The sequence below is a fragment of the Xiphophorus maculatus genome, chromosome 14, assembly GCF_002775205.1.
Source record: "Xiphophorus maculatus strain JP 163 A chromosome 14, X_maculatus-5.0-male, whole genome shotgun sequence".
Lineage (NCBI taxonomy): Eukaryota > Metazoa > Chordata > Actinopteri > Cyprinodontiformes > Poeciliidae > Xiphophorus > Xiphophorus maculatus.
The window spans coordinates 26572616-26627597 of record NC_036456.1 but is presented as its reverse complement, the minus strand read 5'-3'; the positions used below and the strand labels follow the sequence as shown (position 1 = coordinate 26627597).

Genomic DNA, 54982 nt, shown 5'->3' with positions numbered 1-54982 from the left:
CTTAATTAGTAAAATGGCAACAAATTAGCTTATTTCATAACTTCATAACCTTTGACCTTCTATCCTCTGGTCTGTTTAACAGCTACAGTCTCAGATCAGCTCAGCCCTCCAGGACTGTAAGCAGCAGAAACAGAAACTTTATACACTAAAAATATAAACTATATTTGCTTTGCATTTTCCACACATGATGGCAATGATGGCAATTGTTGTGGATAGTAATATAGCAAATCTGCATTTACGTTCAGTAAAAAATAACAAATCAAAATATCTTCAGTTACATTTTGAAGTATCTGAGCCAGGCCTTTCAAGAAATCTCAATTGGCATCATCGGATTTATCTTATGTCAAATGTCAAAATACATTTTTTTCATTTCTAAATTAAGAATTGTGTGTAAGCTCCCCTAGTTCTGCCACTGAGCTGTCCAAACAGTTGCCTGCAGAATTAAGGCTGGTTCCAATGATGCCGAGTGTTCTGGAGAAAGTTGGCAAATATTCCTCTGCATATAAAGAGCTCAACAGTTTGGGCCATGAGGAAAACACAAACTCAACATACTGGAAGCCTGCTTCAAATATCTACCAAAAAATTCAAATTAATCTCTTAAAAACTGTGTTTTTAAATTCACACAAAGCACTTAAAAACAGCTTGGAAGAATGAAAAATACTCCTGTCAACCTGTTAAAGTGAAAATTGTGCCTTTTCAAAATTATTTATTGATTTATTTTTATTTTTCAATGACATTTCAAAATAATACGTTAGCAATAGATATTTTGACTAGACAGAATAATTATTCAAGATACCTGAAAAGAAAAGCTGTCAGTTCATAACTTAGAAAGAATTTTATCTAGTCAGAAACTACAGTTATATTTATCTCTTACGTTAGTTTTGCCTGGTATTATTTGCTTTTACGATGTCTGTAGTTGGATTTGCACAAGTTGAATCCTATACAGGCTACTTCATATCTAAAAATACATTTAATATATCTTGACTAATTATGTAATTTAAGATATATTGAATTGGAATTGTGACTAGTCATAGCAAAAAAGCACTTCAAAGCAAATTAGACGGCACAAACACGACACAAAAAACTCAAAGACATGTTAATATGAGAATATATTCTAACAGATCCCAAAGGGAAATTAAATGCAAATCATTAATTCAAGATTCTTCAAAAATGTATTGTATATGTTGATGATTGTGGGCAGAAAAGATCTTGTGTAGCAGTCTGTTACAGTGAGTTTGAATCTGAAATGTGTTCAAGTTGCTAGTATTGAAATGCTGCCCTCTGGTGGATATATAGTATCCCTCAAGTGTTAACAGCGATACAACCTGCATTGAATATGTATACTGCCCTGTTGAAGCACATCTTTTAGTGATGTCCCTAGACAACCTAATGGAGTTACAACTCCTCACTGACTACTGTTATTTATTTAAGAGATAAACAGGTGTCTTCTATGGGTTATTTAACCCCCTTCTCATGCTGCCCTGGTCAAGTGCCCACATCAACAATTACTACAGCAGACAAAGATCGCTATATTAAATCCAAGAAACAATTTTTTAAATGATTTCATTTATTCAGGGAAAAGTAAACACCAACCTGACCTGAAAAGGTAAATACCATACAGACTTGAAGCCAAAATAAAAACTTGACATTTCCAACTGTTAGGATGTGTTGAGCCAAATGCAGCAGGCAGGATATGAAGGTGAGGTTCAAAAGTTAATGAAAAAATAAAAATACAAAGTCCAAGAAACAAAAAATAAATCCAAAACAGAAACAAAAAGAGAACAGAAGGGAACCATGGAGGAGGGAACGAGGTGAGATGACATGATGAACCAGCGAGTTGTAACTGGAGAATAAGGAGCTTCACTATTGGGAGGTTGATAGTGGGAACAATGGACCAGGGCTAATAAGCTAACTGACTGCAGGTGTGAGTAGTTGAAGCCAGAACCAGGCTGAGGGGGAGGAAAGAGAAAGTGACACAGGAAAGTGGGGAGAGAATACCGGGGAACAGGAAATAATATAACACTAAGGAACAACTTAGATTAAAGAAATATGATAAACTAGAGCATCAGAAAATAACTCAGAAGCAAGAAAAACATAACTACAATTACTAGGGAGAACAGAAATGGAAAACAGGGCAAACTAAAGTAGAAAAATCAAAGGAACACCAAAAATGCCAAAAATCTACAACCTAATTCAAATACCCACAGATCCTGACACCAACCTTAATGGGGCAGGATATAAAATAATGTACATAAATAATGTTGTGAAAATATAAGATGTCACTCACTTTTATATCATTTATGTGTACCACTTATAACATATTGGTGAAGAAGTATATTTCCAAGTATTTATTCTTCTAATTGGCAATAAATCTAATCACAAGAAAAGAAACGATGCATAGCGTCATTACCATAACATTAGAATATAGTGCAGTTCAAATGGTTCAAAAGTGCAAGTAGATTATATTACACTGTCTTCAGTTACCAATAGCAACTAAGAAAATCTACTTCTTAACCAGTTTTCACAAATGTAGAGAACAAAGATGTTCATGAGAAAAATGCATATCACAGAGCTTATTGACAAAGAACCGAGAGGTTTTGGGCAAAATCTTACATTCTGACTTTACTTTGGATGCACATCCAGTCTTTGATTCATTCCTTTTAAACATCTGGTAATTAAATCTTTATTCTCACATTCTCTGAACTAATTATTGATGCTTTGGTTTGATCCCCAGTGCACTCTGTGCATCTCAGCATACCTAGAACAGTTGCAAAGTATACTAAATGATGCTGCCAGGCTTCTGACAAATCCTACAGGTTTTTATACATGACTACAAAATTGATGCAGTGACATTGATTTCAGGTTTTTTTCCCACAGTGTAATTTAAAATTCTTTTATTGACTTAAGGGGTTTTCACAGACGGGCACCATTTAATATTAGAAGGCCACTGCAGCCACATGTTCCTGTGATCAGGACCTGCTGATGACTCTTTATGGTAAATTGAAAACAAAGGAAGACAAAGCCTTTAGTTCAGTGGTTCCTAGACTCCAGAATTCTCCTTTGTTTGGACTTAAGATTGATGGACTATGTCATTTCTTAAAAAAAAAAAACAGTTTTATTTAATGTGACTTTTTCTTATTTTCTCCTGTTTTTAATGCATTGATAGCTCTTGAAATGTTGTATTAGTTTTGAAAAGCACTTAAGACTATTCTAAAATGAGAACCAACACACTCCTGAACGACTCATGAACCCAAATGCAGGATAAAGAGTTTCAGTGAATTTGGTGTGGAAGGTGTAGATGTGGATCAGTGTACCTGAAGAGACTCTGTAGAAGGACAGAGTCCCAGCAGGACAGTCCACATACACAGCTACTCTGCCAGAGACAGAGGAGGAAGAGGAGAAGGAGGGAACGGGGATGAAAGCTTTTTTTACACTATCATGCCAAACAGTGTAACCATCATCAGAGCAGACTAGACTCCAGGACTTATCATTAAATCCAAACCAGGAATCATCATTGACTCTTTTTCTATTGATTCCCCTGTAACTCACTGATATGTAGACTTTCTCACCCCACTCAACCTCCCAGTAACAGCGACCAGTCAGGCCATCAGTACACAGCAGCTGATAGAGATCAAATCTGTCTGGATGATCAGGATACGGCTGCTCCTTTGCCAAACATGCCACCTTCCTGTTTTCGTCAGAAAGTTTGAGGAATCTGTTTACAGTGTTTAGGTCGACTGTTAGTGGACAGGAATCTGAAGGACAGAACAAACACAATGCAGTTACTGATGTATAATTTTCTGAATTCACTCATGCAAAGATGAGACAATCTGCTATGAATCAAAAATGCCCTTACACTTCCTCAGACCTGCTGTCATCCATTTGTCTCCTGCAGGCTCCATACTGTAAGACAGGAGGCGTTTTAATGGTATTACCACTTTTTTTTTTAACCAATGTCTAATATTTTACTGATACTATTAGTTCAGTTATAACAGATGCCTTTTCCTCATTCTGTTGCATTAAGCTGTATATTATTTAATAAGGTTCAAATGATCCTAAACATACAGCAAGAAATTTAAAAAGTATAGATCAATTCATGTTAATGAATTAGATCCAATTTTTAGTCACAGCCTGGTTTTCAAATTTAGATTAAAAAAGAAAAACTTATTAGTTATGTTGTGATGGACTGACAGCCTGTCCAGAGTGTACCTGACCCCTCGCCACCCTGCAAGGACAAGCATGCTAGATAATGGATGGATACTAATTTTGATTGATACAACCAACAATCATGTTTCCACTTTGCAATTATGCATTGCTTTGTGTTTGTTAAAGTTGAAGCTGTTTAAATGGTTTTGCACAGCTCTGTATGAACTGCTCAACATCATTTTTTACTGGTATGGACAACTAATTATCTCTCCAACATGGCATGAATTCCCTTGCTGCACTAGAAGACGTCTCTGACATAAACTAGCATTCATTGTCTGAGGCTGGTTGGGGCTTTTGGGTTTATCCTACACTTCAGATTTATCTAGAAAGATGAACCAATCCATCATTAATCCTCCTTGCCTTCTCTCTCCAGAACTGTTCATTTGTCAAAGATCCTGAACATCACCTTCTGGTTTGCTATCATATGTTGCACTGTGTCAATTCTGAATCTAGCATTAAGCAATAGCGTAGCACTATGTGGCTGCAGAAAATATTTCCTTACCTCAGAGAGTCCAGTTTGAAGCTTGGATTCTTCTGTATAGCTTCTAGACTCTTCATTCCTGCCTCTCCTGGATTATTGTAGCTGAGGTCCAGCTCCTTCAGGTGAGAGGAGCTCACAGTCAGAGCTGAAGCCAGAGCAGCACAGCCTTCCTCTGTGATCAGGCAGCCTGAAAGCCTGCAGACACAAACACATAATGTTGAAAAAAATCATCTATATTCTCAAAGTGACACACTGGTTAGAACTGTTAGAATAATTAGTTGACCTGCTAAGAAGGTTAGAGAACCGTGTCTGTTGAGCAGCAGTCTACATGCTGGCCTGTTGGCCTGACAAATAGTAAATATTATATTTTCTATCTCCCAGTGTTGCTACGTGAAAATTAGAATGACAAAGTGGGGTTGTATTGGTCAAAAAATTCAGCCAATTCTTGGTATATTTCCCATTAATCTCAACAGATTCTCTCCAATTGAATGGATCTTCTTGGGATTCATTCTGGGGAGCAGGCAGATGAAGACAGACCTGGAAAAGGTTTAAACGGTCCTCAACTGGCCAACTTCATCTCCTTGTAAACAGTTGCAATGCTTCCCATGTTTTGCCAACTGTCGCTTCATTATAATACAGTCAAACTGTTGTTACCCTCAACAGTCTCAAATCCACCAAAGAAATCTTCATTTGATCCCCAGAAGCAAAAAATCTTCTGACTTGAACAATAAAAAAAAAACAAAGAAAGCTCCCATTCTCACCCAACCTGATCCAACCAGACCAATCATGGAAGTAGACACCTCAGACTCAGGAGCACAGACTGCCTTTTGGCAAATCTCCCCTGTTAACAACACATTATAACACACACTCTAGACCATTTTCTATAACACACTAGAACGTGGCCTAGATTTTATCAATCTATACTATTTTCCATCTCTTGACTTGATCTAACAACTTGCAAAGTCCTAAACAACGTATATGTTTATTTGACCAGAGTACCGTATTTTGTTTCCGTGTGTCATTCCCCATTATTGGTTCCAGCTGATTTCCTGATATCCCTCACATGTATTTAAGTTCACCTGTCATCTTATTATCCCTGGATCCTCTGTGTTCCTTAGTAGTGATTGCTGCATGGTGGCATTTGTTGTGCTTGGCAATGTTCCAGAGCATCTTTGCATTTTAACCTCATTAAAACATTTTCTCACTTCGCTCTGGGTCTGACTGCTCTCGTCCTCATCTCAACCCTCAGTACAAATACTCAGTTTGATATTGCAGAGGGTCCTGGTGGTTCTAAACTTCTTACATTACAAACAAACATAAGCACTAGGAACTTCACTGTTTTTCATTACATTCAGTGCTGTCAAAAATGCTTTATTTTTTATAACGTCCAGCAAATTTGTGATTTTAGACACTTTAATCTCAAAGGTTTAGAGACAATTCCTTTGATGTCATTCTTTAGTTTCTGCTCTCATAATTCACCTGCAAGACATTTTATAGACAAATTTGTTCCATTACAAATAATGTTCAGTCAACTTAATTTACTACCTGTAAATTATGTTTGCCGGTAGTAACTTTTCAAAATTACATTTTTTGGAAATGTACAAAAATATCAAAAAAATTTCCCTTTGTCCCACTAACAAAGTGAAAACTTCTTGGTGTCTACTATGTGTAGATTAAGAGAAATACCCTCAAACCAGTAACGCAACAAAATCTGAAAACAATGAAGCACTACTTTGGCACTACTTTCATACAGAGGGACCAATTTTATGCATTTATTCTGAACATCTACAAAATATAAACAATTTGCAAACTGCTGTTGCTGGGGGGAGAGTGTTAGCAAGAATGAGAGCCATGTTTCGGGGAAAAAATATATATTTTGACACTGGTTGTTGATCGTTGCTGGGTCCAATATTGATAGTTGAAAATATAACTAACATTCATTGATTCTGATATTGTTCACAATATATTGTACATCCCTACAACAACAAGTGAAGATTTTCACCTTGAGACCATTTTGCATTTATACTCGAGTTACTTGGACTAATCTGAAACATGTAGCATTTTTTACAGTAGCATGGTATTATACAGGTCAAATTACAACTTTCATCTTCTTTCCCTTAGACAAGTAAGGAAAATTCTATGTTCATTGTTATGCTCAAAACTATTATATTTTATATATTTTTCCCTAGATAGTAATGGTTTGCTTGACTGACTTGCCCACTTCATATCAGCAGTGAGGCTGTTTTTGCTGCAACTGCTTTCTACTGTCAAGTCAGAGAAAACTCAATACTTGGTACAGTTTTCTTTGTAAAATATAGACAAAAATATGCTTTAGACATGTTTCTAAATATGGAAAACAAAGAATTTTACATTCTATTTCACATAGAATGTAAAACATAGAATTTAAATTAATCTTACCTGAGAATCTTGAGTTCACAGTTGGGACTCTTCAGTCCCTCACAGAGCAGCTTCACTCCTGAATCTGTCAGGTCATTGTTACTCAGGTCCAGATCTTTCAGACTAGAGGTCGTTGAGCTGATAAATGAGGACAGAGCTTCACAACTTTTCTCTGAGAGGTTACACCCACTCAGTCTGAAAAGACAAAGATAATACAAAGTAATTGTATTACTGTTATAAGGCACTTTTATAAAATAAAAAGAATATGCCTTAGACATGTTTCTAAATATGTAAAACAAAGAATTTCACATTCTATATTTTACATAGAATGTAAAACATAGAATTTAAATTAATCTTACCTGAGAATCTTGAGTTCACAGTTGGGACTCATCAGTCCCTCACAGAGCAGCTTCAGTCCTGAATCTGTCAGGTCATTGTTACTCAGATCCAGATCTTTCAGACTAGAGGTTGTTGAGCTGATAAATGAGGACAGAACTTCACAACCTTTCTCTGAGAGGTTACACCCACTCAGTCTGAAAAGACAAAGATAATACAAAGTAATTGTATTATTGTTATTAGGCACTTTTATAAAACTGACTACATCTGTACTTGCATAGCTTTGCTGGAGGCGTTGACTATTGGCAGCAATCTATGAAGAGCTTCCTCTGAAGCAGAGAATTTCTTCAGGTCAAATATCTCCAGACCTTTTTCTGATGAAAGTAGGATGAAGAGCAGAGCTGACCACTGAGCAGGAGACAGCTGGTGTGCTGGAAGACTTCCTGTATTTAAAGACTGTTGGATTTCCTCCACCAGAGACTGATCATTTAGTTCATTCAGGCAGTGGAACAGATTGATGCTTTTCTCAACACCATGATGATTCAACTTCTCCTTGATGTACTGGGCTGTGTCTTTATTAATTGCTAAACTTTCTTCTGTTTGTGCCACAAAGCCTCTTAAGCGACGCTTATTGGTCTCCAGTGAAAGACCAAGTAGAAAGCGGAGGAACAAGTCCAGGTGTCCATCTGGACTCTCTAGGGCCATGTCCACAGCACTCTTGTACATTTCTGTCTCTGAAGAAGCATGGTTTTGTTTTTCTAAATCCTTGGATTTCATTTCACCTTTTACCAGCAGATTGACTCCAGATTTGATGAAGGTCAAGTGAACATGAAGAGCAGCCAGAAACTCCTGAACGCTCAGGTGGACAAAGCAGAACAACTTGATCTGGTACAGCCCTCTCTCTTCTCTGAAGATCTGTGTGAACACTCCTGAGCACACTGAAGCTGTTCTGATATCAATGCCACACTCTGTCAGGTCTGATTCATAGAAGATCAGGTTTCTTTTCATCAACTGTTCAAAAGCCAGTTTTCCCAGACACTCGATCATCTTCTGGCTGTCTGGACTCCAGTGTGAATCTGTCTGAGCTCCTCCATCATACTTGATGACCTTCAGTCTGAGCTGCACCACCAGAAAATGAATGTACATCTCAGTCAGGGTCTTTGGCAGCTCTTCTCCATCATTCTTGTTCAACATGTCTTCCACAACTGTAGCAGTGATCCAGCAGAAGATTGGGATGTGGCACATGATGTGGAGGGTTCTTGATTTCTTTATATGGGAGATTACTATTCTTGCCTCTTTCTTATATCTAAATCTTTTTGTGAAGTACTCGTCCTTCTGTGGGTCAGTGAATCCTTTGATCTCTGTCATCATGCCAATAAACTCAGGAGGGATCTTATTAGCTGCTGCAGGTCGTGTGGTTATCCAGAGGTGAGCTTTGGGAAGCAGGTTCCCGCTAATGAGGTTTGTCAGAAGAACATCTACTGACGTAGACTTTGTTACATCTATCAGGATTTCATTATTGGGAAAGTCCAGTGGAAGTCGACTCTCATCCAACCCATCAAAGATGAACACAACTTTTAACTCTTCAAATTTTAATATTCCTCTGGTTTCACTAAAAAAGTGGTGAACAAGCTCCACCAAGCTGAATTGTTCATCTTTTAACAGATTCAGCTCTCTGAATGTGAATGGAAACATGAACTGGATGTCCTGGTTGGTTTGGTCTTCTGCCCAGTCCAGAGTGAACTTCTGTGTTAGGACTGTTTTCCCAATGCCAGCCACTCCTGTTGTCATCACTGTTTTTATTGGTTCTTCTCTTTCAGGTAAGGGTTTAAATATGTCTCCATGTCTAATTGCTCTTTCTGGCCTTTCTGGTTTCCAGGACACTGCTTCAATCTGCCTGACCTCATGTTCACCATTGACCTCTTCAGATCCTCCCTCTGTGATGTAGAGCTCTGTGTAGATCTCATTTAGAAAGCTTTGATTTCCTGATGTTGCAATTCCTTCAAACACAGACTGGAACTTTTTCTTCATGTTAGACTTTAGTGTTTGTTGACAGGTGGTGAATGATTCTAAGTGAATGCAAAAAAACAAATTAAAATAATTTCTTCACTTGTTATATATTTCACTGTAAAATTATTACAAATCTTTTCTGTTGGTTACATTTTTATAGCTTCTAAATTAAAACATCTAAGAAATAACCATTTAAATCTTCTAGCCAGATTTATATATAAAACACAACTGAATTCTTTAGGTGAAACATTAAAGGAGCATGGACTTCTCAGTTTTTATATGCTATTAACTGAGTTATTAGTTAATCCTAATAATATCAACATATAATATTTTCAAATTTTGCTACTGAAACAAAACACACAGACAAGAAAATGCTGAACTACTAGGATTCTAAGGTACAAGCAACCTCAGGGAATGAGGCTATATGCAGGTAACATGGAAGGTTAAAAAAATATTTCTATATTACACAAGCAACAATGTCTTTCCTGATGTTCATCATTATTTTCTGCTCATGTTTGGAACAAAAAAAGTACCGTCACTTTGCAACCTCTCAGCCAATAGAATGAAAGTGTTGTACTGGGTGCGCTTGTTTTCTTCTAGCAGGCGTCCCTGTGTGGCTACTATAGATTATAGCAACCTGCACCAACCACTGGATGTACGGAAAAATAACGATCTTAGCTATTTCTTCCGTGTTACACTAAATATCCACTAGCAGTGTGCTACTCATTGCTAACAGCCTACTGAGTTTGTTCACCCAACCAAAGAAAATGTATCCACAGATCGGAGAGTGCTACAACTTAGTCATGACTTGGTATCTGATTGTTTCCTTTCTTAAGCCTCACTCAGTCACACTCACTCTGCCAGATTACTTAACACATTATGCAAGTAGTTTTCCAGCACTGTTCATCTCACCCTCATTGTTGTGACCTTGCTTTTGTTTGCTGGATTTGCCCCCTTGCCTTGCCCTTGTCAGATTATTGCTGGTTGTCTATCTGGATCTCGACCCACGCCTACTCCTACAGATACTGCGCACTTCCTCTTTGTAGCCCGTCTGACCCAGAATTTATGCTTTAGCTGAACATGGAGGGGGACCTAGTCCATCATCATGGACCAACGCAGGTAACAGGAGTGCCACTCCACATCAATGCTCCTCCTCCATGGGCTCATCCCTGAGCCCTTTGTCAGTGCAGCATCTGCTCAATTCTTAGTCCCTCAGCCAATCCGTACAGTAGATGATCAGCAGACTAGGTTAGTGTATATTCCACACACTAACAGATTCCTTCTGAAGTGTTTCTTGGATCACTGAGCTCTCCTCCCCGCCCCCTGCAAAGCTGCAGCTGATGATCCAGTGTGCCCTGTCTGCTCGGTCTTTCAAAATAAATATGAGTTTATTTCTCACCACTGTGTTGTAGCTGATTTTTCGTGTCCCTCTGAGTCATTACAGATATCATCTGTTGTTCACAATCACTGCTAGTCCGCTTCCCTTCTTTTCCAGCTGCTCTTTCTCTAATTTCTCTATGCTCATATAGTCAGGAAGTCCGGCAGAGAGACGGAGTCAGGGATACAATCCTGCAGCCATGTCTCTGTATAGCACATTATGCTGCATTCCTTGTACTCTTGCTGAGTTCTAGTTAGGGCTTGAACTTCATCCATCTTATTAGCTAATGAGCTCATGTTGCCCTTTATGCTGGATGGTAGAGATGATTTGAATTTCCTCTTTCTCTCTCTCCTCTTTGCTCCTTCTGCATCCACAATGCCTCCTTTTCCACTCCTCTTGAATTTCTGGCTTCAGCTGTTGTATTATTTCAGATTTTCCAATATCAGCTGCTTCTTGTTGTAAACCAGCCTGTTTCTATGGTTACGCATCATAACAAAATACAATAGATATTTGCCAAAACAAGTCCAACTACACAATATCCAAACGAGGAACAGTTGTAAAAAAAAACATTTCCTCCAAAAAGACAGGAATGAAAGGTTGAAAAAGAGGAAAATAAACTCAGATCTACTCCGACGGGCTGCAACCCACAGTGATACAATCCAAAAATCTACTCTAATCTGGCTCACAATTGGCTATTTAACTGGTGAGAGGCCACATTTGGTACCAGGAGCCACTGGTTGAGCCCTGCTTGCTGTGTTGCTTCAAACTGTAGCAATCTGCCTGCAGCGTACTCCTCAGGCCTGCATACAGATGATTCTCCGACGCTCTCGAACCGCGCCGCTCCTCACCTGGAATACATCTGTATTCCACCAAATCTGTACTCCCCTTTCTTTACCTTAGCTCCTTTTATCTTGCATATATTAGTCTTTGCAAATACCTCTATGACAGTGCTTCTCAATTGCCCCCTGCTCTGCATGTTTTAGATGTGCCTCTATACCACAACAGCTGATTAAATGATTGCATGACGTCTTCTGAAGCCACCAGATACTGCAGAAGCCTGTTAATCACCCAAAGATTCAATCCAGGTGTGTGGCAGAAGGGAAACACCTAAAACATGCAGGGCGGCGTGAAGACTGGAAATGAGAAACACTGCTCTATGAGCAGCTAATTACTGTGGTCCCCCTCCTTATCAGAGGACCAGATCCAATTCAGAGTGTCTGAAGTGTTAAAGGGGAAAAAACTACACAGAATATAAACATGCAAAATGCAACCAAAAGAAGAAAAATCCACTGTGCTACAAATGTACTTGAACCTAATTTTGGAGCCTCTAAATATATATCTAACAGAGGTATGGCTGCCATGCACCAGCCTGGACGGAGCAGGTATCAAATCTTCAACCTATTGATTGTGGGACGAACTCTTAGCACCATTGAAAGAAAGATTCATTAATCAATTCCACAGCATTTACACTTTTTACAGAAATTGTCTTACTGCTTTGAAGATGGTCAGCAAGCTTCTCCTGGTTCATCATCCTCAGGAACTGCTCTGTGATCTTCTCAAATGCTTCTCTGCTCTTCTTCATCTGCTGTTTATTTTCACCTGCCAAAACTTCATCCTCCTCCTTATTCTCATCTAAACCTTCTGGGTAATCTGAACCCAGAACCATTTGGATCTTTTTCAGCTCACTTTCCACAAAGGTGAAAATCTTCTTTTTCAGCTCCTAAAATGGAATAACAGAAAACTAAGACCTAAATGGTTTAGCCAATGCTGTGAACTACCATTAAATTTAGAGGTTTGTGAGTTGGGGGATGACCTATTAACATTTTTTAAAAGGGAAATTTGATTGTAAATGTAATCTGAATTATTTGCACAATATTTCCATCAACTTTAACTCAATAGGGAATTTTCTTCAACAGACTCTTGTCAGTTCTTTTCTGGGGCCATTGTTCATTGTGCTCCAATAGTGGAGCTAAATAACCAATTGTGAGTCATTGTTAGAACAAAATAGGTGCTGGTGGAAAATCCACTGGTTTATAATTTGCAGCAAAGAGATGACTATGAACACAATAGACAGAAAGCAGTAGATGTACATTTACTGACCTTAAATATGGAGTCCAGCTCTGTTTGATGCTGTTGGGGAGACTGACCACTAGGAACCTCTGAGATCTGCTTCACTCTGTGGAGGAATCATAAACACTTTGCTCACATTGCAGCTCTCCACACACACAAGAAAAAAAAGGACGTTTCTGTAGATCCAGCCAGGTAACAAAATTAATGTCATAATGACGTTTAGAAGGTGGACCCAATAGTAGCAGTCAGGAGTAGTGAAGGGCCAGACGACACAGAAACCTCGACACATGCACCGAGCTAACAAGACGAAACCCTGTGTTATTTTAAGAAAAACCATGTGACGGATACAGTTCCTGTGTTCCTTGTGTACTAACTTGTGTGACATAGTTAGCACACAAGTAAAACACCATCTGAACTCACTTGTACCTGGATACAAAAAAAACAGGTCCACAGTTGGGTGTGTCTGCAAACAAACAATATGCAAAGCAAAAAACAAATAGTGCTCTCACCATAGCAACTGTCATCTTCAGATGCAAATACAGAAGTAATGGAAATTCTTAAAGAAAAGTAAGGCGATCTGAATGCTGTTGAACACATAATGTCAGCTGCACTTCCTGTATTCAGCTAGTAGGTACAAGTGAAAAGGTCAAGATGGTAATAAAACAAAAACAAATGCCCAGATATACCAAGTTACAACATTTACAAACAGCTCACCTCTTTGGAGATGGAGGTTGGTCTTTTTCTGACAGTTGTCCAGATGAACAGCTGGACAGTGAGGGCTGAGCTCTGTCATGTAAAACAATCATGTACAGTAAGAGTACTGTGGCTGACAGGTGCATTGGCCTGACCCTAAACCATTTCACCATCTGTGCAATAAATGGTGAAATGGGCTTCTAACACATGATGCAGCACAACACAAACACAAAAATCAGACTGTAAATTAAAAAAAATATTTAAAAGTTTGAAAAAGATTTTTTTTCTCTTTTTCAAACTTTCATGCCTGTTTTTTTAACAGTAAAATCAATCAATCAAATTTCATTTGTATAGCACATTTCAGCAGCAAGACATTTCAAAGTGCTTTACATCATTACAAACACAGAATCACAATGCAATATAGAATCAATCATTAAGTCAAGTTACATCAATAAATTTGTAATTGATTACATTTCAAATACAATTCTAAACAGGTGGGTTTTCAGTTGAGATTTAAAAGAAGTCAGTGTTTCAGCTGTTTTACAGTTTTCTGGAAGTTTGTTCCAAATTTTTGGTGCATAGATGCTGGAAGCTGCTTCTCCTCGTTTGGTTCTGGTTCTGGGGATGCAGAGCAGAACCAGAACCGGAGGACCTGAGAGGTCTGGAAGGTTGATAGAATAAAAGCAGATCTTTAATGTATTGTGGTGCTAAGCCGTTCAGTGATTTATAAACTAACAACAGTATTTTAAAGTCTATTCTTTGAGCTACAGGGAGCCAGTGGAGGGACTTTAAAACTGGTGTTATGTGCTCTATCTTCCTGGTTTTAGTGAGAACGCCAGCAGCAGCATTCTGGATCAGCTGCAGCTGTTTGATTGATTTGTTGGACAGACCTGTGAAGACGCTGTTGCAATAATCAGTACGACTGAAGATGAACTCATGGATGAGTTTCTCTAGATCTGGCTGAGACATTAATCCTTTAATCCTGGAAATGTTCTTCAGGTGATAGAAGGCCGACTTTGTAACTGTCTTTATGTGGCTCTGGAGGTTCAGGTCAGAGTCCATCACTACTCCCAGGTCTCGGGCTGATCGCTGGTTTTCACAAATAAGAGAAACAACCAAGTATGAAAAGCTGGAACTTTGCTCCACAACATGGAAGTACTCCAGACCACTAGGGGGAGTTTGGAGTGGCAAGTATTACGCAAATATGCTGATGTTCTACTGCAACAAACTGTCAGTTTGAAAAAGACATTAAATATACTTTTCTTTCTTCCTCCAACTTTCTTCTGCAAATCTGATTAAAATCCTGAAATCCCGTCTTTACTGAAGGTCTGGTCCCTTATGTTGTTTGAATCTCCTTGGATTTGTCCACTGCGACAGACTGGCAATGTGTCCAGGGTAACCCCGCCTCTCGCTCGAAATGTTAGCTAGAGGTAGGCACCAGCACCTCCTGACCCCTCTATGGACAAGGGTGTTAGAAAATGGATGGATGGATTTGTCCAACATCTGGAGCATTTTCATTGTGTGGTGCAAGTTTGCAGCGTTTGATAGTTGCTGTTTTGCAGCATTTTTCCTTTTGCTGCAGCATTTTGTCCGCGTCAATATGTAAAATGCAGATTAAAGTTGTGGAGAGTCTGATGAGTTTATTAAAGCAAACAGAAAACTTTCAAAAGAACAACAGAGCTAAAGGGAGAACTAAAGAGGTCCGTTGTATGGGTTGTAACAAAACGAGTCAGTATTTGTGTTTCCATTGACCTTATAATTGTGCAATTTGATTTGCTTAATGGAAATGCAGCATTTTAGAAAAAAATCAAGTTTCTCTATGAAAAGTGTTAGCAATGATGAGGGTTATATTTCTCTTTGCCAGTGTCAAAATTGGTTTATTTCACAAAACTGCAATAGAAGCACATTTTCTGCACATGATCAACAGCCAGATGTTGCCACTGGTGTAAACCATGAAGAAGAAGATGACAGGAAGTAGTAGGTGGATGGGAGAAAGAAACTTGAACCAAATGAAACCATAATTAGAAAGAAACATTAAATAAACAAATCAGGAAAACAAAGAATAAGACTAACTGTAGTGATACAAGGAATAAATTAAAATGGCAAAGTATAAGAAAAACAAACAATAAAGAAATTATCAAAAGAGGAAACAACTAAAACAATCCAAAAAAGAAATATCAGTCTGCAGTTGCAACATTTATTTATTTATTTTTGCATTTGTTTTCTACAGGTTTTTGCTTCTATTTTCTTGTGATTGTATTTGTTTTTGTCTTTGTGTGCTTTGGAGTTTGAATCTTTCATGTGTTTGCAACATATTTCATTATTTGTTATGTGTTTGCACTTGTCAGTCACCATATAAGCAACCAAACTAAGGAATATAATCCACTAATTACTGCATCATAACTCAACTGTGATTAACAACATGTTTTGGTTTTGTTTTACAGCCCCACCCAGGTCTGATTACCTACCAACCTGATAAATTACTAAATCACTAAAACAAAAGTACAATAAAAAAATAAATTTTTTCTTCTATGGGCAAATACTTTTCTATACTACAGTATATGTTGGGATCACATTTTAGATATTTAGATTGTTTAGATGTAGCTCACCTCTTTCTAGATGAAGGCTGGTTTGATTTAAAATCAGTAAAATCCTGTTTGGACTTAGTCTCCCAGGATTCTGGTTCCACTTCATCGCCATATTGTTTGCTGTAAATAAAGTTGCTTAAGTTATGCTTTGCTCTAACAGAGTGAAGACACAAAAACAGTAGAAGGTCACTTCACCTCTTAGCTTTGCTCTGGTTCTCAGTCTCAGGCAGAGTTTCTCCTTCTTTCAGCTCCTCACTCTGATCCATGATGCTGCGTTCAGGGACACATCGATCTGCAAACAGCTTTTATATTAATCTACAGAGACAATCACTCACCTGTACTGCAGCTCTATATATATTGTATTTTTTCTCTCACATCATTCCACCGTATTCAATACTGCTGCGATTACACCAAACATAATTTTGCTTTACATTTTGCTCTAGACGCGCGTTGAGGACTATTCACAGCCTCAACATGCCACCACATAGACTTTGAATGTAAACCAGACACGCCTGACGCTCAAAACGCGTTTAATGTGAACGCAGCATAAAACTATCAACTGACATTATTATGGAACAATACAAGTCAACAAAGAAACACAAAGGGAAGTGGCAAAAACGCAGAACCTAATTTGGTACTTCCTACTGAATATTTAAACAAAATGTTAACTTCCCTGTTATTAAAGCATAAAAGAACCTTCAACCTTCATATCTGTGTTATGCACTTTGAACTGCTAGTAAATATGATTATTCATTTAATATTACAATAGTTAATAAAGTTGAAAGTTATTTTAGTCAAACTAGCAAATGTCAGATGCTGCTCTGTAAATGCCAACCTATGTTATGGAACAATAGGTGGCGTGACATTGAACAGGGATGATGGTGGGTAAACTGTATGGTTACACTGGGAACAGTCAGTGTAAACATACAGTGTTTACAGTGCAAACTAAACTGTGCAGAAAATATATGTGAATAATTTTAGTTTCACTTTAGCTTTGTCCACAGTGTGCACACAATATGTAAGGACATGTAGTCTGCTGTATGTGTCAAAGTTAATTAGAAACACAAAATCAAATACATGAAACTCAAAAACTTGCAGCAAAGCTCAAATAAAAACGTTGTTTGAGAATAAGCCCAAGCATGAGAAACGGACATAGGATTGGGGCGAGGTACATGTTTAGGCTACATTAAAACAAAACGGTGCCAAACTAGAAAGAAACGATAGAATAATGGCTAAAACTTGCATTATAAGATAAACAATGGATCAAATGAGCTTCAGCTGTTCCTCAATGTACAGAAAAACCAAAAAAAGAGTGTATAGGAAAAAGAAGAGAGGAAAATACCCAGAGCTCAGGTTTCAACGCTTGTAGTAATTTGATCTGCTGTGAAAACTGAACTCAGAACTTTGCTTTTAATCCAACCATTTAAATTACAAGTAGGATCAAACAGTGTTCTTAGAAATATTTCAAAGAAACTGTGGGTTATGCAGTTCAAAAACACAATAAACCAACATAATGACTGAATATTTAACTTTTATTGCCAACAGCATCTCATCTGTTGACACTCCGCAAATCTACTTTATGGGTCACAAATAATACAAAGAAATTATCATGAAATTTGTCATTTTAACATGACAAAATGTGGAGAAGTTCCAAAGGTATGAACAGTTCTGTAGGACAGAAAACATTATTTCACTTTAACTGTTCTCACAGTTATAAGATATTTTAGATATTATTACCAGATCCTTATTAACATCGACACGCCTGCTCTAAAAACAGCTTCATCGAGTCCTAAGTATGAAGGCTATATATTAAATTAATAACAAAAAAAAGTCCATCCATAGAGGATTTCCAAGCTTGTTAGATTTTTCTTTCATAGTTTTCTGTGTTTTTTATTATTTTACATTAATAATTATAGTCAGAGGTGGATAAAGTAGGTAGATACCTAAAACATAAAAATAGTACAATTTGACTTTTTAACTCAAGAAAAAGTAAAAAGTAGCTAAGAGTAAAAAAGATTATGAAGACTATTGAAGTACTGAGAAACGGATCATAACGTTTGTTAAATTATGTCAGAAAAAAAAGTTACCTGCAAATTTTGACGGAGATCCTTAAGATATAATTAGTTTTAAGATATAATTAGTTTTCAATAAAGTTACAAGTAAATGATGTTCAACAATAATAATGTTTCAGCGTTAAACTGCTGACCACCAACAAACCAACACACAGCCCTAACCGGAGTTTTGTTAGAAATAAATGAAATAGCGAAAATAAACGAGACCCGTTCGGATCATTCATCGTGACTAAACAGCTGCTGTTTTACCGCATAATGAGAAATAAAACATAAAGAGCGATTCTCTAGATTTCCTACAGTGTTTCCGTTGTTTCGTTCTTACCTTCAGTTTTAATTTGATCTGCAACAGGAAAAATAAGTGAAAAATATTTTTAGGTTTTTCCTCCAGGTGAGAAAACAGATTCTTTGTTTCTATTCCCTGATTCACATCTAGTTCATCTAAATGCAGCGGAGGTAAAAACACACCTGTGTAGTCATGATGACGCGTCCCGCTTAGCCATCACGTGCTGCAGAAGATCACGTGACATTGGTTGACACGTGATCTTCTGCTTGTTTCCGTGTGTCATTCCCCATTATTGGTTCCAGCTGTCCCTCATGTCCTGATATCCCCCACATATATTTAAGTTCACCTGTCATCTCATTATCCCTGGATCCTCTGTGTTCCTTTGTAGTGATTGCTGCATGGTGGCATTTGTTGTGCTTGGCAGTGTTCCAGAGCATCTTTGCATTTTGACCTCATTAAAACATTTTTCTCACTTCGCTCTGGGTCTGACTGCTCTCGTCCTCATTTCCACCCTCAGTACAAATACTCAGTTTTACATTGCAGAGGGTCCTGGTGGTTCTAAACTTCTTACATTACAAATAAACATGAGCACTAGGAACTTCAGTGTTTTTCTCTGTCATGAAATGCAGTGAGAGGTGGTGAGGTTGACGCAGAGGCCCCAGGTTGAAGTGAATTAAAATGATTTAATGGTGAACTGCAATGCCAAAAATCCAAAATCCAGGCAGCACAGATAAGCACACTTAAAGCTCAGAGCTGGTAGCAACATGTATAATTGAACGACAGAAACACCAGACTGGTACGACACCAAATGAGACGAGGACCCGACAAAGACACAGAGACACAAGTGCTGACGAAGATAAGATTAGAGGATAAGATCAGCTTCACATGTAAGTATCGGCCAATCACAATCCCCCAAAATTAAGGAAATCGACGCCCAGAACTTTGGCAAACCCCTTCTGTTAAAAAACCAAAACTCTAACAAATAATTTGACATAAAACAGCTAAATGTTACTCCTAATCAGCTGACGAGTAACATTTCATCATTACTCATTTATAGTTAGTTAAAGAATCTGTAAATTCAGCTTATTTACCTGTGAACCCTGAGGGGTCTGGAAGGTTGCTATGACAACAGCAAATCTTTACTGTATTGTGGTGCTGAGCCGTTCAGTGATTTATAAACTAACAGTATTTTAAAGACTATTCTCTGAGCTACAGGGAGCCAGTGTATGGACTGTAGAACTGGGTGATGATCTCTAACTTCCTGGTTTTAGTCAGAACAGCAGCAGCAGCATTCTGGATCTGATTGATGTCTTATTCAGACCTGAGAAGAGACTGTTGCAGTAATCAATGTGACTAAAGAAAAACACATGGATGAGTTTCTCTAGATCTAGTCCTCTAATCCTGGAAATGTTCTTCAGGTGATAGAAGGCCGACTTTGTAACCGTCTTTATGTGTCTCTGAAGGTTCAGGTCAGAGTTCATCATTACTCCCAGATTTCGGGCCTGATTTCTAGTTTTCAGCTGTAAGAACTGAAGCTGTTCGTTGACCCTAGATCGTTCCTCTTTAGGTCCAAAGGTAATAACTTCAGTTTCGTTTCTGTTGAGTGAAGAAACTTATGGCACATCCACACAAATAAAGTCAGTTCAATATTTGCTACATTTTTCCTCCTAGACATTACAATACAACACAAATCCTCATCCATGTGTGGATGGAAAGGTAGATTCATAACAAATGTCATTTTCAGATTACAAATACCAACCATTAATAAAATTTCAGCTGATGATGCAACAATCCCAGCAGCTTGGTGGAAACAAAACCATTCAGCAATTCAAAAACCCAAAACGGGATTTTAGCCGATTTTCTCTGGCCAAAAGATCGGAGAAGACCGAGTATTAGGAAAAACTACACCCAAGTATGAAAGTTTAGTTTCACACAGAGGCTTAGTGGTTCATTTTTCATTATTTATTAATTTAAAACGCTTTTTTTGAAGACTCTCAATATTGATTGATTTTATTTTATACTCCACTGTTTTCCAGCCTATATGCATTTATAAAATCTCCACATACAAAATATGCAAATAAAATGATCACATAAAAATCATGAGCTCCACAGAAATACCACCACAGAACATGATATGATATAAAGGTCAATAAAAAACCCACAGCCATAAATGTTACACATGGAAGAGGAATTATCTGCAATTTGTAAAGATTGTAACACAGAAAAAAAATTATTATTTTCTTAACTACGTTTAGTCCACTACCTAAAACAAACACAAGTCCCTAAAATTAAAACAGATACATTTCTCTTAATGAAACAGATTCATTATCACATTTAGCCACTAGGGGGCAGCTGTTTCATTAACTTCTTTATGAAAGTATCATGATTTTTTAAAATTCACACAGAAATAGAAATTCTCTCTATTTTTGCTTAATGTCATAAGTAAGTTTAGTCCGACTACCTAAAGCAACCATAATCCCTACATAGAAGGAACAGGAAGTAAAAACAGATAAACCAAGACAAACATTTTGGATCAGATTCATTCTCATTGTTAGCCACTAGGGGGCAGCTGTTTCTTTAATCTTCACTGAACCGTCGCTCAGCAGGCGGACCTTTATGTCTGGAGGCAGCCCTCGTCTGATCAGTTCATCTTTAATCTGCAGAAGAAAACATGAGATGAATGTGAGATACAGTCAGTGGTGAATTATAAAATATACTGAACAGAATCTGATTAACACTGTAGTAAAACTTCAGGTTTTGATTTGACATTTGAGTGAAATGTGTTTGGATTAAACTCAGGTTGTGATGGTTTGTGTTAAAGTCCAGGACATCACTGACCGCTTTCTCGATTTTATCTTTATTGTCTTTCAGTGACAGCGTAGTCGAGATCTTCAGCTTCAGAACCGTAAGACGAGCTGGAAGAACAAGAGATCAACATGGTATAAAGACAGGAGGACTTGTAGTTGTCAAAGGGAGAGCAACGGTGGTTGAAGTCACAGCTAAGATAACAGAAACATGAGTTCAGGACATAAAAAGTAAAAATAAATCAAAGATGAAAAATAAAGAATTGACTCATCGTCCTACTTAGATGTGTTGAGAGGAGGACTTGGAGTTGCTATGGAGGATACTGGGATAACAACAGCAGAAACATAATGAGTTCAGGAAACAAAAAATAAGATTATTGGTCAAACAGAAAGAAATGACTCACTGTTTCCAACCGTCACAATGACACATCGAAGCTCAGACTGGTAGACAGAACTGGAGGCACTGGGGAGATAATTTAGCACCAAAACTTTAATGTTAAACTCTTTCTGAAAATAACTGTAAGATGCAAAAAAAATTTTTTTAGTCCATAAATATGTGTTTTTTGTGTTTAACCAGAGACTTTAAAGTCTCTGGTTAAATTTTACTTTTCTCATAATTGTACCCACATCAGTGGGGAAAGTCCATTTGTTCAGTTCTTATGGATCACTGCTTCAGCAACTTCTGTCAGGATCAGGAGGGATTTTCCTAAAGTCATTTTGTATCACTGAAGGTGACCATTATTTTTATTATTTTTGTACTTAAGTACATTTCAAAACCTGTTACTTTACTTTTGCTAAAGTAAACTAGTTATGTTTATCAGTCTTTTTAGATAAGTAACTGTATTTCTACTTAAGTAGAGAATATAGAATAGAATTACTTTATTCATCCCAGCAGGGAAATTATTTCGCAGTTACAGCAGCATAGAGACAAGACACACAACATCCACCACTGAGTATAAGAACTTTTGAAACTTGTGATCAGATACAGACTTTGCCTGGACAGCAAAACAAATGGGATGGCTTTCATTATCATCAATGTCAGACAGCGTCCATTTTAAAATGAAATTTCCTGAACCAGATGAACTCTTGGTCGTGCTGAACGGTCCGCTGAACAGGAGCTCAGTGATCCTTTAACACACAGGAAACACATCAGTCTGTTTGGTTACATGTGCAAAATGTCCTGAAAACATCTGTTATGATTTCTGTATCAAAATGATCTGACAGCTAAAAATAATTAATGTCCAGGTTTTATGTGTTTTGTACCAGTTTGGAGTCATTGTGTTATTTTAACACGATAAAGATAAAATTTCAGATTTTCACCTTGAATTATTTAGAAGCTTATCTCTGATTAGAAACAATATTTATTTCTACTCACACAGACTGAGTCGCCTCTGCTCTGATGTTGATTTCTATCGTCTCAGTAACGTTTATGAAGATCTGAGCTCCATGTTCAGGAGTTGGAGGCAGAAACCTGGGCAGATATTCACCTGCTGTGCAGGACGGAGCTGCAGGATCCACTGGAGCAATGCAGGGAAAAATAATTCAGATAAACTAATATCTGAATTATATTGAATATATTAAAACATATTCAAAATGGTTTGTCTAGATGAACAAGTGGGCAGATGAATTCAGTAAATTTACACTTTGGTCATATAATCCTTAGTAGGTGATCTTCTTGTATTACATTTCTGTATATGGAAGTTAAAAGCCTGATGTCCTTTAATAATCTTTAGTTATTGATCATCTTTAAACAGACAATTATTGAATATTTAATTTATTTACACCAGTGTTTCTTTTTGTCAGGTAAAACAAGCTGATTGAAACAATAAATCAAACTTTTGAAAATAAACTGGACAGAGATTTGGCTCATGAAGCTGTTGGTGCTCAGTGAATACGTTGAACCATCCCAACAAGTCATATTGATGGTCCATCTGGGAAAATCCTCCATCATCAGCTGAACTGCATATGAACCTTCATCACTGCTGTTAGTTGGACTGAATGATAGAGAACAAGACCGGAAGAGGACAGAGAGAGAAAGATTAACAATGTTATGTGTTAGGTTTTTAGATAAATACAAATATAAATATTAAAGTAGACTTTAAGGACTGTGAGAATCTATGTCTGCTCTCAGAGTGTGTGTGCCTTTAGCAGCAGGAAGCAAGCCGAATTGGGAGATAGATGGCCTGGAGATAAGAGTGACACCTAAAAGGAGAGATCATCAAAGACTAAGGTTCAAAGTTTTATAACCTAGAGGGACACAAGAACTTGAGTTTATGACCCAGAGAATCTCGGGAACTGGAAATGCAGGATGACACCATTGTTTAAGAAGAGACTCTGTGTTGACAGCTGTGGTTTCTGTTTTCCGCACCTTCTATGCAAATGATTTGTAACTTAAACCACGACTCAATGTAATAAATATGCAATTGCAAAGGAGCACGTTAGAACTGGTCCGGAGACAGAGATAAGGAGTTGTCCCTGGGCAGAGTTCGCCGTTCAATTGTAAGAAATTTAACAGTCTCTCTGTGTCCTTATTTTTGTCCAGCGAGAATGTCAGGTAATAGACCTAACATTATGTTATATTTAATGTTCTCTGTTATGGATTTATGTTGTTTTTGTTCATACCAACAATATTTGTTTTTATTTTAAAAGTTTCTGTCATGAGATGCAGTTGTAGAGTGGTGAAGCTGATGCAGAGGACCCAGGTAGAAGTGAATTTGATGATTTAATAATCCAAAAATCACAGTAATCCAGGCAGCACAGATGAGCGGGAGGCAAATGCTCACAACTGGTAGCAACTGGCAACATTAAATGCGACACGACAGAACAGATAGACTGGTACGACATGGATCCGACAAAGACACAGAGACACAGGCGGTATTAAATACACAAAATGTAATCCCGGAATGAGACACACTTGGGAACAATCAAGGGGTAGAAAAAACAACATGGAGACTCAAGACACAGAAACCCCAAATAAATACACAGAGAAACTCAAATCCCTACAGTACCCCCTCCCAGGGCAGCTCCAAGATGCCCAAATAGTAAAAAACAAAAACACTAAGGTGGGCGGAGGGGTGCTGGACGGGGGGCCAGAGTCAAAAACAACCCAATCAGGGTGGGCAGTGACGCAGGAGGTGAACCCCTCGTGGGAGGTCCAGGAACCGGCGTAGGAGACTGACCCATGGAGGCGGGTCTGGGGGCCAGCGTTGGCGCAGGAGGTGGACCCATCGTGGGGGCGTCGGCAGAAGAGCTCTGGCCTCGGCAGACCCCACGGAGGCGGATCCGGTGGGCGACGAGGAGTCTCTAGGGGGGCAATGAGGGGCCACAGGGAGAGGGAGAACTCCCACCCACAGGGGCGGAGAACCCACCTACAAGGGCAGAGAACCCACCTACAGGGGCGGGCACTAGAGGCGTGGTTGGAGCTGAGGTGAATGCTGGAGCTCCGGCTGGAGGTGGTACTGGTCCCGGAGATGCTGGAGCGGTGGAACGAAAGTTCGGCTTAGGAGACAGATGGTCGCCAGCCATGACGGCAATAGCTGTCTGGCGTTCCCACCCTGCTTCCCACTGCTGCTCCACCAAACGGAAATGGGCAGACCTGCCCTCCAACACCAAAAGGAGCATGATGGTAACCTACAGGCATCTGAACACAAAGTATGGCTCTGCCATAATTTCTCTAAAGTCCTTCATTGTTTCCTTTAACTCATTCCAAGGAGTTGGGTCCATGTTGATGTTCCTTTTCTTAGCATTCCTCACCGTACTTGTGGTCGGGTCCTTCGTGAAATGCGGTGAGAGGTGGTGAGGTTGACGCAGAGGACCCAGGTTGAAGTGAATTAAGATGATTTAATGGTGAAATGCAATACCAAAAATCCAAAATCCAGGCAGCACAGATAAGCAGACACTTTAAGCTCAAAGCTGGTAGCAACTGGTACAATTGAATGACCGAAATGCCAGACTGGTACGACACCAGACAAAGACAAAGAGACACAGGTGGCATTAAATACACAAAGGGTAATCACGGAACGAGACACACCTGGGAACAATCAAGGGGTAGACAGGACAACACAGAGACTCAAGACACCGAAACCCAAAATAAACACACAGAGAAACTCAAATCCTTACATTCAGTGCTGCCAAAAATGCTTTATTTCAAGGTGCCTGTACAAGAAAGTTAAAAACAACAAACAAGAAGATAGTAATAAAAAAAATCAAGCAGATTAAAAATAGACAAAGTAAACATTAAAATTTTAAATACAGTGAATGAATAGAATTTAAAAAAATTAAGTATAGGGTACTTCAAATAAAAAGTTTTTAATCTTGTTTTAAATAAACACAAGGTAGGGGCAGTCTTACAATGAGCAGGAAGCTTATTCCAGAGTGTTGGAGCATAAAAGCTAAAAGCTGCTTCACCATATTTACTTCTGACTCTCAGAATAGTTAGTAGGTTTGATTCTGATGATCTTAGAGGTCTGAGTGGTACATATGGTTGAAGAAGATCAGAAATGTAGCCTGGGTTTCTATTATGAAGTGCTTTGTAAACTATTAAGGAGATTTTAAATTATATTCTCTTAGGCAGAGCAGTAAGCAGGCTAGGTAGAATACTAGTAGATGGGCCATTTTGCACAGAAAATGTGAATTTTAGATCTGTATTGATACAAAAGTTTCAACATGTGTTTAAAGTGAAAAATGCATTAAGATTATTTTACTGACTTGGAGAACTCTTCACAGACAGGCACCAGTGAATATCAAAGGGCTTATGCATCCTTTTGTCCCTTTTAGGTGCCTGTCGTCCTATGATCAGAGTTTGATATTGATTCCCTATACTAAGTTAAAAATAAAAGGAGATATATCTTCTAGTTCAGAGCCTCCTTCTTTTAGACTTCAGATTTGTGGAGTCTGTGGTCCCTTTGTAGTTATTTGCACAAGGTTCCTTCCTTACTTCAATAGCATCTTACAAGCAAAAAAAAACATACAGTGCTTCACAATAAACAAATACAACAGTTCAAGAGCCAACAATGGCTTCTTTTAAATCAAACTTGTTCACATAATTTAAACTGTTATTGGAGGTTTCTGTTTTTGAGATTTTGAGTGTATGCATCTGATAAATTGTTGTATAGAGACTGGGTTCAGATACTGCTGGTAAGATTATCTGCCTGTTAATGACTTATATTTTGTGAAGTGGTGTCAGTCTATTTTAATGTTTTGTTGTTTTTTACTCTTTTGAATGCAAATGAGTTACGTCTGATGAAATCTTAGGAATATAGACATTAAGAATTAGCTCTATAATGACTGTGTGTGACTGGGTAAATCTGAACTTGGACCACACGATCTTCTTCCATTACTCTAGAGCCCAATCTTCACAGTCACTAGTAAATTGCATACAAAAAGTACAGAAACCTTTGTGTTTAATTGCATGTTAAATAAATTGATCTTAAAAAAATGTGAATCAACACAGGATTAAAATAAAGTCTTACTTACATAGATGTTAATCTAAGAACATATCTTGGACTTAAAAAAGTTAGGTTGCTTCCACCTTGAAAAAATGACTAAAATGAGCACCAACTCCCTGGAACGATCCCGACACCAAATCCTGGATAAAGTGGTTCAGCGAATTTGGTGTTAAAGGTGTAGAGGTGGATCAGTGTATCTGAAGAGACTCTGTAGAAGGACAGAGTCCCAGCAGGACAGTCCACATACACAGCTACTCTGCCAGAGAGAGACGAGGAGGAATGGATAAAAACCTTTTTACTATCATGCCAGACAGTATAACCATCATCTGAGCAGATTAGACACCAGGAGTTATTATTAAATCCAAACCAGCAGTCATCACTCTCTCCCTTTCTTTTTATTCCCCTGTAACTCACTGATATGTAGACTTTTCCACTCCACTCCACCTCCCAGTAACTGCAACCAGTCAAACCATCAGTACACAGCAGCTGATGGAGATCAAATCTGTCTGGATGATCAGGATACGGCTGCTTCTCTTCCACACGTGTCACTTTCCTGTTTTCATCAGAAAGTTTGAGGAATTTGTTTACAGTGTTTAGGTCGACTGTTAGTGGACAGGAATCTGAAGGACAGAACAAACACAATGCCGTTACTGATGTATAATTTTCTGAATTCATTCATGTAAAGATGAGACAATCTGCTATGAATCAAAAATGCCCTTACACTTCCTCAGACCTGCTGTCATCCATTTGTGTCCTGCAGGCTCCATGCTGTAAGAAAGGAGGCGTTTTGATGGTATTACCACTTTTCTGTTACCAATGTCTAATATTTTATTGGTACTATCAGTTCAGTTATAACAGATTCCTTTTCCTCATTCTGTTGCATAAGCTGTATATTATTTAATAAAGTTCAAATCCCAGCATGAATAATCCTAAACATACAGCAAGAAATTAAAAAGGTATAGATCTGTCGGGATTGGGTTTTTTCCGTGTTTTGAGTTCTCTGTGTTTTAGGTCTCGGTGTTGTCCTGTCTACCCCTTAATTGTTCCCAGGTGTGTCTCGTTCTGTGATTACCCTCTGTGTATTTAATGTCACCTGTGTTTCTGTGTCTTTGTCGTGTCCTAGTCCTATGTGTCCTACAAGTCTGTCTTTGTTGTCCATTTGGTTGCCCTGTTGCTACCAGTGTTAAGCCAGAGCTTTCCACTCAGCTGTGCTGCCTGGGTTTTTGGACTTTTATATCTTGGATCTCCATTAAAATCTTTATCTTCGTACACCAACCTGTGAACTCAGCGTTTGCCTCACGACTTCACACCACAATTCATGACAAGATCAATTCATGTTTATGAATTAGATCCAATTTTTAGTCACAGCCCCGTTTTCAAATTTAGATTAAAAAAGAAAAAAAAATGTTATGCTGTGATGGACTGACAGCCTGTACAGAGTGTACCTGACCTCTCGCCTAGTGACTGCTGCCATATTTTGCACTGTCAGTTCTGAATCTAGCATTAAGCAATAGCGTAGCACTATGTGGCTGCGGAAAATATTTCCTTACCTCAGAGAGTCCAGTTTGAAGCTTGGATTCTTCAATATAGCTGCTAGACTCTTCATTCCTGCCTCTCCTGGATTATTGTAGCTGAGGTCCAGCTCCGTCAGGTGAGAGGAGTTCACAGTCAGAGCTGAAGCCAGAGCAGCACAGCCTTCCTCTGTGATCAGGCAGCCTGAAAGCCTGCAGACACAAACACATAATGTTGAAAAAAATCATCTATATTCTCAAAGTGACACATTGGTTAGAACTGTTAGAATAATTAGTTGGCCTGCTAAGAAGGTTAGAGAACCGTGTCTGTTGAGCAGCAGTCTAGATCCTGGCCTGTTGGCCTGACAAATAGTAAATATTATATTTTCTATCTCCCAGTGTTGCTACCTAAAAATTAGAATGACAAAGTGGGGTTGCATTGGTCAAAAAATTCTGCTAATTCAAAACTACATCTTGGTATATTTCCCATTAATCTCAACAGATTCTCTCCAATTGAATGGATCTTCTTGGGATTCATTCTGGGGAGCAGGCAGATGAAGACAGACCTGGAAAAGGTTTAAACGGTCCTCAACTGGCCAACTTCATCTTCTTGTAAATAGTTGCAATGTTTCCTATGTTTTGCCAACTTTTACTGTCACTTCATTATGATAGACAAACTGCAGTTACCCTCAACAGTCTCATATCCACCAAAAAATATTCATTTAATCCCCAGAAGCAGAAAAATCTTCTGACTTGAACAAAAAAAAAAAAAAATCAAAGCTCCCACCCTGATCCAACCAGACCAATCATAGAATTAAACACCTCAGACTCAGGAGCACAGGCAGTCCTTTGGCAAATCTCCTTTGTTAACAACACATTATAACACACAGTCTAGACCACTTTCTATAACACACTAGAACGTCGTCTAGATTTTATCAATCTAGACTATTTTCCATCTCTTGACTTGATCTAACAACTTGCAAAGTCCAAACCAACGTATTTGTTTATTTGACCAGAGTACTGTATATTGTTTCCATGTGTCATTCCCCATTATTGGTTCCAGCTGTCCCTCATGTCCTGATATCCCTCACATGTATTTAAGTTCACCTGTCATCTGATTATCCCTGGATCCTCTGTGTTCCTTTGCTGTGATTGCTGCATGGTGGCATTTGTTGTGCTTGGCCGTGTTCCAGAGCATCTTTGCATTTTGACCTCATTAAAACATTTTTCTCACTTCGCCCTGGGTCTGACTGCTCTCATCCTCATCTCAACCCTCAGTACAAATACTCAGTTTCATATTGCAGAGGGTCCTGGTGGTTCTAAACTTCTTACATTACAAATAAATATAAGCACTAGTAACTTCAGTGCTTTTCATTACATGCAGTGCTGCCAAAAATGCTTTATTTTTTTATAACGTTCAGCAAATTTGTGATTTTAGACACTTTAATCTCAAAGGTTTAGAGACAATTCCTTTGATGTCATTCTTTAGTTTCTGCTCCGATTAGTCACCTGCAAGACATTTTCTAGACAAATTTGTTCCATTACAAATAATGTTCAGTCAACTTAATTTACTACCAGTAAATTAAGTTGACTGACTTAATTTACCTATAGCAAATTAAGCTTAATTGATCAGTCAAATGTTAGACACATTTAACCAATCAGTGAAAACAGGGTGCACATCAGCTGAGTCTTCAACGCCATAATAAAGATAGCAAATACCTAAGTAACTTTTCAAAATTACATTTTACATTTTTAGGAAATGTACAAAAAAATTCCCTTTTTCCCACTAACAAAGTGAAAATCTGTTAGTGACTACTTTGTGTAGATTAAAAAAGAGAAATACCTTCAAATCAGTAAACAAAAGCAACAAAATCTGGAAAAAAAAGAAGAACTTGGAATATTTTACAGATATAGTTTAAAGCCACTACTTTCATACAGAGGGACCAATTTTACACATTTATTCTGAACGTCTACAAAATAAAAACAATTTGCAAACTGCTGTTGCTGGGGGGAGCATGTCAGCAAGAATGAGAACTATGACTTGGGAGGAAAGATATATATTTTGACACTGGTTGTTGATCGTTGCTGGGATCAATACTGATGTTTGAAAATGTAACTAACATTCGTCGATTCTGATATTGTTGACAATATATTGTACATCCCTACAACAAGTGAAGATTTTCACGTGAAGACCATTTTGCATTTATACTCGAGTTACCTTGATTAATCTGAAACATGTAACATATTTTTTACAGTAGCATGGTATTATACAGGTCAAATTAAAACTTTCATATTATTTCCCTTAGACAAGTAAGAAAAATTCCTTGTTCATTGTATTACTCAAAAGTATTATATTTTTTATGTTTTTCCCTAGATAGTAATGTTTTGCTGGACTGACTCGCCCACTTCATATCAGCAATGAGGCTGTTTTTGCTGCAACTGCTCTCTACTGCCAAGTCAGAGAAAACTCAATACTTGGTACAGTTTTCTTTTTAAAATGTACACAAAAAAAAATGCTTTAGACATGTTTCTAAAAATGTAAAACAAAGACTTCAACGCTCACGTGGGCAACGATAGTGGGACCTGGAGGGGCGTGGTTGGGAGGAACGGCCCGCCCGACCTGAACTCGAGTGGTGTTCTATTGCTGGACTTCTGTGCTCGCCATGGATTGTCCATAACGAACACCATGTTCAAGCATAAGGGTGTCCATATGTGCACTTGGTACCAGGACACCCTAGGCCGCAGTTCGATGATCGACTTTGTCATCGTTTCATCGGATCTGTGGCCGTATGTCTTGGACACTCGGGTGAAGAGAGGTGCGGAGCTGTCCACTGACCACTACTGGTGGTGAGTTGGCTCCGGTGGTGGGGGAGAAAGCCGGTCAGACCTGGCAGGCCCAAACGTGTTGTGAGGGTCTGCTGGGAACGTCTGGCGGAATCCCCTGTGAGACGGAGCCTTAACTCCCATCTCCGGCAAAACTTCGAACACGTCCCGGGGGAGGTGGGGGACATGGAGTCTGAGTGGACCATGTTCCGTACCTCCTTTGTCGAGGCGGCCGATCGGAGCTGTGGCCGCAAGGTTGTCGGTGCCTGTCGCGGCGGCAACCCTCGAACCCGTTGGTGGACACCTTCGGTGAGGGATGCCGTCAGGCTGAAGAAGGAGTCCTATCGGGCCTTTTTGGCCTGTGGGACTCTGGAAGCAGCTGATGGGTACCGGCGGGCGAAGCGGCATGCGGCTCGGGCGGTTGCTGAGGCAAAAACTCGGGCGTGGGAGGAGTTTGGAGAGACCATGGAGAAAGACTTCCGTACGGCTTCTAGGCGATTCTGGTCCACCATCCGGCGTCTCGGGGGGGGAAGCGGTGCAGCACCAACACTGTTTATAGTGGGGATGGTGTGCTGCTGACCTCTACTCGGGACGTTGTGGGCCGGTGGGCAGAGTACTTCGAAGACCTCCTCAATCCCACCAACATGCCTTCCATTGAGGAAGCGGAGCCTGGGGACTCTGGGTTGGGCTCTCCAATCTCTGGGGATGAGGTCGCCGAGGTGGTTAAAAAGCTCCTCGGTGGCAAGGCCCCGGGGGTGGATGAGATCCGCCCGGAGTTCCTTAAGGCTCTCCGGGCGGAGCCTTAAGGTGTGTTGGTTGACGCGACTCTGCAATATTGCATGGACATCGGGGGCAGTTCCCCTGGATTGGCAGACTGGGGTGGTGGTCCCCCTGTTCAAAAAGGGGGACCGGAGGGTGTGCTCCAATTACAGAGGGGTCACACTCTTAAGCCTCCCTGGCAAGGTCTATTCGGGGGTCCTGGAGAGGAGGGTCCGTCGGATAGTCGAACCTCGGATTCAGGAAGAGCAGTGTGGTTTTCGTCCTGGTCGTGGAACACTGGACCAGCTCTACACCCTCGGCAGGGTCCTGGAGGGTGCACGGGAGTTCGCCCAACCAGTCTACATGTGTTTTGTGGACTTGGAGAAGGCGTTCGACTGTGTCCCTCGGGGAGCCCTGTGGGGGGTTCTCCGGGAGTATGGGGTACCGGGCCCTTTGATACGGGCTGTCAGGTCCCTGTATGACCGGTGTCAGAGTCTGGTCCGCATTGCCGGCAGTAAGTCGGGCTCGTTTCCGGCGAGAGTTGGACTCCGCCAGGGCTGCCCTTTGTCACCGATTCTGTTCATCACTTTCATGGACAGAATTTCTAGGCGCAGCCAAGGTGTTGAGGGGATCCGATTTGGTGGCCTTAGGATCTCATCTCTGCTTTTTGCAGATGATGTGGTCCTTTTGGCTTCATCAGATTGTGATCTGCAGCTCTCGCTGGAGCGGTTCGCAGCCGAGTGTGAAGCGGCCGGGATGGGGATCAGTGCCTCCAAATCCAAGGCCATGGTCTTGAGCCGGAAAAGGGTAGAGTGCCTTCTCCGAGTCAGGGGGGGTGTCCTGCCCCAAGTGGAGGAGTTCAAGTATCTCGGGATCTTGTTCACGAATGGGGGAAGAAGGGAGCGGGAGATCGACAGGCGGATTGGCGCAGCGTCTGCCATCAAGCGGGCGCTGTACCGGTCCGTCGTGGTGAAGAGAGAGCTGAGCCAAAAAGCGAAGCTCTCGATTTACCGGTCAATCTACGTTCCCACCCTCATCTATGGTCATGAGCTTTGGGTCATGACCGAAAGAACGAGATCGCGGATACAAGCGGCCGAAATGGGTTTTCTCCGTAGGGTGGCTGGGCTCTCCCTTAGAGATAGGGTGAGAAGCTCAGTCATCCGGGAGGGACTCAGAGTAGAGCCGCTGCTCCTTCACATCGAGAGGAGCCAGTTGAGGTGGCTCGGGCATCTGGTCAGGATGCCTCCTGGACGCCTCCCTGGTGAGGTGTTCCGGGCACGTCCCACCGGGAGGAGGCCCCAGGGAAGACCCAGGACACGCTGGAGGGACTATGTCTCTCGGCTGGCCTGGGAACGCCTCGGGATTCCCCCGGAAGAGCTGGAAGAAGTGGCCGGGAGAGGGAAGTCTGGGCCTCCCTTCTGAAGCTGCTACCCCCGCGACCCGACCCCGGATAAGCGGAAGAAGATGGATGGATAGATGGAAAGAATTTTACACTCTATATTTTACATAAAATGTGAAACATAGAATTTAAATTACCTGAGAATCTTGAGTTCACAGTTGGGACTCATCAGTCCCTCACAGAGCAGCTTCACTCCTGAATCTGTCAGGTCATTGTTACTCAGGTCCAGATCTCTCAGACTAGAGGTCGTTGAGCTGATAAATGAGGACAGAGCTTCACAACTTCTCTCTGAGAGGTTACACCCACTCAGTCTGAAAAGACAAAGATAATACAAAGTAATTGTATTATCGTTATTAGGCACTTTTATAAAACTGACTACACCTGTACTTACATAGCTTTGCTGGAGGTGTTGGCTATTGGCAGCAATCTCTGAAGAGCTTCCTGTGAAGCACAGTATTTCTTTAGGTCAAATGTCTCCAGATCTTTCTCTGATGAAAGTAGGATGAAGTGCAGAGCTGACCACTGAGCAGGAGACAGCTGGTGTGCTGAAAGACTTCCTGTACGTAGAGATTGTTGGATTTCCTCCATCAGAGACTGATCATTTAGTTCACTTAGACAGTGGAACAGATTGATGCTTTTCTCAACACACAGATGATTATTCATCTTCTCTCTGATGTACTGGGCTGTGTGTGTGTTAGCTGTCAAGCTTTCTTCCGTCTGTCTCACAAGGCCTCCTAAGCGACACCTATTGGTCTCCAGTGAAAGACCAAGTAGAAAGCGGAGGAACAAGTCCAGGTGTCCATCTGGACTCTCTAGGGCCATGTCCACAGCACTCTTGTACATTTCTATCTCTGAGGATTCATGGCGTCTTGTTTCAAAGTCCTTTGATTTCATTTCTTCCTTTGCCAGCAGATTGATTCCTGATTTGATGAAGGTGAAGTGAACATGAAGAGCAGCCAGAAACTCCTGAACACTCAGGTGGACAAAGCAGAATACTTTACTCTGGTACAAACTTCTTTCTTCTCTGAAGATCTGTGTGAACACTCCTGAGCACACTGAAGCTGCTCTGATATCGATGCCACACTCTGCCAGGTCTGATTCATAGAAGATCAGGTTTCTTTTCTGCAGCTGATCAAAAGCAAGTTTTCCCAGAGACTCGATCATCTTCTGGTTCTCTGCGCTCCAGTGTGAATCTGTCTCAGCTCCTCCATCATACTTGATGCCCTTCAGTTTGGTCTGCACCACCAGGAAGTGAATGTACATCTCAGTCAGAGTCTTTGGCAGCTGCTCTTCATCACTTTTGTTCAACATGTCTTCCACAACTGTAGCAGTGATCCAGCAGAAGATTGGGATGTGGCACATAATGTGGAGGCTTCTTGATTTTTTTATATGGGAGATTACTATTCTGGCCTCCTTCTTATATCTAAATCTTTTTGTGAAGTAATTGTCCTTCTGTGGGTTAGTGAATCCTCTGATCTCTGTCCTCATGCCAATAAACTCAGGAGGAATCTTATTAGCTGCTGCAGGTCGTGTGGTTATCCAGAGGTGAGCTTTGGGAAGCAGGTTTCCGCTAATAAGGTTCGTCAGAAGAACATCTACTGAGGTGGACTTTGTAACATCTGTCAGGATCTCATTGTTGTGGAAGTCCAGTGGAAGTCGACTCTCATCCAAACCATCAAAGATGAACACAACCTTTAACTCTTCAAATTTTAATATTCCTCTGGTTTCACTAAAAAAGTGGTGAACAAGCTCCACCAAGCTGAACTGCTGGTCTTTTAACAGATTCAACTCTCTGAATGTGAATGGAAACGTGAACTGGATGTCCTGGTTGGTTTGGTCTTCTGCCCAGTCCAGAGTGAACTTCTGTGTTAGGACTGTTTTCCCAATGCCAGCCACTCCTGTTGTCATTACTGTTTTAATTGGTTCTTCTCTTTCAGGTGAGGGTTTAAATATGTCTCCATGTCTAATTGCCGTTTCTGGCCTTTCTGGTTTCCAGGACACTGTTTCAATCTGCCTGACCTCATGTTCATTATTGACCTCTTCAGATCCTCCCTCTGTGATGTAGAGCTCTGTGTAGATCTCATGTAGAAAGCTTTGATTTCCTGATTTTGCGATTCCTTCAAACACAGACTGGAACTTTTTCTTCATGTTAGACTTTAGTGTTTGTTGACAGGTGGTGAATGATTCTAAATGAATGCAAAAAAACAAATTAATATAATTTCTTGACTTGTTATATATTTAACTTTAAAATTATTACAAATCTTTTCCGTTTGTTATATTTTTATAGCTTCTAAATCAAAACATCTAAGAACCAACCATTTAAATCTTTTAGCCAGATTTATATATAAAACACAACTGAATTATTTAGATAAAACATTAAAAGAGCATGTACTTCTCAGTTTTTATATGCTATTAACTGAGTTATTATTTAATCCTAATAATATCAACATATAATATTTTCAAATTTTGCTACTGAAACAAAACACACAGACAAGAAAATGCTGAACTACTGGGATTCTAAAGTACAAGCAACCTCAGTGATAGAGGCTATATGCAGGTAAGATGGAAGGTTCAAAAGTATTTCTATATTCCACAAGGAACAACATCTTTCCTGATGTTCATCATCATTTTCTGCTTGTCTTTGGATCAAAAAAATTACCGTTGCTTGGCAATCTATCAGCCAGTAGAATGAAAGTGTTGTACTGGGTGCATTTGTTTTCTTCTAGCAGGTGTCCCTGTGTGGCTACTATCGATTATAGCAACCTGCACCACCCACTGGATATACGGAAAAACAACAACCTTAGCTTTTTCTTCCGTGTTACACTAAATAGCCTACTACAGCCTACTGAGTTTGTTCACCCAACCAAAGAAAATGGATCCACAGATCTGACAGTGTTACAACTTAGTCATGACTTGGTATCTATCTAATTGTTTCCTTTCTTAAGTCTCACTCAGTCACACTCACGCTGCTAAATTATTGAACACATTATGCAAGTAGTTTTCCTGCACTGTTCATCTCGCCCTCATTGTTGTGACCTCACTTTTGTTCGCTGGATTTGCCCCCTCACCTTGCCCTTGTCAGATTGTTGCTGGTTGTCTATCTGGATCTCGACCCACACCTACTCCTACAGATACTGCTCACTTCCTCTTTGGAGCCCGTCTGACCCAGGATTTGGATTAGGAATTGTGATTTTGCTGAACATGGAGGGGGACCTAGTCCATCATCATGGACCAACGCAGATAGCAGGAGCGCCACTCCACATCAACGCTCCTCCTCCACGGGTACTCATCCCTAAGCGCTCCGTCAGTCCAGCATCTGCTCCATTCTTAGTCCCTCGGCCAAGTAGATGATTAACAAACCAGGTTAGTGTATATTCCACACACTAATCAGCCCTGCCCTGTCTGCTTGGTCTTTCAAAATAAATATTAGTTTATTACTCACCCCTGTGTCGTAGCTGATTTTCTGTGTTCCTCTGAGTCATTACAGACATCATCTGTTGTTTACAATCACTGCTAGTCCACCTCCCTTCTTTTGCCAGCTGCTCTTTCTCTAATTTCTCTAAACTCGTATAGTCAGGAAGTCTGGCAGAGAGATGGAGTCAGGGATACAATCCTGCAGGCATGTCTCCATAAAGCACATTATGTTGCATTCCTTGTACTCTTGCTGAGTTCTAGTTAGGGCTTGACGTTCATCCATCTTATTAGCTAATGAGCTCATGTTGCCCTTTATGCTGGATGGTAAAGATGGTTTGAATTTCCTCTTTCTCTCTCTCTTCTTTGCTCCTACTCTGCATCCACAATGCCTTTTCCACTCCTATTGAATTTCTGGCTTTAGCTGTTGTATTATTTCAGCTTTTCCAATATCAGCTGCTTTTTGTTGTAAACCACCCTGTTTCTATGTTTACGCAGCATAACAAAATACAAAAAATATTTGCCAAAACAAGTCCAACTACACAATATCCAAATGAGGAACAAAAAAAAAACATTTCCTCCAAAGAGGTTGAAAAAGAGAAAAAAAACCCTCAGATCTACTCCGACGGGCTGCAACCCACAATCCAAAAATCATCTCTAATCTGGCTCACAATTGGCTATTTAACTCCACTAATGGGGTCTGTCAAACAGTCAGATTTCAAAACAAGGAAACTCCTCAAAATGCACAGTCCAGCACCCAGAGACTTAAGGAGGGAGACTGAAAATTTGTAAACATCATAATGTAAATGTGTGACCAGTATGGACCCACACCCCGTCTTAGGTACAAGAGGGAACAAACAACTCGAAACCCCAAACAACAAATATCAAGTTGAAAATAATTTATTCCAATTCCCCTCAGCAGTACACTAAATTAAACAGTTTATCTTCTAAATATTTGTCATGGTCCAGCAGCTGTCTTTAAGAGACACCAGGTGAGAGGCCACATTTGGTACCAGGAGCCACTGGTTGAGCCCCGCTTGCTGTGTTGCTTCAAACTGTAGCAATCTGCCTGCAGCGTACTCCTCAGGTCTGCACACAGCTGATTCTGCGACGCTCTCGAACCGCATTGCTCCTCACCTGGAATACATATGTATTCCACCAAATCTGTACTTTACCTTAGCTCCCTTTATCTTGCATGTATTAGTCTTTGCAAATACCTCTATGACAATGCTTCTCAGCCCCCCTGCTCTGCATGTTTTAGATGTGCCTCTATACCAGAACAGCTGATTAAATGATTGCATGACGTCTTCTGAAGCCACCAAATACTGCAGAAGCCTGTTAATCACCCAAAGATTCAATCCAGGTGTGTGGCAGAAGGGAAACACCTAAAACATGCAGGGCAGGGGGGGCCTTAGGACCGTAATTGAGAAACACTGCTCTATGAGCAGCTAATTACTGTGGTCCCCCTCCTTATCAGAGGACCAGATCCAATTCAGAGTGTCTGAGGTGTTAAAGGGGGAAAAAACTACACAGATTATAAACATGCAAAATGCAACCAAAAGAAGAAAAATCCACTGTGCAACAAAAGTAGTTGAATCTCATTTTGGAGCCTCTAAATATATATCTAACAGAGGTATGGCTGCCATGCACCAGCCTGGACGGAGCAGGTATCAAATCGGCAACCTATCAATTGTGGGACGAACTCTTACCACCATTGAAAGAAAGATTCATTAATCAATTCCACATCATTTACACTTTTTACAGAAATTGTCTTACTACTTTGAAGGTCAGCAAGCTTCTTCCTCTTCATGAAGCTTAGTGTGATCTTCTCAAATACTTCTCCGCTCTCCATCTGCGGTTCTTCTACTTCCAGCAAAACTTCATCCTCCGATTTATGGCAGGCAATACGTTCTGGGACACTTTCCAGATCCAGTGGCTCAACTAGGATATTTTCCAGTGGATCGTCTGGAACCCAGTGCATCCACAGTGGTTTCACTCGGATATCTTCCAGTGAAACCAATTGAATCTCTTTCACTTTTTTCACCTTTTTCAGCCGCCGTTTCTCAAAGGTGAAAATCTTCTTTTTCAGCTCCTAAAATGGAATAATAGAAAACTAAGACCTCAATGGTTTAGCCAATGCTGTGAACTACCATTAAATTTAGAGGTTTATGAGTTGGGGGATGACCTATTAAAATTTTTTTAAAGTGAAATTTTATTGTAAATGTAATCTAAATTATTTGCACAATATTTCCATCAACTTTAACTCAATAGAGAATTTTCCTCAACAGACTCTTGTCAGTTCTTTTCTGGGGCCATTGTTCATTGTGCTCCAATAGTGGAGCTAAATAAGTGATGTGGAAAAATTACAATAAGGTCACACCTGCTAGTTGTATTGCTATATGTTTATTCTAAGTTCCTGTATATTCCCATCAAGGTAAAACTATTTGGGTTACATGTACAAGGTTGGATGTTGTTTTCCCCAGCTGCATGGGAACCAGTCTGTTTCCCATGCTTTGGATCCCTTATCCTTTTTGTATAAAACTCATGTGTTGTCTCTGCCTGGCAGAGCTTTTCATCCAGACTTGCTTCATGATTGATTGTCCTACAAGCTCTCTGAGTTGTGCACAATTCATGCATAAACCTGATTAAGTGAGTTTACCTGAACAGTGCTTGGAAATAGTTTTTTTTCCCCACGACATAACCAATTGTGAGTGATTGTTAGAACAAAGTAAGTGCTGGTGGAAAATCTACTGGTTTATAATTTGCGGCATAGAGATGACTATGAACACAATAGACAGAAAGCAGTAGATGTACATATACTGACCTTAGCCCTGGAGTCCAGCTTTGTTTGATGCTGTTGTTGAGACTGACCACTAGGAACCTCTGAGCTCTGCTTCACTCTGTGGAGGAATCATAAACACTTTGCTCACATTACAGCTCTCCACACACACACAAGAAAAAAAGGAAGCTTCTGTAGATCCACACAGGTAATAAAATTAATGTCATAATGAAGTTTAGAAGGTGGACCAATAGTAGCAGGCAGGAGTAGTGCTGGGCCAGATGACACAGAAACCTTGGCACAGGAGCCGAGCAAAGAAGACGAAACCCCATGTCATTTCAAGGAAAACCATGTGACCGATACAGTTCCTGTGTCGTTTGGATGTGAATGCGCCAAATTTTATTTATGAGAGAGAAACTGTCTACACATTTGTGGGTTTTGTCGGATGGAGATACTTTGTGTTCTTTGCCTTGCGTTAGTTTTTGGCTCATATTTGAATACCGGCATGAATCAACAGAGGAAGAGAAAGTTTTCCCCACAAGTGGGGCGGGCTGATGACCTAATAGATAACAGGTGTAAGTCGCTAAAGCAAGAGCCAGGCCGAGGGCAGGGAGAAGGTAGCACAGGGAAACTGGGAAGATACATGGGAACACAAAAGAGTGAGGGAGGAAACACCAGGGGGTTGGGAATAATTCTAACACTAAAGAAATTAAAATTTTTGATGCATTTAGCCATAAATCCTAGTGGCCAAATGTACTGCCTGAGGACAACTGTGTGCTCCATGTGAAAGTGTTCATGACAGCAACTGGGTGGGAGAGTCAGAGCTCCTGTGTTTACCAGAAGGCCAGAGTGGCTCTGAGCTGCGAGGGCCTTCACCGGTGTTTGCAGCTTTAGTTAGAATAAAGTGAGAAAGGCTTTGAAGAGGAGAAAGGCAGTTGGTCCTGAAGACATAGCTGTGCAGGTGTGGAGGTGTTTTGGAGTGGTGACAGTACAATTTAGACTAGGTTATTCAACAAGATCTTGAAGAGTGAAGAGATCACTTAGGAATGGTGGAAAAGTGTTATGGTGCTGATTTTTCGAAAACAAGGGAGACGTACATAACTGTAGGATCTACAGAGGAATAAAGCTAACTAATCTTAGCTGCTTCCTGATCCACAAGTCGCCTCTTCTACTCTACATTCTGTCATTTTCTATCTTCCCAACACATACTTTGCATCTGTCAGGACATTTCCATCCTTACTCTTAATCACCCTAACCTGCTACATGTCCTTTTGGCCTCTATCTGTCTGCTTCACCAACCTGTACAAGTCATTATCCCCCTCAGTCCTGTCTAATGTAGAATATAAGTTATCCTTCAACATGTCCTTTGTTTGACTTTTACCTCCCAAACCTTCATCATACGCTGTGACTCTCTGTACTTCCATCTACTCTCACCAGTCTTCAGAAATGTGTCTCAGTGATCCATTTCTTCTTGGTTTGTATTTGCTCCTGGACTTTTTCATTCCACCACCAAGTCTCATTATCTACTTAACCCCTTCCAGATGACACCAAGCATCCTCTTATCCATCTCTTCAATCATTTTAGCTGTGCAGTCTTCTGGTAGTATCTCCTGACAAATAAGAATGTGTGTAGTGGTGATTGTCTGTCAAACCAAACATCCAATAAATGTTCCATCAATGAGCCCCTACTGATGCACTGGGGTGAAGTTTTGTACGCAGGTAAAAGAAGTCCAATGTCCAAAACATGAAGGTTGTTCTTTATGGTTTATTTTGTCCAGTTTGGCAAGCAAATAACAAAGTTCAAACTTTTCATTGTTTCCTGCTCTGGTTAAAAAAAAACAGAGGACCCAACCCAATGCATGCTGGTCCTATACCAGTCCCTATAGTTATAGAAAATGGACTCACAGTTCTTCCTGTCTTGCTTAGAGAACAAATAATAACAATAATGAAACAAAAAATAAATAAAATCAGCAATTATTTACAGAGTACAATAAACTCTGTAAATAATACAATAATATAAAGTAAACTAAGAATAAACTAACAAATTTCAAATTGATAAAGAAATAAATAGTTCCAACAGCCTGCATCATTTTTTTCAACCCAACAACATTCCACTTTTTTCAGAGTCCACTACCTGTCTCTCTGCTCTGCATTTGTTCTCTTCTTTTTTCTAAGTTTCATCCTACAGATCATCCTATGGTGAAGATTAACCAAACCTGCTGAAATGTTAAGTTCTATCAGATCTCAAAATGAAACCTGTTTGGCACATAAGTAAAACATCCCAGCATCTGAACTCACTTTTCCAGTCTGGTAAGATACATCTGTACCAGGATACAAAAAAAACATGCCCACAGTTGGGTGTGTCTGCAAACAAACGATATGCAAAGCAAAAAACAAATAGTGCTCTCACGATAGCAACTGTCATCTTCAGATGCAAATACAGGAGAAATGGAAATTCTTTTTAAAATCTAACCCGGATGTCAGCTACAAAAGAAAAGTAAGACGAGCTGAATTCTGTTGAACACATAATGTCAGCTGCACTTCCTGTATTCAGCTAGTAGGTACAGGTGAAAAGGTCAAGATGGTTATAAAACAGAAACAAATGCCCAGGTATACCAAGTTACAACATTTACAAACAGCTCACCTCTTTGGAGATGGAGGTTGGTTGTTTTCTGACAGTTGTCCATATGAACAGCTGGGCAGTGAGGGCTGAGCTCTGTCATGTAAAACAATCATGTACAGTAAGAGTAAAGTGGCTGACAGGTGCATTGGCCTGACCCAAAACCATTTCACTGTCTGTGCAACAAATGGTGAAATGCTCTCCAAACACATGAACAAACAGCAAAACATAAAAAACAGACTGTAAATAAAAAATATATATTTTAAAGTTTGAAAAAGATATCTTTTTTTCCTTTTTCAAACTTTCATGCCTGTTTTTTAGAAGTAAACAGTAAAATAACACAAATAAAAGAAGCAACCAAGTATGAAAAGCTGCAACTTTGCTCCACAAAATGGAAGTACTCCAGACCACTAGGGAGAGTTTGAAGTGGCTAGTTTTACGCATATATGCTGATGTTCTACTGCAAAAAACTGGCCGTTTGAAAATGACATTAAATATAGAGCAACTTTTCTTTCTTCCTCCAACTTTCTTCTGCACATCTGATTAAAATCTTGAAATTCCGTCTTTACTGAGGGTCTGGTCCCTTATGTTGTTTGAATCTCCTTGGATTTGTCCACTGCGACAGACTGGCGACCTGTCCAGGGTGACCCCGCCTCTCACCTGAAATGTTAGCTAGAGGTAGGCACCAGCACCTCCTGACCCCACTAGGGACAAGGGTGTTAGAAAATGGATGGATGGATGGATGGATTTGTCCAACATCTGGAGCATTTTTATTGTGTGGTGCAAGTTTGCAGCGTTTTTCCTTTTGCTTCTATTTCCTATTGCTGCAGCATTTTGTCTGTGTCAATATGTAAAATGCAGATTAAAGTTGTGGAGAGTCTGATGAGAGTTTATTAAAGCAAACAGAAAATTTACAAAAGAATAGGAACAGGCTGGGAGCAGCAGAGCTAAAGGGAGAACTAAAGAGATCCGTTGTATGGGTTGTAACAAAACGAGTCAGTATTTGTGTTTCCATTGACCTTATAATTGTGCAGTTTGATTTGCTTAATGGAAATGCAGCATTTTTGAAAAAACTCAAGTTTTTCTATGAAAAGTTTTAGCACTATGATGAGGTGTGTTTTATTTTTGCCAGTATCAAAATTGGTTTATTTCACAAAACTGCAATAGAAGCACATTTTCTGCACATGACCAACAACCAAATGTTGCCACTGGTGTAAACCACGAAGAAGAAGATGACAGGAAGTAGCAGGTGAATGGGAGAAAGAAACTTGAACCAAATGAAACCATAATTAGAAAGAAACATTAAATAAACAAATCAGGAAAACAAAGAATAAGACTAACTGTAGTGATACAAGGAATAAACTAAAATGGCAAAGTATAAGAAAAACAAACAATAAAGAAATTATCTAAAGAGGAAACAACTAAAATAATCCAAAAAAGAAATATCAGTCTGCAGTTGCAACATTTATTTAATTTATTTATTTTTGCATTTGTTTTCTACAGGTTTTTGCTTCTATTTTCTTGTGATTGCATTTTTTTTTTGTCTTTGTGTGTTTTGGAGTTTGAATCTTTCATGTTTTTGCACTTGTCAGTCACCATATAAGCAACCAAACTAAGGAATATAATCCACTAATTACAGCATCATAACTCAACTGTGATTAACAACATATTTTGGTTTTGTTTTACAGCCCCACCCAGGTCTGATTACCTACTGACCTGATAAATTAATAAATCACTAAAACAAAAGTACAATAAAAAAATGTTACAAATTTTCTTCCATGGGCAAATATACTTTTATATGTTGGGATCACATTTTAGATATTTAGATTGTTTATATGAAGCTTACCTCTTTCTAGATGAAGGCAGGTTTGATTTAAAATCAATAATATCTACTTTGGACCTAGTCTCCCAGGATTCTGGTTCCACTTCATCGTCAGATTGTTTGCTGTAAATAAAGTTGCTTAAGTTATGCTTTGCTCTAACAGAGTGAAGACACAAAAACAGTAGAAGGTCACTTCACCTCTTAGCTTTGCTCTGGTTCTCAGACTGAGGCAGAGTTTCTCCTTCTTTCAGCTCCTCACTCTGATCCATGATGCTGCGTTCAGGGACACATCGATCTGCAAACAGTTTTTATATTAATCTACAGAGACGATCACTCACCTGTACTGCAGCTCTACATATATTGTTTTTTTCTCACATCATTCGACCGCATCCAATAATGCTGCGATTACACCAAACATAATTTTGGTGTAATCGCATCAAAAACCGTCGTTTTAAGTTCGACCCGTGTACACTTTGAAGTCAGACGCTTGACATTTTACTCTAGACGCGCGTTGAGGACGATTCACAGCCTCAACACGCCACCACATAGACTTTGAATGTAAACCAGACACGCCTGACACTCAAAACACGTTTGTTGTGAACGCAGCACAAAACTATCAGCTGACATTATTATGCAACAATACAAGCCAACAAAGAAACACAAAGGGAAGTGGCAAAAACTCAGGAACTAATTTGGTACTTCCTACTGAATATTTAAACAAAATGTTAACTTTCCTGTTATTAATCCATAAAAGAACCTTCAACCTTCATATCTGTGTTATGCACTTTGAACTGCTTGTAAATATGATTAATCAATTAATATTAGTACAATAGTTAATAAAGTTGAAAGTTATTTTAGTCAAATGTCAGATGCTGCTCTGTAAATGCCAACCTATGTTATGGAACAATTAGTGGAGTGAGATTGAACATGGATGATGGTGGGTAAACACTGTATGGTTACAGTGGGAACACTGATTGTTCCCAGTGTAAACATGGGAACAGTGCAAACACTGCACTGTGTTGGTCTAAACTGTGCAGAAAATATATGTGAACAATTTTAGTTTCACTTTAGCTTTGTCCACAATACGTGAGGACATGTACAGTGTGCTGTATGTGTCAAAGTTAAATTAGAAATACAAAAACAAATACATAATCCTTGCATGAAGCTCAAAAACTTGCAGCAAAGCTCAAATAAGAACGTTGTTAGAGAATAAGCCCAAGCATGAGAAACTGACAAAAGATTGGGGCGAGGTACATGTTTAGGCTACATTAAAACAAAACGGTGCCAAACTAGAAAGAAAAGATAGAATAATGGCTAAAACTTGCATTATAAGATAAACAATGGATCAAATGAGCTTCAGCTGTTCCTCAATGTAAAGAAAAACCGCACTGAGCATGTAGGAAACAGGAGGGAGGAAAATACCCAGAGCTCAGGTTTCAATGCTTTTAGTAATTTGATGTCCTGTGAAAACTGAACTCAGAACTTTACTTTTAATCCAACCATTTAAACAAGTAGGATCAAACAGTGTTCTTAGAAACATTTCAAAGAAATTGTGGGTTATGCAGTTCAAAAACACAATAAACCAACATGACTGAATATTTAACTTTTATTGCCCACAGCATCTCATCTGTTGACACTCCGCAAATCTACTTTAACGATGGGTCACAAATAATACAATGAAATTACGATGAAATTTGTCATTTTAACATGATGAAATGTGTTAGGCGTGCTGTGGTGGTGTAGGCGATAGCGCGACCCACATTTGGAGGACTTGAGTCCTCGACGCGGCTATAGTGGGTTCAATTCCCAGACCCGGCAATATTTGCTCCCTGTCTTAACCCTTCCTGTCAGCCTACTTTCATACAGGGGACACTAGAGCCCACAAAATGTATTTATTATTCTTTTATTTAACCAGGTAAACCCCGTTGAGATCTAGATCTCATTTTCAAGAGGGACCTGGGCAAAAAATTTGCAATACATAGCAACCTGGTTACAAGATAAAAACAATTAATACATATGCACAAGTATAAAACAATAAAAACAATTTAAAAACAATCACTGTTTCATAGAATCTTGTTGCCTATCTTTAAGAACTGCTCGAAATAAGTCCAGTGAAATCATTTCCGACATCTTAAGTTCAGACTGCAACTGATTCCACGTGGTGGGGGCAAAACACTGAATGCCTGCTTCCCTTTTTCAGTTCGAAAGCGTGGGAAATGCAGAAGAATAATGTTATTGGAACGTAGAGAGCGAGAACTGACAGTTCTATGTAGGAGAGTGGATAAATATGCTGGGGTTAGACCGAGTAAAGATTTATATATCAGGATCATTGAATGATTGTTTCTATCAGCTGAAAGCTAAAAGACCCGATGGAGGGGAGAAAAAAAAGCATGACAAAATGTGGAGATGTTCCAAAGGTATGAACAGTTCTGTAGGACAGAAAACATTATTTCACTTTAACTGTTCTCACAGTTAAAGATATTTTAGATATTATTACCAGATCCTTAGTTAACATCGACACACCCTGCTCTAAAAACAGCTTCATCAAGTTCTATGTATGAAGGCTATATATTAAATTAATAACAAAAAGAAGTCCATCTATTGAGGATTTCCAAGCTTGTTAGATTTTTCTTTCATAGTTTTCTGTGTTTTTTTTTTATTATATTACATTAATAATTATAGTCAGAGGTGGATAAAGTAGGTAGATACCTAAAACATAAAAATAGTACAATTTGACTCTCCAGAGTCTCCTTCTGTGATGTAGAGCTCTGTGTAAATCTGATTTAGAAATGTTTGATTTCCTGATTTAGCAATTTCTTCAAACACATCTGGAGTTTCTTCTTCAGGTTAGACTTTAGTGTTTGTTGACATGTGATGAATGACTCTAAAAGATAACAAAGATAAAATTATAATTTAAGAGTGATTTAATGTTTTGCTTTAATGCATCGCACTTAAAAAGCATTTGTCCTTGACACTGAGTTCAAGAAAAATAATCTGCAAATAACAAAAGCATTATTTATAAAATCTAATTAATTTTGCTCCAGCGGATTGTTGCAGACAAACAAAAAAAAATATCAGCTAGCCTACTATTGAGATGTATGATGATCAGATCAGACATCATTCCTGATTTTGACTCAAGTAAGAAGTTGTGTCTTGGCAGAGATAAATTAGCTTAGGACACACTATTTTAATTTTGTTTTATTGTGTATTTTGTGGTGTTTTCTGCATTGTTGACACATAACAGCTTACTATGAGCATAAAACTTTACTAGAGTTTTTGGCTGTTATTTTCCTGATGATCAAGTTCTGCCCTAAGATGTTTATTTTGATCTAAATTGCTAGTGTTAATAATTGTCCTAACCCGTAGTTTATAGTAATCAACAGCTAACCCAGACCTTAGCGCTCAAAGATAAATTTTTACAACTGCATATGCATACCTGGTGTCACACAGTAAAGTGCTCAACAGAAACAGTGTTTATATCCAACTGTTTATTCTATGACACCAAGCTGAAAATACATGACAAGCACCTCACATTTTGAAGACTGCCTGACAGAAGAGATTAGTAAATATTAGAAACTTGTAAAAGGTCCACTATGTCAAAAGAAATACTTCTAAGGCTAATTAATCTTTGAAGCAAATTAAAACTGGTGTCAACTACCATAGGTATTCTCAAAGAATCAGTGTGTAACTATCTTTTCTTCAAGCATTTTTAAAATGTTGGTAAATTTATTATTTATGTAGAAAAGTAACTCTCTTACTGCTCTGCAGAAGGTCAGCTAGGTCATCCAGATTCATCATTCTCAAGAAGTCAACAGTGATCTTTAAAAATGCCTCTCTACTGCTCCTGCTGCTGCTGCTCTGCTTTTCATCCTTATTTCCAGACACCCTTTCATCCTCTTCCAGACCATCAGAACATTCTGGGTAATTTGAACACAAGAGAGTATTATGTGTGGCAGCTGAAGGAGCAACAGCTTGTCCTGCTCTCTCCCGTTTTTACTGATAACTTTGCCTGAGCTATTTTTAAAGTGACAGTTTTTATAGTTATATTCACATTTTCAACATCACAACTGGATTACTACAAACCTAAGGACTGGGGGATTTTCTTACTTTTATTTTTACCTTACTTTTCTTCATCTCCAAGTTGAACCAGGACAAAATGCCTCCGGCCGACCCCAAGGACATTAGCAGTATTATACAACGACTTCAGTCTATAGAAATGAAGATCAAACAGCTGGAAGTGAACTTTGAAATCAACGCTAACTGTGGAAATCAGACAACTCTTCCTCAAATCAACAGAGAGGCTGTACGCCTCGCATCAAGCAGCTCACCCTGGAACGCTCTGGGTGCCAAGCCGAAGCAAACGTCTCACACCGCAGATCCGATGAGGCGACTGACAGGGAGAACCCCTCACCTTGACGAATCAGCGTGGCCGGCTCTGAGCCGAAACCCACCTTCAACCTCAACACCTGCTCCACCAAAGAAAAACAAACAAGCAGCTGCAACCAAAATGGTTCCACCGACCCCGCTCCCAAGGACAGAGCGACCAGCCCGGGCCTCAAAACATTCTGACTCTGTGGGAATCCCACTGAAAAACAGATTTTCTGTACTCCAGCCTGAGCCTCTGAGTGAAACCTCGCCTTCAAACACCAACAATGAGGCAAGACCATCACATCCACCCCCTAAAGACAAAGCGGCTACCAGGAAAACGAAAGGTATGCCAAAAGTGCTTATTGTTGGAGATGAGGCAGTAAATGGAATCAGTCACGTTTGCAATCTTAAGAAAACGAGAGTGATTTCTTTTCCTGGTGACACTGTATCTGATTTAACTCGTAAAGTTCTTTCGCTGACCGCTGATCAGCCAGATATTGAGTCCTTAGTTGTGCATGTTGGAGCCAACGATGTGGCAAAGCAGAAATCTGAGATTCTAAAAAGGACTTTAATATTCTACTGAACACTACGGGAAAGTTAAAAATGAAGTTATTTCTCAGTGGTCCAATTCCATCACCTCAATGGGGAGACGAAAAACACTCCAGGCTGGACATGATAAACAAATGGCTGATTAAAAGCTGCTCTGCCAGCTCAGTGACCTTCATCGATAACCTCTGGATCTATTGGCAGCGCTTTCACCTTTTTGGAAGAAGCGGACGCAATCTTAATAAACATGGGATAAAGTTGCTCACTGCAAATCTTTTTCATTTTATCAACAAGGACAGCAACGTGATCATCGCTTCAGAAGAACAGGCTCAAGGATTTCTGACTAGGAAGAAACCTTATCAGGAACAAACAGTTTCAAAAACAGCTGATAAATCGACTGGAGGCGGAGCGACTGGTTCCATTCCTCCTTCTCCCCTCCCTCTCTGCTCACCCACTTATTCACAGGATTCACAAGATACACATGGAGAAATGTCTTCTGGACCGGAGTTTCTTAAATTTACAGATGGAATGAATCAACAGGTTGTACTTGGGACGTCTCTCCTTAGCGCTCACGTAGCAGACCTCACTTCATTTAAGCCACCTGACTCTAACGTCCCAGAGGATCCATCACTCTGCGTTTCTGAGGTCTGAGGCCGGGGTCCAGACTTTATCTTTACACCCTTCTTGCTCCAGAATGTGTCTGGCCCCTCGGCACTGCAGAACAGGACATTACCTGTCCGGATCACTACAAGAAAATTTACAAGAAACAGAAACATAAAATATAGGGGACCTAATTCAAACGTCAGACTGTTCCCCTGCCTAAAAGAACGTCAGACTGAAGATTTCTTGGCCTCCAAGTCACTTAAACTAGCTCTTTTAAATACCAGATCTCTCTGTGCTAAAGCTCTATTAATTAATGATTTCATCACTGAGCATAATATTGATGTTATGTTTCTGACAGAAACATGGTTGAATGATAATAATGAATCGATCGTACTAATTGAATCTGCGCCTCCTAACTACAATTTCTTCAATGAGAATAGAAAACACAAAAAAGGAGGAGGCGTGGCTTCAATATTTAAGAATACCATAAATTGTAGTAAAATCTCTTTGGGTCACTTCACCTCTTTTGAGTATCTTGGAATTGAGGTTAAAGGCCGCAAACGAACTTTGACTGTAACTCTATACAAAACTCCAACTTTTGTGGAAAATTTCTTTACTGACTTGAATGAACTTCTATCTCTTATATGTATTGATTATGATTGTTTAATAATTGTTGGTGATTTCAACATTCATGTTGACAACCCCCAAGACAGAGGGGCTAAAAAGCTCGCTAATATTTTAGAGACTTTTGGTCTAACACAACATGTCAAACAAGCAACACACACTCAAGGACACACACTGGACCTGGTTATCAGTAAGGGTGTGAATATTTCCAATGTCTCTGTAACTAATGCTGCCCTGTCGGATCACTTCGCTGTTATTTTTGAAAGTTCTTTATCTTTTAACCCACTTGGACAAACAGCAACCATCACAAAACGTTCTCTCACTGAAAACACAGCAGAAACTTTTAATCAAATCTACTCTTCTTCCTCACCCTTGAGCTGTGGTGATGTAGATAAGTTGGTAAATGATTTTCAGTCTAAAGTCTCAGATATTGTTGATTCCATTGCCCCAATTAAAATGAAGGTTTTGTCTGGTAAAAAGAAATCTCCATGGAGAAATGCACAAACAGTTAGATCTGCAAGACAACTCTGCCGTAGGGCAGAACGAAAATGGCGTAAAACTCAACTCCACGTTCATTGTGACATCTATAAAGAAAGACTACGTAACTATCATTTAACACTAAAACATGCAAGAGAGGCTTTCTTTGCAGATGTCATAAACAAAAACATTAATAATGCTCGAGCTTTATTTGCAACAGTTGACAGAATCACAAACCCTCCTGTGACGTTGCCGCCTGAATTCCAATGTATTGCTGCCTGCAACCAGTTTTCCAGCTTCTTTTCAGAGAAAATTCAAAAAATCAGAGGATTAATCTGTACATCCACTATAAAGTCAGTACCAATGCTGTGCCCAAACAAAACAAATACAGGAAAAATGACCCAATTTCAACTACTTAATTTTAAAACCTTAGAGGAAATTATAAGTCAACTAAGCTCCAGTTCCTGCTGTCTGGATGTTTTACCCACACAGTTCTTTAAGAAAGTCCTGCCTGTTATTGCTGCTGATCTGATCCAAATAGTAAACTCATCGCTCTCATCAGGCGTTTTCCCCCAGGCTTTGAAAACAGCAGTAATCAAACCACTGATAAAAAAGAACAATCTGGACAAATCACTAATGCAGAATTACAGGCCGATCTCCAACCTCCCATTCATCAGCAAAGTTATTGAAAAAGCTGTTTAAACAATTAACTAGCTTCCTAACTATAACCAACCTCTTTGACTCCTTCCAGTCTGGTTTTCGTGCTCACCACAGCACAGAGACCGCCCTCGTAAAAGTGTTCAATGACATCCATATAAATACGGACTGTGGCAGAACCACAGTGCTGGTTCTATTGGACCTCAGTGCAGCTTTTGACACTGTTGACCATGATATATTACTGAATCGACTGGAGAGTTGGGTCGGACTCTCCGGTCCAGTGCTTAACTGGTTTAAATCCTACATAAAGAACAGGGATTTCTTTGTTTCAATTGAAAACTTTTCATCAAAGAGGTCAAAGGTCACATGTGGGGTACCCCAAGGTTCAATCCTAGGACCCCTTTTATTCAATATTTATATGCTCCCACTAGCTCAGGTTATAACAGGAAATAATATTAGCTACCATAACTATGCAGATGACACACAGCTCTACATTACGATGTCACCAGGTGACTCAGAGCCCATCCAATCACTGAACAGATGCTTAGAACAGATAAATGTGTGGATGTGCCAAAACTTTCTCCAGTTGAACAGAAACAAAACTGAAGTTATTATTTTTGGACCTAAAGAGGAACGATCTAGAGTCAACGCACAGCTTCAGTTATTACAACTGAAAACCAGCGATCAGGCCCGAAACCTGGGAGTAGTGATGGACTCTGACCTGAACCTCCAGAGCCACATAAAGACAGTTACAAAGTCGGCCTTCTATCACCTGAAGAACATTTCCAGGATTAAAGGACTAATGTCTCAGCCAGATCTAGAGAAACTCATCCATGCGTTCATCTTCAGTCGTATTGATTATTGCAACAGCGTCTTCACATGTCTGTCCAACAAATTAATCAAACAGCTGCAGCTGATCCAGAATGCTGCTGCTCGCGTTCTCACTAAAACCAGGAAGATAGAGCACATAACACCAGTTTTAAAGTCCCTCCACTGGCTCCCTGTAGCTCAAAGAATAGACTTTAAAATACAAATACTGTTGTTAGTTTATAAATCACTGAATGGCTTAGCACCACAATACATTAAAGATATGCTTTTATTGTATCAACCTTCCAGACCTCTCAGGTCTTCCGGTTCTGGTCTGCTCTGCATCCCCAGAACCAGAACCAAACGAGGAGAAGCAGCTTTCAGCATCTATGCACCACAAATTTGGAACAAACTTCCAGAAAACTGTAAAACAGCTGAAACACTGACTTCTTTTAAATCTCAACTAAAAACCCACCTGTTTAGAATTGTATTTGAAATGTAATCAATTACAAATTTATTGATGTAACTTGACTTAATGATTGATTCTATATTGCATTGTGTTTCTGTGTTTGTAATGATGTAAAGCACTTTGAAATGTCTTGCTGCTGAAATGTGCTATACAAATAAAAATTGATTGATTGATTGATTGAAGACCTTTTGGATTTCCTTTAACTCGTCCTTCACAAACATCACAATCGTTTTACACAAGTCTTTAACCATTCTCTTAACCATTTGCTTTCATTTTTTTCATTTTTTGTAACTGAAGCTGAAGTCAGAGAAAAAAGATTTATAGATTTGTAGATATCAAAATCACATTTATAACTTCTTTAGCTTCTCTGATTTAGCATTCATTTATAATTTTATGATAACCATAACTAATTAGTTACTCTTATTATAATCTTAATGTGAGTTTTTACAGATGTTCTCTGAAAAGAAACCAAGAATAATCCATAATTCTAATTATTTGATACCAAAGTTACAGTTACTTGTTTTACCTGTAAGTGTAAATGCAAGTATTCTTACAAGTAAACCAATATTAATATAAGTATTTTACTTTGAATCTTATCCAATTACTTAAAATGTTTAGGCTTTATTCTTTAAAACTTGTATTCTTTGAAATAAGGAATAGTCTAAACTATTTTTTATAAATCTGCAGACTGGAATCTTACTTCCTTTTTTTTTCAGGAAACCTGCTCTTCCTGTCTCATGACTTTTTCTCATGACTCTGTCTCATGACTCTCTCTGTCTGACTATGATTTATTATGATTAGATAGAAAAAATAAGAAGAATTAAATCAAAGTTTGCAGGAGACAAAAACAACACACACAACCAGATTGATTTTATTGAAGTTTGAGTCTTGGGTCTAGATGTCGGTCTAGATGTCACTTGTATGATTAGTTTTAAAGGTAACTTTATTTATTGTTACTGTTAAAGTAAAATCTCCAGCATGAGGAAGTGGGATGATCTCAGGTTTTCTGGACAATCTAAAATAATTGACTGATATCATTTCCACTAGAAATGTCCATCAAAGTAGCTTCACAAGAAATTGAAGCTCAAAGTAAGTTTGAGAATTTTAAAGGAAATACCTCCATGAATAATCCAAAATCAAACTACTCTTCAAAAATATTAATTTACTTTAGTGTCAATAAATAAAACAATTGTTTTTGTTCTGCATAAATCAGCCAATACAAAATCCAAACTGACTTTAATTTTCTGCTTGGTTTATACTGAGGGTAAATAACTTGAATAAAGTTAATTACAAAAAATAAACCCGTAAAAGACGAGGTAAGCTCATAAAATAGGCTTTTGTCCTACCTTAGACATTCCTGCACCACAAGAAAATGAAATGTGAAGAAGTGAAATCTAAACACTTAGGAAGGAGGGGGCAGTGCTGCAGTGGTGACAGTTTTCTCCTCTCTCCTCCCTCCTCTCTTTTAGGGAGGAGTTTTATTTAGTACTGTTTATTGTTTCTAAGTGGACCAGAACCTGCAAAAAGATAGTGCAGGTTGGTGTTCCAGTCCGTTTAACATATTGTTTTACCTTAAGTTGGAGGTTGATAGAAAATAATCTGCGCAACAGAAACAGGTGAAAGTGAAACTTTCGTGTCTGTTTTTTTAAACAACGCAACAAGACAAGTTTATTCTCCAGATAAGAATTTCTATGGCAGGTCGTTTTAATATATAAATGGTTTCGCTGCTTAACTGTACATCCCAGATATCTTAAAATAACTACATTTTGACTATTCTGAATAGTAATTTAGAATATTTCCATTTCCATTCTGACTTGTAAAAATAACAATTCAATATATCTTCTGTTACATTTTGATGTATCTAAGCAAGACCTTAAATATTAAATGGCACGATTTACCATTTAAAGGCTCACATAATTGTAACTTAAGATATCTTAAGCTTAATTATGACTAGTCAAATTCTTTAAATTTCACAATATAGAAATAGCTCAGTAGTATGGGCCATATGGAGAATGCAGATTTCACATATTTAAAGACTGCTTCATAAATCTGCAAAAATATTCCAATTTGCTGGTTTAAAACCATTGTGTGTTTTTAAGTACATGCTATGCACTTAAAAACAGTTTAGAAGATCACAAAGTGCTCCTGTCAACCTGTTCTCAAGGTGAAAATTGTGCCTTTTTAAAATGCTTTATAGATTTTTTTATTTTTCAATGAAATTTCAAAATGCTATATAAACAATATATGATTTGACAGAATAATTATTCAAGATATCTGAAAAAAAAGGTGGAGATACTTTAGGAGGAATTTTAGCTTATCCAAAATACACTTTCAGATATCTCTTAGGTTAGTTTTGCCTGGAATTATTTGCTTTCATAATATCTATAATTTAATTTGTGCAAGTCGAGTCCTATAGGCTACCTTATCTAAAAATACATTTAAGACTTCTTGAATAATGGTGTTATTTAAGATATATTTAATTGGAATAATGACTAATCAGAACAAAAATCAAGATATCTCAAGTTTAGTTTAAAACTAATCAT

General features: G+C 39.1%; 1 protein-coding gene and 1 long non-coding RNA gene across 7 annotated transcripts; both read right to left on the bottom strand.

Annotated features, from left to right (window-relative positions):
* Positions 1 to 1562: 1562 nt before the first annotated feature.
* Positions 1563 to 47778, bottom strand: LOC102220736 (NACHT, LRR and PYD domains-containing protein 3-like). Of its 6 annotated transcripts, none has more exons than XM_023345660.1 (13): positions 47647 to 47778; positions 44087 to 44183; positions 43913 to 44011; positions 42091 to 42162; positions 39493 to 39568; positions 38445 to 38760; positions 33649 to 35443; positions 33395 to 33568; positions 7444 to 7617; positions 7106 to 7279; positions 4709 to 4882; positions 3857 to 3903; positions 1563 to 3755 (listed from the first exon to the last, which is right to left on the bottom strand). In XM_023345660.1, exons 1-13 carry the CDS (start codon positions 47684 to 47686, stop codon positions 3211 to 3213), a joined length of 3783 nt encoding a protein of 1260 aa, XP_023201428.1. In that variant the 5' UTR covers positions 47687 to 47778; the 3' UTR covers positions 1563 to 3210. The 6 variants fall into 6 exon arrangements, with proteins under 6 accessions (XP_023201428.1, XP_023201430.1, XP_023201429.1 ...); XM_023345662.1 differs by lacking the exons at positions 33395 to 33568; positions 33649 to 35443; positions 38445 to 38760; ... (3 more) ...; positions 44087 to 44183; positions 47647 to 47778 and adding exons at positions 7698 to 9489; positions 12300 to 12528; positions 12909 to 12984; ... (3 more) ...; positions 18554 to 18571; positions 18697 to 18715; XM_023345661.1 differs by lacking the exons at positions 33395 to 33568; positions 33649 to 35443; positions 38445 to 38760; ... (3 more) ...; positions 44087 to 44183; positions 47647 to 47778 and adding exons at positions 7698 to 9489; positions 12300 to 12528; positions 12909 to 12984; ... (2 more) ...; positions 16355 to 16451; positions 18554 to 18668.
* LOC111610799 lies at positions 20509 to 21432 on the bottom strand. The gene is made up of 2 exons (XR_002753779.1): positions 21353 to 21432; positions 20509 to 21171 (listed from the first exon to the last, which is right to left on the bottom strand). It is a non-coding gene; the product is annotated as an uncharacterized LOC111610799 (long non-coding RNA).
* Positions 47779 to 54982: the final 7204 nt, after the last annotated feature.

What these genes read in the sequence shown, in the direction of transcription:
- LOC102220736 (XM_023345660.1), bottom strand. Translation starts at nt 47,686, where the DNA reads ATGATGAATCTGGATGACCTAGCTGACCTTCTGCAGAGCA. An exon ending in CTGCCTTCATCTAGAAAGAG is followed by an intron (nt 42,163 to 43,912) that starts GTAAGCTTCATA and finishes TTTACATGACAG; the next exon opens with AGCTCAGCCCTCACTGCCCA. An exon ending in AACACCTCCAGCAAAGCTAT is followed by an intron (nt 33,569 to 33,648) that starts GTAAGTACAGGT and finishes TTGTCTTTTCAG; the next exon opens with ACTGAGTGGGTGTAACCTCT.